General features: G+C 33.8%; 5 protein-coding genes and 1 long non-coding RNA gene across 12 annotated transcripts; 2 read left to right on the top strand and 4 right to left on the bottom strand.

Moving 5' to 3' along the window:
* Positions 1-12,307: 12,307 nt before the first annotated feature.
* Positions 12,308-20,915, top strand: LOC8283639 (hippocampus abundant transcript-like protein 1). Of its 2 annotated transcripts, XM_048378220.1 has the most exons (14): positions 12,309-12,655; positions 15,582-15,693; positions 16,890-17,002; positions 18,387-18,509; positions 18,742-18,944; positions 19,111-19,186; positions 19,323-19,409; positions 19,545-19,625; positions 19,733-19,765; positions 19,876-19,929; positions 20,021-20,062; positions 20,153-20,231; positions 20,305-20,375; positions 20,503-20,915. In XM_048378220.1, exons 1-14 carry the CDS (start codon positions 12,491-12,493, stop codon positions 20,587-20,589), a joined length of 1,326 nt encoding a protein of 441 aa, XP_048234177.1. In that variant the 5' UTR covers positions 12,309-12,490; the 3' UTR covers positions 20,590-20,915. The 2 variants fall into 2 exon arrangements, with proteins under 2 accessions (XP_048234178.1, XP_048234177.1); XM_048378221.1 differs by lacking the exon at positions 20,305-20,375 and having other exon boundaries at positions 12,308-12,655.
* Positions 20,722-24,488, bottom strand: LOC8283637 (pentatricopeptide repeat-containing protein At1g62260, mitochondrial). The gene is made up of 2 exons (XM_002521195.3): positions 21,529-24,488; positions 20,722-20,994 (listed from the first exon to the last, which is right to left on the bottom strand). The coding sequence occupies exon 1, from the start codon at positions 24,120-24,122 to the stop codon at positions 22,134-22,136; it is 1,989 nt and encodes a 662-aa protein (XP_002521241.1). The 5' UTR covers positions 24,123-24,488; the 3' UTR covers positions 20,722-20,994; positions 21,529-22,133.
* Positions 24,489-32,444: 7,956 nt separating this feature from the next.
* On the bottom strand, positions 32,445-36,793 carry LOC8283239 (DDB1- and CUL4-associated factor 8). 2 transcript variants are annotated; one of them, XM_002521194.4, is made up of 5 exons: positions 36,417-36,782; positions 35,562-35,813; positions 35,197-35,340; positions 33,911-34,633; positions 32,445-32,845 (listed from the first exon to the last, which is right to left on the bottom strand). In XM_002521194.4, exons 1-5 carry the CDS (start codon positions 36,525-36,527, stop codon positions 32,627-32,629), a joined length of 1,449 nt encoding a protein of 482 aa, XP_002521240.1. In that variant the 5' UTR covers positions 36,528-36,782; the 3' UTR covers positions 32,445-32,626. The 2 variants fall into 2 exon arrangements, with proteins under 2 accessions (XP_002521240.1, XP_015576065.2); XM_015720579.3 differs by having other exon boundaries at positions 32,774-33,162; positions 36,417-36,793.
* Positions 36,794-40,546: 3,753 nt separating this feature from the next.
* LOC125371001 lies at positions 40,547-43,493 on the bottom strand. The gene is made up of 3 exons (XR_007217157.1): positions 43,406-43,493; positions 41,932-42,064; positions 40,547-41,828 (listed from the first exon to the last, which is right to left on the bottom strand). It is a non-coding gene; the product is annotated as an uncharacterized LOC125371001 (long non-coding RNA).
* LOC8283238 (pentatricopeptide repeat-containing protein At2g17033) lies at positions 43,409-45,182 on the top strand. The gene is made up of 2 exons (XM_002521193.4): positions 43,409-43,807; positions 44,081-45,182. Exons 1-2 carry the CDS (start codon positions 43,481-43,483, stop codon positions 45,140-45,142), a joined length of 1,389 nt encoding a protein of 462 aa, XP_002521239.2. The 5' UTR covers positions 43,409-43,480; the 3' UTR covers positions 45,143-45,182.
* Positions 45,183-45,329: 147 nt separating this feature from the next.
* LOC8272353 (serine/threonine-protein kinase ATR) lies at positions 45,330-67,947 on the bottom strand. Of its 5 annotated transcripts, XR_007217155.1 has the most exons (18): positions 67,576-67,944; positions 67,315-67,459; positions 66,636-66,748; positions 66,157-66,491; positions 65,870-65,994; positions 64,063-64,207; positions 63,360-63,941; positions 63,213-63,288; positions 62,201-62,516; positions 57,940-59,196; positions 49,914-53,247; positions 49,238-49,807; positions 48,027-48,650; positions 47,583-47,777; positions 47,155-47,360; positions 46,553-46,691; positions 45,924-46,073; positions 45,330-45,787 (listed from the first exon to the last, which is right to left on the bottom strand). XR_007217155.1 is itself a non-coding variant. In XM_048378659.1 (16 exons), the coding sequence occupies exons 1-15, from the start codon at positions 67,787-67,789 to the stop codon at positions 47,193-47,195; spliced, it is 8,199 nt and encodes a 2,732-aa protein (XP_048234616.1). In that variant the 5' UTR covers positions 67,790-67,944; the 3' UTR covers positions 46,753-46,998; positions 47,155-47,192. The 5 variants fall into 5 exon arrangements, 2 of the variants coding, with proteins under 2 accessions (XP_048234616.1, XP_048234617.1); XR_007217154.1 differs by lacking the exon at positions 45,924-46,073; XM_048378659.1 differs by lacking the exons at positions 45,330-45,787; positions 45,924-46,073; positions 46,553-46,691 and adding an exon at positions 46,753-46,998.
* Between the last annotated feature and the right edge of the window lie 4,142 nt (positions 67,948-72,089).

The following is a 72,089-nucleotide window of genomic DNA, read 5'->3' as shown; positions in this document are numbered from 1 at the left end:
CCTTATCACACCAATCTCAAACAGAAAAAAGAGGTATCTAATTAGCTTCCTTGATGATTTTAATAAAAAAATCTTAAGATTTAATCATTTTTAAATAGTATAAAAGTTGTACTGAGAAAGAAACATGTGCATATATTAAACGTTTACGTATGGATCGAGGGGGTGATTTTACTTCACAAGAGTTCAATGAATTTTATAAAAAAAATGGCATCAAGAGGCAATTGAACAACTTACACTCCGCAACAGAATAGAGTTACAGAGAGGAAAAAGCATACTATCATGAACATGGTTCCAAATAGGCTTCAGAGAAGCAGATTCTAAAGATATTTTATCTAGAAGCTCTGAATTGGACATTGCATATTCTAAACTGAAGTCTACTCTAACAGTAAAGGACATGGCTCTAGAGGAAGCCTGAAATGAAGTTAAGCCTTCGATTGAACATTTTCGAGTGTTTAGTTGTATCTCACATGTCCAAGTACCTAATGTTAAGAGAACGAAGTTAGAAGATAAAACTCAAACTTATATGTTGTTGGGAGTTAGTAAAGAGTCTAAAGCCTATAGCCTCTATAATCTAATAACCAAGAAAATAATAATTAGCAGAGATGTAGTTTTCAAAGAGGAAAACTCTTAGGATTATAATGAAAGCTATGAAGAATGAGTGGTAATTGTGTTAGAATATGGAGATAATGAAGAAAATGTTGCTACAAATGAAAAAGAGGCTGATAGTAAAGATGAAAATAGTGCAGAAGAAATTATAGTTGCTTTTCCAAATTCGATAAATGAAAAAAGCCCAATGAAGAGAGAATCAGAAGGCCACCAGTTTGGATGAGAGATTATGAAATGGGTGAGGGTCTATCTGAAAAAGAAGATAAGATTGATCTAGCATTGTTTGCATCTGCATATCCCTTTTATTTTGAAGAAGTTATGAAAACTACAAAGTGGAGAACTGTTATGGATTCTGAAAGAAAATCCATAGAAAAGAATGATACTTGGGTGCTAACTGAATTACCTACAGATGCAAAGAAGATTGTTGTCCAGTGGATTTATAAAATAAAGCTTAATGAGCATGGGCAGGTAGACAAGTACAAGACATGCCTTATAGGAAAAGGCTATACAGAACAACATGAAGTTGATTACACATAGATTTTTGCACCAGTAACAAGAATGGATCCAGTTCGAATGATTATTGCTCTTGTAACTCAAAAGAGTTGGATGATTTGCCAACTAGATATGAAATCAGCCTTTCTCCATAAACAACTAAGTGAAAAGATATTTGTTGAGCAATTGAGAGGCTATAAGTAAGAGGATAGTCCACGCAAGGTATACAAATCGAAGAAAGCTTTATATGAACTCAAAGAAGCTCCACGAGCATGGTTTAGTTGTAAAGAAGCACACTTTGTGAATGAAGGTTTTGAGAGGTGCCACAGTGAGCATACCTTGTTCGTCAGAACAAGCAAAGGAGATAAAATATTAATTATAAGTTTATATGTTGATGACCTCATTTTTACTAAAAATGATGAATCAATATTTTATGAGTTCAAAAACTATAATACGTGAGTTTAATATGACTGACTTAGGAAAGATAAAGTATTTTTTTAAAGTTGAAGTGTTGCAAAAGAACGATGGCATTTACATCAGTTAAAAGAAGTATGCCTTAGATATGATGAAAATATTTAGGATGGAGGAAAGCAATTCTTCCCATAGTCTGATTGTTCCAGGTTTCAAAGTCCTCAAAGACAAAAATGGAGTTAAGGTTGATGCAACATTCTTCAAGCAAGTGGTAGGGAGTCTTATGTATCTAATAGCAACTCGGCCCGATTTGACGTTTGTAATGGGTTTAATTAATAGATACATGGGGCAGCCAATTGAGCTTCACTTACAGTTTACAAAGAGAGCGTTAAGATACTTGAGAGGAACTAATCTTGGAATCGTTTACAAGAAGGAAAATAATGATAAACTAGTTGCTTTTACATATAGTGACTATGCTAGTATATGTATTTATATTGGGTTCTGGAGTTGTGTCTTGGTCCTTGAGAAAGCAATATGTTGTTTCACTCTCCACAAATGAAGCTAAATTCATAGGCATAACATCATGTGCATGTCAAGCTATTTAGATGAAGAGAATCTTGGAGAAGCTTGGTCATACAAAAGGTAATCGTACCACTGTGTATTGTGATAATAGTTCAACAAACCCATAGATGTTCACTTTCATTTTCTATGTGATCTTACTAAAAAGTGAATAGTGGAGTTAGTTCATTGTGACACACAAATCAGATTGCAGACATGATGACTAAGCCTCCCAAGCTTGACATGTTTTTGAAGTTGAGAGAGTTGATGCTTGTTCATAAAGTTCTAGACGAAAACTAATTGTTGTTAGTAGTTAGTTTCGGGGAGGGTGTCAAGATTTAGATATCCTTATTTATATTTTGTTTCTTTTTAATAATCCTTATTAAGTAAGTTAGTTTCCAGCTTTGACTCATTCTATACTTTTTACCATGCCATTTTGTTAAGTGTAAAATATGGATCACTTTTTCTCTAAATTAGTTATTTTAAGACTATCTATTTAGCCAAAGTTGTTGATCAATAACATAAGAATTTTTTTCTATTTGTTTTGAGCTTGTCATATTCAAGTTTTGGTTCATAAAGCTTGGTAGATTTTGTTTGATTTGGGAGAAACAAGGAAGCATTATTTATTGATTTTGGCATGATAAGTAGGCTATCTAATTTGGAAATTAATTTTGCATCTATTTGTATTTTAAGATTAAAAAGATTGATGGTTTATTAGAAAAGTATTTTAGCATTGGGGGTTGTAAGATATATTGTGGTTGCTTGGGTTGATACTATACTTGTGCAAGTATAGGTGGTTTTAAATTTGGTGTGACTGAAATGAGAAATATAAAAATTGAAATTTCTTCAATTCATGCTTAAGATGGTTGAATATGTGATAGTGGTGAATCAATGCTTTGATCTTAAGATTTGTCAGGAATGAGATGGTCAAGAAGAATAAGAACCCTAACTATTATAAATGAAGGAATAAGACGACCTTATAAAATATATTCAAAAATGCATTGGATTCTTATAGCTTTAAAATGATGCATTTTGAAAAAAGAAAGTATGCTACCATTTTGCAAAATGTAAAAAAGGAAACTATTTTAGTAATTAGATCCAAATACTAAGTAGATAACATAATAAATCATTCATTTGAATTATGCACACTTTGCCTCGTCAATTGGGTATATAGGTATTCAGAATTTTATATTCAAGTTCAAGTTCATATTTTACCTTTTATTCATATTTAATAATATTTTTCGCATTTAAATTATTCCTGAAATATATCTAAGTATTGGAGATATTAAAAAAAGACATTTAAAAATGGAATTGGATTGAACCTTGGTGCCATGAAAGTATTGGAGGCTTCAAAGCGTGAATTATCCAATACGTTGTTGATGGACTAAGAGGTGTCATGAGACTAATATTGAGAAGGAGATCATACACTCTATGATAAAATATTTGGGGGCGCTAGAAATATGGTTAATAATTAGTATATTCCTTTGGACATTGAATTTAAAGAGTTAAACCTTCTATATTCTCTTGAAATAGACTTTATGACATGTATAACTTGCTGTAGTAATGCATTTGGATAGCTTTTGTTTTTCTTTTATTGATTTTCTTCAAAATGTTTTATTATTACAAAGGTTGCTTTATCTGAAGTTGTCTTGGCTAGCACAAGGTTTGGGCCTTTTTCCAGTATTAATGTTACTTTTTCAAGAGCTGTTGGGTATTATTACCTCTATAGTAATAATTATTCATTTGTAATGTTCATATAATTCATATAATTTATATAAGACTATGCCATTAGTAGAGCCACTATTAAATTCTCCTACTAAAGTTGCTAGTAGTAAACATTCCTTGTAATTATTTGCTAAGTTGTAATCCTCCATCTCGTATGAAGAACATGATTCATTCCTCAAGTATGTCTTTTCCTTAGCCTCCCTCTTTCATTTTTTAGCATATTCTAATGTCATGGGTAGTTAGGCTCAAATTTCAAATAAGATTCAATAGATAATAGGCATCATCATCATTAAATATAAAATGATCAAGAAAATATGAAATTAGATTCCGAATTCTAATTTCTAATATTTACTAATTTTTTTATTAAAGAGCCTGATATTTCAATTCAAATACTCACACTCAAACCTCATAGGAGCTTCCAATGCTCTTATAACAACCTAATAAGCTTGAAATACAAGAAATTGAAATGCAATAAATTAACTTTTAAAGAGATTGTTGATCAACTATAAATATTCGCTGGAGAGGGTATTGTAACCTCAAACCACTAAAGAGATGTTACATAGAGCCAAATCTTTGCTTATAGCTCTTGATAGAGCCATGTCATATCAAATGCACTTTCAGAGCCATGTCGCATTAAATGTCTGTCAGAGCCATGTCGCAATTGCTACACACAAATAACACTTGAGTTACGGTCGTGAAGCTTGAATAAGGATCGTGATTCATAAAGTCAACATCTCTTTTTCTTTTGTCATTTAAACATTGTTCTCTATAAAAAAAACTATGTTTAGTTATGGATGTTGTCATCACTAAACTAGAGGCTAGTGTTAGTAAAATGATGTAGCAACAATATAGTGACAGACAAATGCCATCGCTAAAATTGGCATTGTTACAAAAGTAATGATGCGATCTATGCCTATCACTAAATATAGCGATGACATGACCGTCCGTAAGACCAAGAATGATGTTGCTAATAGCATAGCCAAAGTAGCGTCATATTTCACATTAGTGGTGGATAACATTGTTGTTATACTATTAATATATACAGTTGTCGGTATCACTGTCGCTAACGATCCGTCACTATGCAATCAGTATTTGTTTTTTATTTTTTAAATAATAAATGTCCTTGCTGATGCAAAATTTACTTTTTTCCTAGCCATCGCTATTCCATCCCTAAAATCATAATTTCTTTCTAATAGTTTTCTATAATTAATATGAATATAATATTAATTATATTTTACTTATTTATTAAATATAATTGAGAAATATGCATGATAAAATTAATTATATATAAAAGATTTAATAAAACTAATCAATTATAAAAAAGTTTAAAAAGTAGAAAGTTTGAAAATATAAATAAAATGTAATAGAAGTTATAATCTACAAGACATAATATTATGGAAATAAGGAAGATAATTGTCTAATATGAGGCAATAGAGGAGTCATCATCATGATGGTTTGTTGGAGGATCAGGCATACCAGTACTAGAAGCACTGGCTGGTCGAGCAGGCATAGGTGGTGGAATGATGCCAAGGCCAAACATGTGTACCATGTGTTGCATCGTCCATCAAGCTCAGTTATGCGATCGTCGCACTCCAATTCCACCTTTGCTTAAAGCTCGTGCCTAAGTTCCTCCCACGACTAGTCAGAAGAAGTGTTGCTCGAACTACCAAAGCCATAGGGCTATGTGAAAGTCCGCATCTCTAACCTTAAGCCATAGATGTGCTGCTTCTTCTCACCGCTGCTGACATCTACTATCAGCTATGACATATCAACCGATGGAGGATCAGAAGAACCCTCATCGAGCTGAGATACAGCAATTGCTTGTGCCTCCACAAAATGTTGAAAGTTGTAAGAAAAAGCATTATATGTAAGCCTTTTATGTATAATATCATGAATAATTATTTATCTTTAAGTATAGAAGTAACTTACAACGATCTGCTAGACTTGATGTAGATGAACTACCCGTCGGATTTGTTGTGCAACCACTTGAACAGATCATCAGCGGTAGGATTGCGACCCAACTCAGTAGAGTAAATAAAAGAAAAACAAAGGATTAAATTAATTATAAGTCACAATGGAATTAATACTTGCAATTAAATAACTAAAATTTTACAATTATTACCAGTGTCCTTCTATGGTCGATGGCCAATCTGGACCAATCAGTGTGACAAGTAGGGCCTGTACCATGTCTAGCAACCTTGGTAAGATGGTTCTTAAAGATTGTCTTCATCTCATGCCTCTTCCAATGATTTTTTTTAGTGGGTCTAGCTCTCCTCCAGCACACATCGAGGTTTCCCACTACTTTTCCAACCGAGACCATATCGCAGTATCTCTCGGTTGCCTGCTCATCCCAAGTCCTGCAGAGACTCTCCTCATACCTAGAGTACTAATTGAAAATTTTCTACAAATAAAAAATGAAAGAAAATTTTAATATTAATCTATTTTAAATATTATTAAAAAATTTATAATCATATAACAAGTATTACCTTAAACTCAATGAAATATGATCCTTTTGTCTTCTTAGGCACTAACCTCCACATGTAGCCCTACCCTATTCTTGAGAATCTTAGAGATCCTCGTTGAGCACATATGAGACAATAGCAACCTGCATACTATAATAAAACTCTGTTAGTTTATATTATAAAATATTTATAATGATGTAATTTAATATGCAAATAAATACTTAAATTTATAACCTCTCATTCTCAACCTAAATCTAAAGCTTAGAACTCTTTGATGAAGATCAGACTAGTGAGATCCTAAAGGGTGGTGATACTAGTGTAGTGGGTGGTGGAATAGAAGTGATAGGTGGTGGTGTTGTGGGCATAGTGGGGGTGTAAAAGATGGAGAAAAGGGTGGTTTATCTTCCTATGATGGAGAGGGAATAAGGGGTAGGGCTGATGTAGAAGGCCGACCTGAACATCCTTGACGCTTCTTATAATATTGTCTATCTGCTATCTGAATTATTTTATACTTTCCATATTACGAACATCATATATTAATTTAAAAAATATATCAAAAGCTTAAAATAAAAATATTATGGTTAATATAAAAATAGCATAAAATAATATAGAGCCATAATACATATGATTGAATTATAAAAAGAAAAACATATGATATTACTAACTATCATTATAATTTTCATCTGGCTGGTCATTCCGGTTGTCTATTTTCAAATCAAGTTCCAAGTCATCGTCATTGTTGGCATTTTCATTCGCAAGTTCTATTAACCTATTATCAGCATCATTCAAGGAATCAAGATCTTCATCCTTTGTATTGGAACATATATGTGCAATTGATCTTCCTAGAATGGTGGTGTTAGACTTGAAACAACAAACAATCTTTTCAATCGGCAGATCTATACCACGAAATAACTTCTTAGTGTTGTAAAGTTATCAGTATTAACATTATTTTCAGGCACTATTTCTTTTATCAATTCACACATCTGATGAAAGTATCTTTCTAACATGTGGTTCTCTGACTTCATGCTCATTAGTTGAGCAACGAGATATAACTGTAAATACCTCTTACAACTGGACTACAACTCCTACTATGTTGCCTCTAGCATGTCATAAAAAATTTATGCTTCAGTATTAAAGGGTTTCTCCATGTCATCGACATTAAATTCAAGACCGATGCATCCATTACCATTATCTGATATGGATCATAGACTTCTTCTCTAAGAACACCACTTCTTTCACTGAGATTAGAAATGTTGTCAATCCCAACTTGTTTCACCTTGAATTGTCCGTACATAATATTCAGGTACAAATCTATAATTTGCCATATGGTATTTAACTATATATAGGTTATGGAAAGCCATATTCTAACACTTGGTGTGATTATATGGACACCTAATCTTGTCCATATCCATGTTTCTCGATTGACTAGAGGCAAATTGAATAAACGCCTCTAGACCATCCAAAAGTTCTTGGTTTAGAATACCTCTTGTAAACCTATAATACATCCACTGACGATCTGAACTCATGTTTATCTATTAAATTTTGGTAGGATATTTTTTGTTTATTTAATATTATAAATATATGTTTTAAATAATTCTTGGATATAACATATTTACATCCTTATAATTCATGTACTCAATTGAAAGGTAGGAAGCTAGCCCATTCAAAAATATATCATCTATACTACTGTTTTATGTTTATTCGCACAAATGTTGAAATTTGGTAGCATCTCCTCTAGTTTTTTGAGTTCACAAAATGGAATATGTGTTATAGCATGATACACACATTATCCAATATGTATATAAAGGAAGAAAAAGGGCAATACTACCAAATATCTATATATGCATCAGATGCACGTAAAGTCTAGTCTTTTAACATATAGACGTTGCATTTCCAAACTGTCCACACTAGACCATTCAGTGATCTCTCACTCTCCAATGAGAAAGATGTCGAACAATTTTCTACAGCTAACACACATAGGGATGTTCTTTTGTCCCTAACATTATTATATTAATTTAATTTTATATCTTAATTTTAAGATTATTAAATTTGTAATTAATACTTTTAAATTTCTTAAAATGTTAATTATTACTTTTATGGATATTTTTTATCCTTAAAATTCTATGTAAATTTCGTTAGAGTTTTTTATATAAAACGAACAATACTCCCCTAAAATAGGTCTAATTCCTGATTAAGAAATATTTCAAATATTTAATCCAACAAAACATATATCCACAATACATATATTATTACTTAATAATTACTAAATTTCACTAATTTAAATTATAACATCTATTTTCACATTATTATCACATTCAATAAATCACCAATAAATATACATACATGGTGTCAAGAAAACACATATACATACTATAAAAAATTATTTATCACAATAGATAAAAATATTTTTAAAAAACTAATAAAATTTATACATACTACTAGCTAATCCCCGCACGCGGTTCTCTATGAACAAAGATTCTAAAAATATAGAAATACATATTAATATAAATTAAATTAAAAATTAAGTTAAACCTAAAAAACTAAAATTATTAAATAACCAAAACAATGAAGAAATACAACTCAATAAATAAAAATAAACAGAGATTAAACTAAATCTAAAAGGCTAGGAATACTAAGTAACCAAAAATTAAAAAGAAACAACTAAATAAATTAAAAATATAAAAAAATATACTAAACTTACATTACTAAACATACTAAATAACTAAAAAAAATATACAACTAACTAATTATTAACTAAACAGAAATTAAAAGAATTAAACTAAACTTAAAAGACTAAGAATACTAAATAACCAAAAAAAAGAAAGATAGACAGCTAAATAAATTCAAACCATTGAAAAATAAACTAAACCTAAATTACTAAACATGCTAAATTAAATAACATAATTATTAACTAAACAATATAATAGAAATGAAATAATTACAAATAATTATTAACTATACAGAAATTACAAAAGAAAATAATATAAATAAAAAAATAAAATATCCTAAAAATACTAACTAACAAATAGAAGAAAAACTATATACCTAATCTGAATTTTAAAAAATTAATAAACATTAAAAAATATATTAACATATTTTAAAAAAAAAATATCGACTCAAAAAGAGGGAGGTAATGACGGATGAAGGGAGAACCGACAGAAGAGAAGACTAACTATAGATATATATATATATATATATATATATATATATAACATTAGAAAAACACTTACAAGTGTCAGAGGAGGAGATAATTGGCAGCAGCAAGAAGGGAGGGCAGTGAGAGAGAAGAGGCAGAGAAGAGAAAAAGGGGAGAAAGAAGAGGGAAGAGGGGGAGGAGACTATGTATGATACCTAAATCTACCAATGGGCATTAACCCTTTGGTAAATTTTAGGTATAATAGAAAACCTGTTTCATTTAAGGATAATCATCGCTTTCCTTTCTGCATATTGTAATACGTAAAAGCGGCAACATTTTTAGTTGTTCAATTTAGTGACGAAACCAAGCAGCGTTGACCTCATGATATAGCGATGGCAAGCACGGCATGCTAAATACCTCACTTAATGATGGATATGGTTGTTGCTAAATACAATTCCTTAATGCTTAAAACTTGTGTCATATTTTTATAAAAATTTAGTGACGGTCGGTGGAGCCATCGCTAAATGAAGTGTGAAATGTCGGCACATTGTCACTATGTTGTCCTCATAATTAGCACCAACATCTCTCACTTTATTTATCAATGACCTATAGTCCGTCGCTAATGATCTGTAACTAGTTCATCATTAGATCGCCGTACCTTTCATCAAGCTCAAATCCTTCAGTGCGCTGCCATTATTCTGTCACAATTTAGCGACAGCTATCATCCATCGCTATATGGTGTCCCTAAACATAGTCTTCCTCATAGTGGTTATTTATGAGATAACCGTTTTGGAAATCTTCCTAACGAGTATGTATATTGCAGTCACGATCTCTTTATGGTGGATGAGGTTTCATCTTGCCCAAAGAAGCCTTCATAGTGTTTTGAATCTGGTCGCAATAGTGGGCACGTCACGCACTGTGCTTAAATGGCCTTAAATGACCATTTCTCGCATTCGTGATATATTGATGGCAATAGTGATTTCTGCCTTGCTATAACACCGTTTTCAAAAACCGAACCAGAGAGTGAACCAGTTAGGAGTCATTTACCGGTTCAACTAGTTTGACCGGTTGGACTGTTGGTTAAATCAGTCTAATAAAAATTGATTATTTATTATTTATTATTCTTTTAAAATAATAACTACAATAAACTAATTATAAATTATCAACTTTTAATAGTATTTAATAAGTCCAAACACTAATTTTAAATAATTAAAAAGATGCATAGTAATAGAATCCTATAATAAAATCATGAATACAAAATATAAATTTGTGAACAAATTAATTATAAGAACTAATTTTAGAAAAATTATTATTTTTCTTCTAAATGTAAGTTCTAATGATTTCAGATATAGTTTAGTTCAATTTTTAGCATTATAATCTATAATTTGATTTTTTTATTTATAGATATATATAAAAGAAAACCGGTTGAACCGATTTTGTCCGTTTACCCGGTTCAATTGCAAATCTTATATTTTAGCTAAATTAGACCGAATTAAATAGCAGCTTCTGGTTGAATCGGTTAAACCAGCCAATCTAATCCGTTTATAAATTAGTGCTTCAATAGTTATGTAAAATATTAAGTTTACACCTGCAACGGAAGAATTATAGTCACAATTTCAATTGTTAAGTGCTTTCAAAATCTATAAGGAACATTGATGTAAACCTTCTAAGGAAGAGAAGGATAAATGCCAAGATCGATACTTATAAGGTTTGCCAAAAGATATTTGCAGAACTATCACCCTTATTTATAAAGAAATAAGATCAATAGCTATAATGGGATGAACTTAATTAATCCTAGAAACTAACAAGTTAATAGAATTAAATTAAGGTAGAAGTGAAATCAAAACCTAAACAATAAGTTTTAATCTCAATAACCACTTAAAGAAACTTTTTAAGCAAAAACAAGGTTTTCTATTCAATCAAAGATATTATATATATTTCGAATTACATAGCTCTATTTATAGAGTTTAAAACATAATAATCCTAATCCTAGAATGACTAGGATATGTGGCCAAGATTTCTAAATCAACACGGAAACAAATAACTCCTTAAAGAGAGAGAATATAATATGATCAAGATTCCTAAATAAACAAGAAAACAAATAACTCCTAAATAGATGTTATCAGGACTCCTTGATGGATTAGGATCTTTAATAGAATTAGAATTCTTTGCTAAAGTAGGATTCTTTGTGCTACATGGGTTCTCATCATCAGGACTCCTTACTGGATTAGAATCTTTAGTGGAATTAGGATTCTTTGTTAAAATAGAATTCCTTGTGCTACATGGATTCTTATCAAACATACTGAAATAATATTAATACTACTCAATTTAATTGTGAAGATTCATATCAAGAGTCACTAAATAAGTGAAATAACTCTGACTAACAATTTAACTTAAACGTCAAACATGCTAGCTCAAAGACACATCATCAAGTGTAATACATCCAAAGTTTATTGACATTTGAGCATAAACACATCACTTATTAATTCAAAGGCATAATATTTCCTTTTGTTACTTGTTATAAAGATTACAATATCTATATGTGGCGCTATACATATCTTTTTCTAGCACTACTTGGTGTCTTGGGCCAACCTTTTTTCTTAAGGGACAGTGATATTACACCATGCGATTTTATCATAATGCATATTACATGATTTAACATGTTATAGAAAGCAACTGGCACAGCACAAAAGCTAAAGCATGTATCATTATGCATGTATGATAATCCATGAAGATCTTTTTGTTTTTGTGGGTGAGCGTGTGTCTGTTTTCCTTCCCAAGGTACCTCTCTTTGTATTAATGGCTTTTGTCTTTATACTTGAAACTATCCTTTGCTGAATCTAGAAATCAAATTAAATTTCCTCCACAAGAAATTATTATTACTTACTAATTAATTACCCAAATGTAACGCATCCTTCTTTATTATATACTATACAATAGCTTTTATCCATAAAAGGGATAGAGCTATTCTTATGGGCATGCAACTTTGTCTGTTCAAATCAAGAAGCTGTCTCATATTTAACTCATAAACTTGGGCTTCTTCTTGTGCACACACAGAGAGAGAAGATAGAAAAGAAAAGGGGAACCTTTAAATTTACATATGGAGAAGCTAACAGAACTGAGCCACCTCTTTGTCACCATCTTCCTCGCCGGAGTGGCTGGTATGATGGTGGTTCCGGCGATAACAGATGTTACCATGTTAGCACTTTGCCCTGGTCAAGACGAATGCTCTCTGGCCATTTACCTCTCTGGATTCCAACAAGCTGTACGTTTCTTCATCCTCTTTTTCTTTTTCTTTTAATTTCTTTTTTCCATTGCTTAATCTAGCTATTCATCCTATCCTTGACCTGTTAAATTAACTCTTGATTTTCTTATTTACTACGGTGATATATATATATATAAAAGCTTTGTTAAGTTCCATATAATTAGAAAGAGCCAAGTGTATGAAATGCTAGAAATTAACTAAGCTTTTAAGGGGCTGTTAGTGTTAGTAACTTAATTAAAATGAATCAAGTTTTGTTTTTTTAACCTATACAGAAAAGAAAAATAGTTTTATTTATTGCATTTTCTTCTCTGTCGTATTGCCACCTACAAATCAGACCTAACAATACTTTGAATTTCTTTTTTCTTTCCGAAGAATATATTGAAAATATTTGACAGGCATGTATCGGTATATAAAATTTAAAGACACGTTTTCTCTCATAATAATTATTTATTGATATATATTATTTTTATGTTAAGTAGGAGGTGAAATAGCAGAAGGGAGAATTTCTAAATATGGCTTAGAAACAATTAGCAGTCATGTAATTACTTCAATTTTGATTCTTTTATTACAAAAAAAAAAAAAAAGAATAAGAAAAAGAAAACCCTTTTTATAATTTCTTAATCTACTCATAATTAAGGTGAAACTATACTCTGAAAAGTGAACAACAAATATTCAAGTATCACCAATGTTTTTCAGTGTTCTCCCTAATACTATAACTTTATAACAAAAATGTTCCAATTAATCTCCTGTAAAGAAAAGCACTTAGTAGTAAAAAAAAAAAAGGTGCTTGATATTCATAAATCAAATTGGAATATTTTTCTTTTTCTAAAGCAAAACTATATAATTCCTTGGACCCACCTTAAACAAATAAAGAATATGTATGTTTTTTTTAATGAAACAAAAACTTATTTTTGTATGATGAAGAATAATAATCATTTAATGGGGAAGAAAAAGGAGAGGATTGAATCTATGTTTTATAATTTATTACATATAAATGATATCTTTGAAGTACTAATTATGTTTATTTGCCAAACTTAAGTACTATTTAATTGCTCCACCTAATCCCAAAAACAAAATTAATTAGAAAAGTTATAACAAAAAGATTAATTGCTGGGTACGAAGTACAAGTGTATAAGGAGCGAAAGCAGGGTATCTAATTGCTTTAACTTTAGTGTGTATCTTTAGACAAAAATGGGTTAATGGGCCCCTTTAGGTCCACCCACTACATTCCATTTTCATTTTTGAAAGAAACCAAGCACCCTTAATATATAACAAAGTTTTTATGGTACATAGTATATATCAAAATAATATTTTAATGCATTCTTTTGTTAAATATAGCTCTTTTTATGTATAAAAATCTATTTTACTTTTTACTTTATATTTTATATTTTATATTTAATAAATACACTACAAATTTTTATATACCTAACTATTTAATATTTATAATTTTATTTTTATTAATAAAAAATTAAAATTATTAATATTTATAAAAAGAAAAATAAAATAAAATATAAAATATAGAAAATTTATTGAATTAAATAATAATTTTTTATATTTTAAATTTTTTTTAAATGCTTATAATTATAAAAATTATACATATTAAGAAAATCAACTTTCCACACATATTAGAAGAGAAAAAAATTAAAAGTATAGTGTTTTCAGCTATATAATGTGTTAAATCTGTCTTTCTTTTGATAATATTGAGAACCACATTTGATCCTGAATGATTAAAATTTGTAGGATATATATGGAATCTGACACTTGTTACTAAATTTGAAATATATATATAATTTCTAACAAAAAAATTAACATATATTATTAAATTATTCCTTTAATAAAATAGTAATTTAAATTTTAAATAATAGTATATTAATTTTAGTTTTATTATTAATTACAAATATTAAAAACTCAATTAATGATAAAAATATTACAAATCATTTATTAAAAAAGAACCCTAATATATTAACATTGATTCTTATTGAGTTTTTATTATATATTTTTCAATTATTATTTATCAATTTTAATGCAATAAAACCTTTTAAAAATAAGAAATGCGATTTTATTTTTCAAATTTAGAAAATATTTTATAAATAAAATAATAGAAATACACAGATAACTGACTAATTTATATATATCATATGTATTAATTTCTGAAATTTAAATTTTTTTGACATGTATGTTTAAATTTAGACACATAAGATTTTTATTTTAACAGCTCTATTTATTTTTAACACGTAGAATTCAAGTTTATGTGTAATTTTATAATTCTTCTATTAATTTATTGATTCATAAGTTATATTACTAAATTAAACACGGATTCTAATACTAAAAGATAACATATTAATTAAATTTTAATATTATATTAACTAATAAATTATTTTCTAATCGGATAATAATATTAATTTTATTTTAAAAATAATATATTAATTATATTTAATATTATATTAATTAATAAATTAATTTTATAATTAAATAATAATTCTAATTCTAAAAAATAACATCTTAAATTATATTTTTAATATTATATTCAATAATAAATTAATTTTTTAATTATATTATGAATTTTTAATTCTAAAAGTAATAATATCAATTATATCAATATATATAAATAACTTTTATATTATTGTATTGATAAAATTCTAAATCTTAAAAAATTATTATTATTTTTTAAGATTTTATAAATTAATATTAAATTATATCTTTCAATTTAATTTATAATTAAATTAATTAATAATGATCGTAGAACACACATTTTTCTTTTAAATTTTAAATTTTAGATGGATAAGGCTTAACTAAGTATAATTAAATATTAAATTATATGTTATGAATAAACTTTTTTTTAAAAGAAAAAGTAATAGCTTATTTAATTAATTATCAACATTAGTTAGTTGATTATTAGTATGAAGAGAATTATATTTGATTGCAGATGATAGGAGTGGGATCGGTTGTGATTACACCTCTAATTGGGAATCTGTCGGATCAGTATGGGAGGAAAGCTATGCTCACACTTCCTTTGACTATCTCTATCATTCCATTAGGTATGCTATTTTTTTTCTTTCTTTCTTTTTCACACAAGAGAATAAGCCAAAACAAAAAGAAGGGAAATTAATCTTTTTACTTTTCATATGCCTTAGAATGATTGGAAAGACATATAAAACAGCTAGATCTGTTTATGGGCCGGGCCTGACTTGACTTTGGATAAGCTCGAGCCCACCCAAGTTTGGAAATTTTTTAATATTTCTGAGCTCAAATTCGAGTCCAATTTTTTTTTTTAAAATCTAGCCCGGCCTGACCAATTATTAAATCTGTCCAATTGCAATTACATTTAGATTTAGGGTTTTGTTTTGTTTAATATATATTAATAACAATAAAATTATAAACAATAATAATAAGTAGCTAAATGGTATATAGCACTTAATTATAAGTTAAAAGTCACAAGTGACATTTCTTTTTTTCCAATTAAACTAGACATCGGGCCGAGCCGGGCTTGAGTTTTTATATAAATCCCAAGCCCGGCCAAAGGAGTATGGGCTTTTTGTAGGTTCGGGCCGGGCCGGACTCGTACACAAAAATTGTTGTCTAAGCCCGATACGAAAATTGCGGGCCTCGGCGGGCCGGACGGGTACCCAGACCCATAAACAGGTCTAAAAACAGCTAATACTTTAAGGTTTTGGCATTTTCAGGAATATATTTTTAAAAAACATTTTTTGTTTTATTTAATATGGATTTGGTACTCTTTTTTACTTGGAATTTCAATTAGTGTTCTGTGTTTTAATCAAATAATAAACAATTAACTCAAGTGGAGAATTAGACTGCTTGATATTTACATTTGTAAAAAAATTAGAAAATTTTAGAATCTGGATCTTTTTGCTATAATTAGCTGTTGTTTGATAAAATTTTATTTACAAGTATAAGGTATGACTAATCATGTAGCTCATAATTATTTACTTATCGGATATGAAATTAATAAAAGAAATAAAATAATCATTTTTTGTAAAAAATCAAATTTTTGAAAGTTAAATAATTCTTTTTCTAAGAACAGTTGAGCATAGACTATGAAATCAAGGTGATTATCTGGTGATGCAAGACAGAAATCCAACTTTAGATATTACTTTTTCTTTTAAAAATTGTGGATGTAGTTAAGAAAGAAAAAACAAAAAGAAAAGGAATTGTATGTTCCTTTTGCACATATATGGTAAAAGTGTTGCTAAAACATATAAGTTTATTTTGACAGCTATATTGGCATACAGCAGGGAAACCAAATTCTTTTATGCATACTTTGGTACAAGGACTCTCACTGCTATGCTCTCCGATAGCAGCATCAATTGCCTTGCTCTTGCTTATGTGGTAATTATAATTATCTCTTCTTTCTTTTAGCTATCGCTTTATTTTTTCTACATATGTTTGTATATATGGTGTGTATTTAAGTTTCTGATATAACCTTTTACATAAAGGGTCTTTTGATCTTCTTCTTTTCTTGTGAAATTTTAATATTTTGAAAATTCAACTATTAACAACTAATACCATTAATTCAACAGTTTAGTAAATGCTTAGTTGAAATTCATTAGAAATTCTATTTTATTTGAAAAAAAGACATAACAGAGAAAGTAAAATGGAAATGATAAAATCAAAAGAAATATTTTAGTGTTATGGAATATATTAATAAACTAATGTTGAATTCATTTAGAAATTCTATCTATTTTGTTAGAGTTTAGTTTAGCTGTAACTAATTCCACACAAATTTGATTATATATAATTCTAAATTAACTTTTATTTTATTTAAAATACATAAACTTTAGATTTATGAAATTCATGAATTTCATATATTGTATAGATTTCAACTAAATATAGTGTTAGTGTCAATTGTTTCTATTCCTTATTAATTTAGCTTTCATTCAATTCAAAGATAATTATATTCATTTTCATAGAGTTTAGAGAAAAAAATGAAAAAAACAATTCAATTTTTCTTTAATTCTAATCAATTATAATTTGTTATTTATTCGACAAAATCGATATTACAACGACCAAGTCTTATTTAAAGTTTAATTACCAAAACTATTAATAATGTTAATAAATTTACACACATTACTGTACGCTCAATTCTCAAGATACTAAAGTATTACTAAATAAATCACAGGACTTCTTATACCAAAATATTAAATTACATAAAAATAGTTATAAACTTCTTAACTATTATGATCACTAATAGGTATTTATATAGAATACGGCTTTTTCTTTTAAATAAAATAACATGTAAAAGTTAATACAAAAAATTAATTTTATATTTTTTTCTTAGAAAAATAAATAGTAATACTGAAATACGACCCTACCCTTGATCCAGCGTCTCAAAAGAAATATGGGATAATATATATATATATATATATATTTAAAAATATGACTCATAGTAACTCGGATATGTACATGTTGATTTTGTTAAATGTGGATAATTTTTGTTATTTTACTTTTCTATTTAATAAAATTTTTAAAAACACAATTGATATCTCATACATTAGGTAGCTGATTTAAATATTTACAGAAGTTAAGATCGAAAAATGTTAGGATATATACAATGAATAAGTGAATTATATATATTACTTTCACATTGAATAATTAACTTAATATTTAATTATTTAAAAACTAATAAATATTTATGGTTGGTGTCTATTTTAATATTAGAATTTTCCTAAATATGGTTGAGTACTTGATCCTGCATACCTGTCTATTTTTTCAGGCTGACAACGTTTCAGAAGGACGACGAGCATCAGCATTTGGAATTCTATCTGGCATATTCATAGCAGCCTTTGTCTGCGGAACATTAGTTGCTCGTTTTCTCACTACTACTTTGACCTTTCAGGTTAATTTCTTAACTTTTTGTGTTTTTCAGTCATCAGTCCATCTATATATATATATATATATATGTTAGTATATTAAAATTATTTGTATATTAGGATAATCGGTTATTTGACATGGTATCAGAATCTTGACAGAAAAGAATATGAAAACTAAAACTGTTTTCAGGTTTAAAACTTTTAGTGGTAACAGAAGGCTTTAACAGTAATTTTAATGTTACTATAATTCTTTTTCAGGTTGCTACATTTATTTCAATGCTTGCTGCTGTGTACATGAGGGTTTTCCTGAAGGATAAAGTGGTGGAAGGTGAATGTTTAACACAGCCAATCTTGAAGACCGGACTAGATGACATTCATCAAGATGATGACTTGCCTAACAAGGCACCATTATCCAAGAAGATTCTAACAGTTGGGGATCTTATTTCCTTGCTCAAGTGTAGGTAAGGCTTTCGATGATAGTTTCCTTGATCTTTCTGTAGATCGCCGCTGCCAATGCCATTGATATTTTATTGGTCCCTGTAGAACACTCTTAATCACCTAGTGCTTCATTCATATTCTCGAATAGTTGGGTTTGACATATTCATCTTGTAAAACTTGGTGCTGCAGTGCAACATTTTCACAAGCAGCAGTTGTTGCTTTCTTTCATAGTCTTGCTGAGGGAGGAATCCAAGCAGCTTCTATGGTATCATTTGTGCATTATGTATCTTAGATTTGTCGATTCTCTTTTCCACAATTGCATACTTGCACGTAGCATTGGAATCTCCAAAAGAAAAAAGGAATTCTTTTTACTGCTAACCAGTATAATTTGTTTCATGCAGTACTACTGGAAGGCCCGTTTTCATTTCACCAAAAACCAGTTTGCCGATCTATTTCTCCTTGCTGGTCTTGCAGGAATGATATCACAGGTATAAAACCATTCGTTCTATAGTCATCTGTTTCATTCTCAGATCAGCATATGATTTTCTATTATTGTATCATATTCTGTAATAATATCTTTTTTAGATAGATTATTCATTGTTGAATTCCTTGGTATTTTACAGCTGATTTTCATGCCTTTGTTGGCACCTTTTGTATCAGAGAAAAAACTACTGTCCGCAGGACTCTTTATGGGTTTTGTAACTGTACGAGCTTCAGTTCTACCCTTTTTCTGATTAAGTCTGCAACTTTTGATTCTAATTGTCTATAAATTGAGCACAAAATTCCAATAATTTATCCGGGTATCTTGCAGATGTTGCTTTACAGCATATCGTGGTCATTCTGGGTAATGTTTATTCTACCAACACTTAAATTTTCTCATCATGTGTTCCTTGTTCTGGTATTTGTTCTCAGTTCTCACGTACAACTGTTAAAAGAAATTTTCGTTCTGAGCAGGTTCCTTATGCGACTACTGCATTAACAGTCTTTGTTGTTTTCGTGACTCCATCTGTGAGTTCTACAATTTCATCTTCTGCTAAATCTTTTGCCATCTGTTGACTGACTGAACCTGCACACTGATGTGATTTTATGACTTGCATAGTTACGCAGTATTGTATCCAAGCAAGTTGGCCCTGATGAGCAGGTAACTCTGCCAAAGATGGGATAATTGTGCACCAATTCTTCATTTTAATTCAAATTCATGTATTACATGAACTGTTTTAATTTGTTTCAGGGGAAGGCTCAGGGCTGCATTTCAAGCATATCTTCCTTCGCCAACATCATTTCCCCTCTGATTTTTAGTCCTTTGACAGGTACTCAGGTTATAGGAATGTATCTTTTTAGGCACATGTAATTGGAGTTGATAACTTTCTTTTGCCAATGCAGCTCTATTTCTGTCTGAAGAAGCACCATTTCATTTCCCTGGCTTTAGTATGTTATGCATTGGATTTGCATTGGTATGAGATTTTTCAAGATAAAATGATATAATTCGATCATTTTCAGAACTGAAAATTTGCAATCTGAGTTATGGGTGTTTTTCTAACTTGTGTATCTAACATGACAAAATCGACATATGTTGTCCAGATGATTGCGTTCTTTCAGAGTATAATGATAAAGGAACCTAGTCTCATTTCAACTCACAGAAATAGCAGCAACAGCACAGAAGCCTAGATCTGATGATTGGAATTGTATTTTTCAAGGTGAAAGTCTATTTAGTCTTCACTTGTATCTCCATAGAAGTGATCGTAGAGCTTCTGTATGCAATGACGAAACATGTGAAAAGAGTTCAAGAAAAGTCATCACTGACCAGTGTAAAATGTATCATTTTGATGCAAGCAAAGCTTTACAAGGCTTCCATGCAATGGCAAGTTATGAACCTGAGGAAAGCTTTACAAGGTTCAAGCATTACTGGTTGCTGAAGCTGCAGTTTGCTCTGCTTGCCTGCATGTTTTGTATATGCTCTATACTTTAAAAAGTTCTTTACACTGTTTATTCTACTCTGAGCTAGTCTCCGTGCAACATCAGATCCTGTGGTGAAGCTACACAGTATATCCAGTCCCTAGCCTTCCATTTCAGCTGAACACAAGAAGTGTAAATCAACTAAATCAGAATCAAATATGCATCATCACAACTGCCAACAAAATATCACCCTTATCACAATTGTCATCCTTATAATCATCATCAATGTTGTAATTACCATCTAAGAAGTAATGCTCATAAATCTCAAATAGCAAACCAATGAATCCGGTGATGCATTAGAACCTTTCATAGAAACAGGTAAAAGCAGAATAATACTGGTGTAGAAGAAAAATAAATTATTCCAGATGCCAATTGAATTAGCCTAATTATTTGACTCAAAAGGGGCCACCAAAATGAATAACCTACTGTCCCTACCACCCCTCCAGCCCTCCATGCCATGTCAATATGCAAAGGGATCATCATGTTTGCAAACTTTGTTTGCAATTTATGTCTCGTGTACAGACTATCACTCCTTTTATTTTGTTCTTGTTTTCAGAAGTTACAATCTCGAGCTAAGTCCTTGGCATCAATCAGATAGATAAATTTATAAGAACATGGTTTCAATCATTAGCTCAAGAAAATAAAGCTTACCTGTTTAATTTTTGAAGGGAGAGTAGCATTCTCAATGCCCTTCAAAGTCTATGCCTCAAATCATTCTCAATTCCAATCCTGGAGAATACTGTGGTATGATAATGAGTTGACTTGCTCATCTGCTTTCATAACAAGAATGAGCTTGGTGAGCTCTTTTGTCGACATAATCATCCGACCACATCCTGACACTCGCCATATAAGTTATATATGGGCCCGAACAAGCAACCCCCCTTCACAGTCTGACAATTCCAGTGCCCTTACTCCTTAGAGAATTCGCATCTGGCTCCATGAAAGCACACCAAGTCACTTAAAAGACTAGATAAGCCAACTTGAAACAGCCAGTTTCTCTTAATTTATCCATCCACTCGTAAAGATTATCACGCAAAGTAAACAACCCCTCTTATATTATGAATTTAACTGCCATCATTCCCTGATGCAGCAGCATCAAGAGCAGATAGCATTACCCCTCCATAATTTTCTAGTGTTGGTTCCTTATCTCCATCTTCAGAGAGGTGCAATCAAAGTGGAGTTCTCTTACTGTTGCTAATAAAAATTACGCAACCAACCAATGTAACCTTCAGTAGACAGCTCATCTATTTCAATGATCACCACTGGGAGGAATCTACCCAACTGATTGCTGCTTCTTTCTTGATATTATTCCTCTCCATCATTGATCTTATTTCTGCTGCATTGTCCCATTGCCCAACATCAACATACATGTTGTATAACAAGATGTATGGAACTGAGCTATCTGGTTCAAGTTTCATCAATGCTTCAGCAGCAACTCTGGCCATCTCTACATTGTTATGAACCCTGCTAGCACCCAGTAATGCACCCCAGACAGCCTTATCTGGCTCAATTGTCATGCTATTGATTAGATCCAGGGCCTCCTCAAGCTGTCCCTGCCGACCCACAATGTCCACAAGGGAGGCAAAGTGTTCAACCCTTGGCTCAACACCATAATCACTTACCATGGATTCAAATATCCTCCGACCTTCTTCAACTAGTCCAGCATGAGCACAGGCATTTAAAACTGATATAAAGGTTATATATGTAGGCTGCACTTTGAAACTTCTCATCAATTTGAAAAGTTCTAAAGCCTCTGTAGCATAACCATGAGATGCATATCCTCCAATCATTGCATTCCAAGAGATTACTTCTTTCTGCAGCTTCATCTCATAAAAAATGGTCCGTGCCTCAAATATTGCCCCACATCTTGAATACATGGTAATCAGGGCATTGTTTAGTGGCACATCTGGAATAACTGTCTTTGAGACCAACTGATGAATCTGCATACCGAGTTGCAAATCCACAATTCCAGAAGATACGCTGAGAAGTGAAGATAAAGTGTGTCGATCAGATTTCTCTCCTTCAACTTGCATCTGAATGAAGAGGTTAATTGCTCCTATATAATCACCGTTCTTCTCATACCCAGCAATCACGGAATTCCATGAGACCAAGTTCTTTTGCGGCATCCTCTCAAAGAAATCATGAGCAAGTTCCAGACTACCACTCTGAGCATATCCTGAGATCATCAAATTCCATGAAAGGGTATCCGGGCTTGGCATTTTATGGAAGAGGTTGGAGGCCTCCTCCATATCTAACACATGAACATACCCGCTAATCATAGTATTCCAAGAAAAGGAATCCCGATCAGGCATTTGGTCAAAGAGTTTCCTAGCAGAGATAACATCTCCTGCCTTCACATAGCACATAATCATAGTATTCCATGATACCACATTTCTCTCAAACCTCCCAGTTCTTCCTTTTCCCTGGTCATTATAAAATGGAATCTTATCAAAAAGATTTTGAGCTTCATCAACCCTTCCTCTCTGACCATACCCAGCAATCAAAGTATTATAAGCATGAACTAAATATTCTTTTGATCCACCATTATTTCCATAATCAAGCAAAATTCTTTCAGCTTGATCCAATTCTGAATTCTGAATAAGACCAGACACAAGTGCACTCAGTGACGTCACATCCCTTTCAGGCATTCTCTTAAAAAACTCAATTGCACGCACCACATCACCATTCTGCAAAAACCCAGAAACCATAGCATTCCACGAGACAGAATTCTTCTCAGGCATAGTATTAAAAAGCCCCAATGCCTCGTCCATCCTCCCATTCTTTGCATAACCACTAATCATCGTGTTCCAAGAGACACAACACCTCTCAGGCATTTTATCAAACAAGTTCCTTCCTTCCTCAATAAACCTCTTCCCACGACAGGAAACATACCCAGAAATAATCAAATTCCATGAGACAACATCTCTCTCAGGCATTTCATCAAACAGTTTTCTTGCTTTGGTCATCTCTCCTCGTTTCACGTACCCACTAATCATTGAATTCCATGTCACAGTGTTCCTCCGCTCCAATTTATCAAACAATGCTCTTGCTTCATTAATCCGACCTGTTCGCGTGAAATGTGAGATCTTTTTGTTTGAGGAATATAAGTTTGAGTCTTCAACAGAAGTCTTTGCTCTTGGGGGCATGGCAAAACTGCGAGATTTTACAGTGAAGTAAAGTTGTCGTGTAATTTGAAACTTCCTTTGCCATGTTATTTTAAGGGCGATGTTCAATCTCTGCATCATTATAAGAAGAAGTAATATTTAAAAGCATATCAGAGGAGGAGTTCGGTGGTGTTTGCATTCTCTAGTCTTAACTGGCTTCTGCATTAGTTTTTTGTCTAGGTTTCACCTTGGGTTGCATGCTCAACTCAACACACTCGCTCGGCATAACTCATCAACTTAAGCATTCTTTTACAGCGACTGCAACGGGTCCACTTGGTTGTTTTTTAGTTACTAAATAAAAGAGAATTTTTCAAAAATATGTTAAAATCAAAAAGAAAAAGATTACTTTTACGGTGTAAATATTTTTTTTTAAAAGAAACGTTTTTTGAACTTACAGTGACTGTTTTCTATTATTTCTAGTTTTTCTTCATTTATTTTTGGTTATTTTTATTAATTTTTAATTATTTTTAATAATTTTAATTATTTTTCAGTTGTTTTATTAAAAGATAAAGATTAATTTATAGTAAAAGGTTAAATGACTATCTTTTTATATTTAACATGATAAAAATAAAAAAATTATAAATTTAATAAAAAAATTGGAAATTTTAATATTTCCCTTGAATAAAATCCGAGGTTGTTTTTATTAACAACTGGTTTTATGGCCCTATCTTTTGCAATTAGGGCTCTCTTGACATTAAAATGACGCTATTGTTGTGGTACACTTGCAAATGACCAAGAGCCTCATTGTACGGTGGAGCCTTGCTGATTATAAATAATGTAAATGTAGATTTAGGATAATTACTATTTGTGTCTATATTTCTATATTTACTAGTTAATTTTTAATATTTAAAAATTATATTTTCTGTTTTTATAATTTTATATTAAAAATTCATTATTTCACGATGCAAGTAGATAGATAGAGAATATTTAGGGACACAAAACAACTCTTTCTAAAGAACTCAGCAAAATAGTTCTATAACTTCGGAAAAAGCGGTGTTTCCTCACAAAGAAGGTCGCAGTGACCATGTCCAAGCGACTGTTTACAAAAAAACACAAATCTCTGCAAAGTTGTAAGACCATGTACGGAGGTTGACGCCTGCCCAGTGCTAAAAGGTCAAAAAAGTTGGTGACATAATGATCAAAGCCGGTGACTGAAGCCCTAGTGAGCGGTGGCTGTAACTATAACGGTCCTAAGGTAGTAAAATAATTTTCATTAAATAATTATTAATTAGGTTTAGTTTTATGCTATTTGATTCCTGATCTTTAGTGTGATATATAAATTACTCCTTATAGTTTATTTTTTATAATAAAATCTTACCTAATTTCTATGCAAAAATCAAGTTTAGTATATATATAAAAATAATTAATTAGTGTTCTTTAGTTACTTTAATTTCTAGCATGATTGAATCATAGTAAAATTTAAACATCTTAAAAACACTTATCTTTAGCAAAATATTAAAAATGTATATAATTTAATTTTTAAATTATTAAAATAAAATTGATATTATTCTTATTATTAATTTTGTTATAGTAGAATTATAATTTTGATAAAAAGATTAAGAATTAAATTATATTTTTTATCAATTTAATTTTTTAATGCGTTAACTTTCAAAATATAGAGAATTTTAATGTAATAAATAAAATATAGCTAAGGGATAATTTTTAGATTACATCAAAAATCAGAAAATAAATAGTATAAAACAAAACCTAGTTAACGATTATTTAATAAAAATTATGATAAATTCTTTTTAGCTTAAAATTACAAAAGCAAAAAAAATAAAAAATATAACTTTTAAATATTAATGATAAGTATAATATGAAAAAAAAAAAAAAGGTATATAGTAAGTACCCTGTAGACTTATTATATTTATCTAAATTTGGGTCAGTGTGAAAGAAAAGAGGAGGAGGTCCCTCAAGCACTAAGTAATAGTAAGATTAAATGCAGTAAACAATGAGGCAGGGGTTAAAAGTGGTAGAACGGACACTAAAAAAGCACTGTGGCATATAGGGGCTTAAATAGAAGAGAGAGTGTATTGAAGTTAAGAAAAGTAGCATGGTCTATTTGTCATAATTCTCAAGAGTCTCGACAAGGTACTGCTTCTTCCTCTCACTTCTCCATTGATCTTACTACCTGGAAGCACTTGAGGAAACTGAAAGTTTGTAATCTTAATGCTAGTAATTTGCCTAAAGAATTCATTAGGTGTGGAGTTCTTGAATTTGACAAACACATGATATTTGACTACTTCTTTGCTCAAGCTTGTGGTTTCAATACTTCTCGTTTTGTTGGATAAAAATAACTACTTTTACAGATGTAGAAAGTATAAGAATCACAAAAGAATAGCTATGAAAGTTTACTTAATTTTATTGATGAATGAAACTATTTATACAAATTATCTAGTAACAGAATAAATAAAAAATCTGTTGAATATTATCGAATCTCCTAATTTACTGCAACAACAGATTTATAGCAGAAAAATAAAAATAAAATAACAAACTATTAAGTTTTAGTTAAAATAGCGTGTGTTTGCATTTGACTCAGCTACTGATGCATATCTTTAACACTCCTTCTTGCTTTAGTAGCTGCAAACTCCAAGTTTCTTTCTTGGGAGCGCCTTAGTAAAAATGTCAGCAATTTAGTTATCAGTTTGGCAGTACAACAAATGTACTTCACCATTCTTCTGTACTTCGCTTAAAAAATACAACTTAATATTAAACTGCTTTCTTTTTCTATGAAAGACGGGATTATTGGAGATTGAAACTGCTGTCTGATTATCAATGAACACTTGTGTACTTTCTTTTTGCTCCATATGTGAATCTTTCATAATCTTTCTGAGCCATAAAGCTTGATTCACAGATGCTCAGGCAAGAATAAATTCTGCCTCAGCAGTCGATTGAGCCGTTGTTTTATGTTTTTTAGAGCACCATGAAAATATGCCTAAGCCAAAAGTAAAGCAGTAATAAGAAGTACTCTTCATGTCATCTGCCCAATTAGAAATGAAGAGAACTCTATATTAACGAGAGGTACAACAAAAATACTGCAATATTTGCAGCCTCTGCCCAATATTCCTTAGGCGCAACTCTTTCTCATGAAGCATACATCTGAACATTTCAACTATCTTCCTATTCTTTCTTTCACTGACCCTATTTTGTTAAGGGGTATATGGAGCTATAAGTTAATGCTTGCTGCCTGCCTTTGTACAAACTGATTTAATTGTTCTGAGGTGTACTCTTTGCCATTATCAGACCTTAGAATTTGAATCCTACAGCCACTTTGGTTCTCAATCCATTGTTTAGATCTCCAAAGGACACATGCAACTTCAGACTTGAACCTGAGGAAATAAATCTAGCACATTCTGGTGAAATCATTTATAAAAATAATGTAATATTTACTCCGTTTTAGCGAAGGAGTTCTTTGAGGTCCGGCTAAGTCTGTGTGAATCAATTGTAGCCTCTCAGTTGCTCTCTAGGCAGTTTGTTTGAAGCGAAGTTTCGCATGCTTGCCAAATTGACAAGCTCTGCAACTTGGTAATTAAGGACTTGAAGAATTTGGATATCTGATATTTATCCCATCTTAATTATTTGTTTATTCTTTGTGCAATTTTTTGTAAAATTTTGAAATTTTTTCACTTTGTTTCGATACTTTTACTGTAGACTTGCTTTTGGAAATCCTGTTTATGTCCATGTGATTGGGTAAAACTGATAGTATTGAGTCTTGCGGAAGAATGTAAGATAATTAATTTGAGTTTTGTACTAAGTTGCTTTGGTTTATCTAATTTTGTTTTGATGATTTTTGTTTGGAACCTACTCAAAAGCACACTTGTGAGAAATTGAGCCTAAATTGTAAGCATACACTTTATATGCTTGTATTTATTTCTTGTTGAGAGTGCCAATTACTGTTTTTACTTTTAGAACTTGCTCGGTAATGCTTATGAGGGCCACAAGGAGAGTTTAACAATTTGGTATGATAAAGGCACTTAGATTTTTCATTCTAGCCAAATAGCCTTCATTCGTTTATTGATTCTGTAGATAACCCCTTCTTTCACCATTTTTTTATTATATTCCATTACCACTTAGTTTTATTCTGCTTTGGGTTATGATATTGCATATGAGTTGTTTTTATTGAAAATTTTTATCTTGGGAATAGTTTGGAATCTTGTAGCAGCTTTCTTCAATCCAAAAGAAATTCACTCTATTATGTGAATGTTCTTCCCTTATGAAAAAAATAAGAAAAAAAATAATATTAAGAAGAATAAGAGGGAAGGGTGATGAAAAGAAAGGAAGTAAGTGAGCTAATTGTTTAATTGCTTTTTGGAGTTTACATTTTGACTTGATTCCTATTTTCCACCTTAGACTACTATCCATTGTTTACTCCTTGTGATTATTGTAACTTGTGTGCAGGTCATGTATTTCATTGCAGAATACCATAGGTTCAACTCTGACCAAATTTACCTACCCTTACCTAATCCCCATTACAACCCTTATAAAGACCTCTTGACATGGTTGTTGACTCTCCATAAGTGGTAGGAGTAGGATTTAAGAGCAAGTATATAGTAAGTAAGGCAGTAGTTGATGCATTGAGTGACTAAATACTACCCTTTAAACACTTTGAGTGATTTAGAGTGAATCTGGTGAGGAGTTAGTTCTGAATAATTTTGTTGAGACAGTATTTTGCGAATTATTGGCATCTTGGTTGTGATACTTGAATTGATTGCTTCGTTTCTTTTTGTTTGACTTACGCTTGTTAAGGATATGTGCAAGAGTTCTCTAGCTTGTCTGTGCAGTTTAAGTGTTGTTCCTTAGTGGTTTATTTTCCTTATTTTACTTTTGATTGCTTGAGGACAAGCAATGAGCTAAATGTGGGGTTATTTGATGTGTGTAAAATACACACATCTAAATGAGGTTTTTAAGATTGATTTTATGGACATTTGGATGTGAATTGGTCCCAACACTCACCCTATGCATCTGTTTGTGTGCATTAGGTTCAAAAGAAGTCAAAGAATGATAAAGGGAAGAATTGGAGCATAATTGGGCGTCAAAGCTGCCGAAACAAGCTAAGTACGAGCATGAGGAAGCTGAAGATGGCCGTGTTGGTTTCAACACTGGCCATGTTCCCAACACGGCCGTTTTGGGTGCATTAAACATCAAAGAAGATGAGGCGTTAAGGAGCACGACCATAGAGAGTAACACGGCCAGAAACACCAAACCGTGTTCCCAACACGGCTAGGAACACGGCCATGTTCGCGGCGACAGGACGAATTAATTAAAAGAAAGAGCAAGAGGAAAGAAAAGAGAGCGGGGGAGAATGTCCCAAACCCTAATTTTTATCTCCCTAAGGATTTTCTGAGCTGAAACCAAGGAAAAAGGAGACTTGGATCAAGGTTTCAATCGAATTCCCTTCAAAGATCGAAGATTGGGCGAGGTTTGTTGATTGGTTTTCAAATCGAGCAAGAGGAATTGGGGCTGTTTACTCTCATCCAAGAGTGTAATCGGGTTTTCTCTACCTTTACTCATTGTTGTGATTGAATTCTTATGTATTTTGATAATGAACATGATTAGCTAGATTGATTAAATCCATTGGGATTTCTTTACTATGTTGGCTTAGTATTATATTGTTGGATTGTTTGGGTTAGTTTTGTATTCTTCTTGCTTTCAGTATTAATAAGATAATGCATCATTCATGAGACGTTGTGAATTGTGTGTTTAGATTGCTTTGTATGATTGAAAAGTCCATTTGGCAATTGAAATTTTGAATAGCAAGAACTGGTTAATAATCGCTTAGAGATAAGGATAATTAACTAGACGGATTAAGAATTAACAAAGCTTAATAGAGTCGGATTAAAGCTTAATGCTAATTTAAGAATCAATTGTTAGGAAGAGATTCCAACTTTAGGTTATTAGGTTTAGGAATTCGGTTATCTCGAGAGAGAAACCGAATTCGGTTAAGAATTCGTCCACGAGTAGCATAATTAGACTCACCAATCCTTTATCTTTTGTTTGATTGCCAACTAGTTTAGGTTCCCTTTGGGTTTGCTTTCTTGTCTTGGTAATTTTAGTTATCAATTACTCATGCATCTCCCTTAGAACTTAGATTGTAGCTATTAGTTAGTTTAGAAAGTATTCATCACTCATTTTAGGTTAATATAACAAAGAACAAAGGAGTAACTCTGGGCTTTCACTTTCCCGAGGAATACGACCTTGATACTCGCCATTAGTGCTACACTGCATCGATAGGTACACTGCCTTAGATTATAGCTAATACAAGTAGCACACATCAAGTTTTTGAAAGTTTGGGGTGTCTCCAATAGAACATGCCACTTGATGGGTTGCATCAGGACCGCGTGTGCACCGATATAAATCTGAGACAGATAGTAAAAGGTAAAAATTTTAAAAAGTAAATTTAGGACTTGTTCTGGTCGAGTTTAACTCTCTGGGATGAATTGAGTGAGTTTGTCGGAGTAAAGGCCCCTAGTCGAGCATTGCTCTCTAGAAGCCGGCTTTATTGGAAATTTAAGCGACCATACTGGATTTAAGGATCCTGGTCGAGCTTCTCTCTCTGAGCACCAGTTCTGTTGGAACGAGAGAGCTGAAAGGTTAAGACTGTTTAGTAATGAGAATTAGGGTTCTACTGAGGTACTCTATCCCGTATTATGTGAAATTTATTCTATAGAAGTATGGCATGACACATATTTTTGCATGATTTAATATTTTATTTTAATTAAACAAGTGTGTTATTGAAGTGTTTGTGTTCGTTTTTGGAATATATAATTTTAATTCACTCTCGAGACTGACAGTCTCAATTTAACTATTCTTTTTAGATATTATTAGCTTTTCTGCAGTTCTTTTCTCTAGCAGCCTGAGTCCTTCATCTTCAGGTTAATATAACTAATTTTTGGTATGTTTGATTTTTAAACTTCTAGAACCTCCACAATAAAAATTTTAGACTTTTATTTTGTAATTCTATATAAATTCAAACCTTGTTTATTTATGCTGACAGACCAAATTTTAATATAGTATCTAATGACTAAAGGTTAATTGTGGAAAAGTGTCAATGAATAGAGTCTGGATTGTATTTGATTTGAGTTGGAGAATGGTCATGCTTACTACGAGATTCGATGGCCTTACGCCTATCCATTCTCTAATGCCGGTCACGGGCTCACAGATCGGATCCTAACAACCAGAGTAAAAATTAGATATAGAAAAAGAAAAAAAAAATGTCATTGGCTCTTGTAAGACATGACTCAAAATAACATTTAAAAAATTTCATAATGAATAGTGCACCAGGGCTAACAAGAGGTAGCATGCAATGCAACTCAGGTTAATGCATTTTAATAACAGAATAATCTCACAGGAAATATAAGTGATATGAAAGTGAACATGGGAGTAACTATTTGTATATAATAAGCTAAGTTCAAAGTTTCGAGGAAATCTTTATGAGATTATATGGTGGATTTTGCTATATAAGTTATGTGAATTACCTGCTTTTGCTTTTGTATAGGATGAAAAGCCATAATGAAAAAGGAAATCTTAATATATCTACAAGTTTTCAATTTTTTTCTTTCAAGCACTAAAATAATGGTGGAAGGACGAATATATATATATATATATATATATGTATATATAGTGCTAAGCTTAGAATTTTAAAATATCTTAAATAATTTTAACAATGTGATTCAGGAGCCTAAAAATATATGAGCCTAAAAATATATCAAATGATAAGCAAAAAGGGACAACCATAAATGACTATTTTGTGCCTATATAAAACAGACCTTCATAGGGTTACTGCTCTAAACTCAGATTCAGCACTACTTAATGGCCACAGCATTCTGTTTTCTTACTCCGGTAAGTAGCAAGATTGCCCCTAGCAGAACCCTGTAGTTGATTTCCTATCAATTACACTTCTTAATCTGCATCACTAAACACATGTATATATCCACTTGGAGATGTCCTCCAGTTGTCTCCTTTCTAAGTACCTTAAAAAATTTTATGCAGCATCAAGTTTTTTTTTTAATGTCTTTGATAGAATAGGTATTTGGCAATGTCGTATTTGGTATAATTTCCTGAATTCAAACCTAAAAATATATAAAAAAAAATAAAAAATTAAAAAATTAATGCTTAGATCTTAATTACAAGATTCTTCTAATGAAATAGTATTGGCGTCTAGCTTCCTTTGAAACTTTCCTCCCAAATAAACTTGTTCCTACATGACAATGCAGCTCCAGAATTGCTAGTCATAGTCATAGCAATAGCAGTATAGAGAGATGATGCATGAGCAATTGTTTCATATGAATAAGATGTACCCAATATTTTTTTCCCTTTCACTTACTAGATACAATTAGGTATAAAAGAAAATACCACCACATAGTAATCATGTTTGGGTCATAAGAGTATAAGGGTAGAGATAACTATTAACAAATGGCAATGATTTAATTATGGAAAAAGACTCAGAAATGGGAATGAACTTGGGTCAAGTATCAAGGTAGACATTAAAATTTGCAAGGATCCACAAAATTGTTGACTGAAACCCTATGCTATGTACAATTGCTATGGTTTTCATTTTCTATAGGCCAAATATAACCAAAGCATCTTTAGCTAAAAAAATCATCGCGACTTGATGTATCCCCTCCATCATCTGAATCACTGTTGGCATTGAATGTCAGCATAAGCTCTAAAAGTTCCCTACCAGCAGCTGAGCTCTCTTCAATGCGCTCTGGGCTAGTTCTCCACCTTTGCAATGAAAATAGTTGCAACATCAGGTCCTGTGGCGAAGCAATACGGTACATCCAGCCCCTAGCCTTTGGTTTCAGCTGAACACAGAAAGCGTAAATCAGAATCATCATAACTGTCAAACAAAATTATCAACATCTTCATCGCAATCATCATCATTATTATCAGCATCTATGTCATTGTCATCACTGCCCCCATCCCCATCATCCAAACTATCATCATCATCGTAGCCATCATCATCATCATCATCGCCATCACTGTCTTCGTCATCAGCATCATCATCATCATCATCATCATCATCGTCATCATCATCATCATCAGAGAAAATATCCTCATCATCTTCGTCATCATCCTCAACACCAAAGGCAAACCGTCGAATGAGATCACGCATCGGAACCTTTTCCAAACAAGTAACAGCACAGATAATACTGGAGATAAATGTATTCTTATGCAATTAGTTTGTCCTTGGATGTTTGATAAGTAAATTGAATTTCAATGTATTGGTTTCCTTTATTTCAATATTGGTTTATTTTGTTTTTTCTTCTTATGATCTACATCATAGGGAAAAACCACCGAAGGAAATGTCTACATATGTCCAACTAAATTTGGAATTTGTCAATACATAATGGGATAACTTTTTCCAACTTTGTTGCTAAAATGTCGTGCATAGACTATCTTAAGGACAAAAAAATTTATACCCCTGAATTTGTATAGATTAGTCAATTTAACACTTTAACTTTTAATTTAACCTAACAAACACCTCAATTTTACGTTCTTTAATACATAAACACCTTTAACTTTCAATTCAATCTAACATTAACATGAACTTTGTTTTTTGGTAATATTTAAACACCTTTGTATAGTACATGTAGATGTATTGAATGAAAACACATGTCAAAAAGTATTAAAATATTACATAAAAGTAAGTTCATGTGTCTATTAAGTGACACCGAAAGTTAGAGTATTAAACTAACTAAATGAAAAAAATTCAGGGGCATAAATATGCATTTGGACCTATCTTAAAGTATCATTTTCTTTCGCTACACCCAAACGTTAAAGCATTCGACTAAGCCTGCAGCATCAAGTAAAAAGGAAAAAAATCAAGTATATGCCTTCAGTCATTAGCTTAATATGATAAAGTATACCCGTCCAATGTTTGTAGGCAGAGTAGCTCTCTCTATGGCTTTTGGAGTCCACATCTTTATATCATTCTCGATTCCACTACTAGCAAGCACAGTGGCATGAGGATGAGGTTCGATACAGTTTACCACATGCTTATCTGCTTCCATGGCACGGATGAGTTCGCCACCCTTTTTCTTCCAAATAAATATCCGACCACAATCCGATCCACTCACCACGTACTCACATCCAGGTCCAAAGAAGCTTACCCCCTTAACAGTCTCACAATTTTGATGTCCTTCATAAACTTGGGGAGAGACTTTCCCATCAACATCCATACATGCCAGCTCGCCTGCAGAGCTGCCAATTGAGACTGGAGATGATGGATCTGGATTGGGACCCAGTCCCATATCTCGTGTAAAAAGATAGATGAGCTCATCATTATATGAGACTAAAAGCTCACTCTGGTCTGAGAATGACAAGCCTGTTATACCAACTCGCTCATCACCAATCAAATGTGGAGGACAAAAGTAATCTGTAGGTTGACCAAACTCAGTTGACCCATCCCACTTGTACATGCGAATATCATAAAGCCGAGTATACTCGTCTGACCCTGCAACTGCAAAGAGATTTGGGTTCCTTGGATCAATTGTAATTGCATTTAGATGTACAACTGGCATGTACTCCCTCCTATCATCAATTGGTCGGCAAGAGAAAAGCTCTGTCGCCCTCCTAGTTCTCAGATCAAACTGAAATGATATTGATAATGTCAAATTAAATTAACCAACTAAGCAAAGTCAGGTGAAAATCAAAATCACAAGACGACATGGAAATAGTACAATACAAGCATAAGACTAGGGACTACAATCTTTTTTTGTCCATTAAAGACATTCCCTGCTAATAATCTACCAGGCATCTGGTTTGGGAGTTCTCTGATGGTAGAAAATAAGGAAAAGATGAAAGAAAGCAGTCCCCTCTTTCTTGTTCCAAACTCTCCTTTGCGGTCAGACCAACAAGTACTAATCATATCAACCTCCAGCATCCCAATCTTTCTTTCCGCATTGATCATAAACCTAAATGTCATAAGGCATTGAAGCTTTGCCCATCATTCAAGTACTTGCAAGCAAATTTCAGAAACCTATCAGACATCATGCAGGTAATCCTTAAAACTTTATGTCACTCCCAGACATATTATTTAACAGTTCATAAATCTGAGCTAATTACTTAGATGAACACATGGCTATGTAAGTACTCTTAAGAAACAAAACTAAAAGGCTGCCAATTGAAATTAGCAAAAGCAAATAGAACTCACATGTTGAACCAGTCCATCCTCACCACAAGTATACAATATATACGGGCTCCCAGGCTCAATAGCCAACTTATGAGCTCGTCCTTGGTGTTTAGCTAGCAATGTAGTTTCCACTGCTCCACATTCCAAAATTTGAGCAAATCGAACCTAGAATAGAGGTATATATCCCCAATAAGAAAACTATCATTTCATATTCAATGTTTCAATATATCCTAGCCTTTTTAAATTGGTGAACACAACAATGTTTTTCTTAATCTATGAAGTTTGGAGTAAAAAAGAAGAGAAAGCTTTATGATAGCACAGGTACCAAGTTGCAAGTAAAGAAAGACTTATCATATATCATGTCCTTTAGAAACAGACATATTTACCTGACCATCTGCAGCACAAGTAACAATGCTTCGGTCATCCGTGTAAGGCATGATTTTAGCTTGAAAGACATTTTTAGTATGACCCGAATGAAAAGAAAGCTTGATACGCCCAGATTCCCAATCCCAGAGTATAACCCGCCTGTCATCAGAACCTGACACCAGAATATCACCATTAGCGTTGAAGCTTACCGTATTGACACAGCCTCTGTGCTTATCTAGCTTCTTGTATAGATCAAGTCGTAGTACAAGATCCTGAAAGGAAAAATAACTATTTCTTGAGAACATGAATAACTCCAAAAAGAAAAGAATAACAAAAAAGAGGCCCATGTTTGGGTTAGACAAAAGAAATAAACAAAAGGGGTAGGAAACGTTAACACAGCACTATGATTCATCATAGAAACAAGGAAGATCGACGAAACAATATAGGACACTAACTCAATCCATCAACAATAGAATGCAGTATAATCTACTTATCAGTTTCATTTTAGTTCAATCTGCCTTCAATTCAAAGCATAGAAAGCACAATAACAATAACTTGAGAAAAAAAATCTTTAACAAATGACGCAAGAACTTATAAAATCCAAATCAGTACTTTCTAATTAACCTTAAAAGTCTTACCGTAATGAGTAACTAATCCAAGAACCATCATGCACATCAAGAACAATGGCGATACAAAAGGTTTTCTTTTAACTATCTTACACAATCAAGTAACCCATGATCAAAGATATCACCTAAACTATCTTAACAATACCATGTTTAACAAATTGCTAAATTTAAAATGTTCAATTAATGAAACACATAATCACCAAAATTCCACAAAAGAAACTAAAAACAAATAAAACCAATTGGGCAGACCTCAGAAGCGGCAAGACGATGAGCAAAATTGCGAGTGGAGAGCTCGCCAACCTCTCTTTGCCAAACATTAAGCACCGCCTTATCAGGGTTAGTTCTAGCTCTCTTTTTCATCGCTCAATCCTTGAAGAAAGTAAGAACAACAATATCAAACAAGTAACCAATAAAGATTCAAAACTTGAGAGATTGGGGATCGTGGTTAGAGGTCAGTGATAGAATTGTCCAGAAGCTTTCTCTGTGTCTGAATGTGCCTTGGAGAAAAGATGGGTTTTGCGTTATGGTTTTGTTTTGGGTATTAATATAATGACACCACTTGGATTGGAATTTGTAACAGAGTTACCTCTCTCCCTTGTTTGCCGGCATTTTATAGTCTTACTAGCGTACACGTTCTTGATGGTGGCCCCTTATGAACTATGATTATGGGATTTTAATAAAATAAGAGGTTATATTTCTTCTAATGTTTACCTACCTACACCAAATTACTTCTCATTCAAATTATCAAATTTATTTTATGAGATTCTCTATTTCCATATCTATTTTTGATAGACAAGAGCTATCTAATGATACAATTCCCTCTAACTATTATTTTTAAACAATTTTTTCTAACAAAAGAAATTAGATTTCACAATTAATAAAGGATAAATATAATAAAATATAATGTGGTTTCACGTTTTATAATTTTTAGCATCTGTTAATCTTTTTCAAATAAATAGAGAAATGTAGTTATAAATAGTGACAAAAAAAATTACGTATTTTATTAGATTCAACAATCTTTATTTCGATAAACCATCATTATCATATTGCTTATGTATGATAATGTGAGTTTAGAGCTTAACGATTCATATTTCGTTATTCAACCGTCAAATTGCGGTTTAAAAAGAAGTTACTGATCTGATGAGATCGATTTGATGATCAAACAACAACGTCTTAAGTTGTTAAGCTTTAAACTCATATTATCAAAATATGGACATGGCTGATCGGAGTAAAGACACTTGAGTCCTTGCGAATAAACACTTTTAATGGTGAAATACTTTTTTATTTTAATTTTTAACCACATATTTTCTTTTGTCTAGAAAAAAATTAAATAGTAAAAATTCTCAAATTATGAAATTATAGTAATACTTTTTTATACTTATTATTCCTTGTACTTAAGGCAAAGTATGGCATACAAAAACAAAGCTCCAATAGTGTTTAGTAGTTATTGCAATGGACTGAGCTAAAACATTCACCTCTAGGTATAAAATTAAAGGAATAATTAATAAAGTTAGGCTGAAGAATGGCTAGTTCATGATAAATTCCTCTGGCATCTGCATAATTTTGCTTGCCGGGATTCACTTCTTGAATTACCTAAAGAGAATCCTCCTTCAAAAATTTAACAAATTCTAAACCCTAGCAACTGTCTAAAGTATTCTTTGCTTACGGTAAGAATTCCAAAAGAATAGGACACATGGATACTAATAAAGACCTTAGAACTAATTCTAATAATCTTTGCTTAGTAGCTTCTTACAACTACTAAGTAATGGAGACTAATCTACATGAGTGATCCAATCCAAATTTCCTCCACTATGTGATGTCATCCTACTGCTTTAATCCATTTATTGTGAAAAAATCGCATAGTTGTCTAAGGCTTTTTATTATAAACTTGGGGGTGAAAAGTGGTAACAATCCTGCTAGACATGATACAGGCTCTCCTCTGCTGCAAAAAATTCGTAGAACTATAGCTAGCTTGGACTGGGCATAAGCCTGTCACTGTTGCAACAACCTTGAAGCTATGCAAGAAGACCCAACCAAAGCAAGAACCCTGAGCGCTCCAAAGAAAATATCTATAGAATAAAAGGAGAGGAGGACTTGATTGCACCATTGATTCCTTTAGTAAATATATCTACAACTTGGTCTTCAGTTTTGATATACTTCATCTCTATTTCTCCATGCAAAAATTTTTCTCGCATAAAATGATAATGTACTTCCAAGTGTTTGATTCTTACGTGGAATACTGGATTTTTAGTCAGGTGAACAACTGACTGATTATCAGAATATAATTGCATCGAGTAATTAATATTTTAATGAAGATCCCTCATAAGCTACATCATCCATATACACTCTTGAGTTGCCATAGCTATTGCCTGGTACTCTGCTTCAATACTTGACAATGATACTGTAGGTTGTCTTTTGCTGCACTAAGAAACAGGAACTAATCCAAGGCAAAATATATATCCTATCGTTGAACGGATTGTATCATAACTAATAGTACCTCAAACATATCACAAAATTCTCCTTACAGCTTCTAGGTGAGGCTTTTTTGATTTTTGCATTAATCGGCTCACTATATTTACCGTATATGACATATTTGGTCTTGTAAGAGTGAGATACATAAGACTACCAACTAGCTGTCTGTACATCGTAGCATCGTCCAAATCATTTCCTTCAGTCGAGGATAACTTTGTATATACCTCTACTGGAGTTGAAATAGTCTTCCATTCTAGTATCCTATACTTCTCGAAGAGATCCTTAGTATACTTTTATTGGCATAAGAAGATTCTAGCCTTGGTTTGCTCCACTTCAAGACCAAAAAAATGCTTTAACTCTCCTAAGGCTTTCATTTGAAAGCGTACCGATAAGTTGACTTTGATTTGATATATCTTCACCCTGTCGTCTCTTGTGATGATAAGATCATCTACATAGACTAGTATTATGGCCAACTTACCACCTTGAGCTCTTACAAAAAAATTGGAGTATAATCACTTTGAATCAAAAACTTCGTTATCTTCCCATACCAACCTCTTGGTGCTTGCTTCAATCCATAAAGTGCCTTTTTTAGCTTACATACATAGCTTGGATGAGCCTTACTTTCAAACCCTTGAGGTTGCTCCATATATATTTATCGATCCAATTCTCTATGTAGAAATGCATTCTTTACATCTATCTACCAGAGTTTCCAATTCTTGCAAACAGTTAAGGCTAATAGAACACGTACCATTATAATCTCTACTACTAGACTAAACGTCTCATCATAGTCCAGCCTATATATCTGTGAGAATCCTCAAGCCACCAACTGAGCTTTACACTTCTTAATTAATCTGTCAGACAACTCTTTACTTTATATACCCATTTACAAGATATCGACTTCATTTATGTAGGCTTCAGAACTAATTCCTAAGGCTCGTTCTACTTTAAGGCTTTTATTTTCTCTTTTATAGCTTTCCTCCACTCATTTCTTGAGAATGCTTCCTCATATGTTGTAAGCTCTTTTACTTTGCCATCCTCAATAAGTGCTGCATTGGCATTATTGGGATTTGATTTATGTTGCATTTTTGTTCTTCTTAATTATGGCCTAATTTCTTCTGTACTTTTAGCATCTTGAATTTCTACAAATTGACGTGGGTCGTGCTTCTTCTCGTGTTTGATGCACTCCCGTACGCCATGGAGACTTAGCCTTCTCGGGTGACTTGGCCTTTTTAGGTGACTTATCACTGGCTATTTCTGTGTCTCATTCTACCTCTTGAGTGCTTTATTCAACTGCTTCCTCTTGTTCAAATCTCTCTTGTATTTCTTCTCGATTTCTTTTGAGTCTGATAAAACTACTACTTGAGAAGACTACCAGGATGATGCTTCATCAAATATCACATTTTTTGAAATATGACATCTTCATGTTGTAGGATAACAACACTTCCACCCTTTTCTTTGATTATCATAACCCACATAAATGCACCTTATTACTTTCTTATTGAACTTGGTGTGTAAATGATTGGGTATGAAAACATAACATATGCAACAAAAAACTCAAAAGTGACTTGCAATGGGTCTTATGTTCCAAAACTTCTCAAAAGGTGAAATTGATCCAAGTGGCATCTGTGGCAACCTATTGATAACGTGCGTAGCCGTCTTCATGCACTCTTCCCAGAATCAAGGTGAAACGTTCTTCGCATGAAGCATACTTCTGCATATCTCTGTAAGGTACCTGTTCTTTCTTTTTATTACTCCATTTTGTTATGGAGTGTTGGGACACGTCAATTGTCATTGTATCTTACAATCTTGTAGGTACTTCGAGAATTCATATGAAGTATATTCACCTCCATTGTTGGTACGTAGACATAAAATTCTCTGACCAACTTCTTTTTCAACTGTCTCTTTGAACTCCTTAAACTTGATAAAGGCTTCTGATTTTCCTTTATAAAGTATAACCATATGTACCTTGAGAAGTCATCGATGAAGGTTATCAAATACCCAAAACCACTGATGGATGGTTGTTTCACAGGTCTAAACACGTATAAATGAATAAGCTCTAGAGGCTTTTTAGCTCTATACTTAGAATCTTCATAAGGTAATTGGTGTGCTTTCCCATACTCACATCCAACACATACCGTATCCTTTCGAACATCTAGCTGAGGAAGTCCCTTGAGCATGGACTTATCCATCATTTCTTTCAACTTGTGATAGTTCACGTGTCCTAGCCATGCATGCCATAAATAAGCTATCTTACTCCTTCTAGTCTTATCCTCGAATGTTGTTTGTGCTGACATCACATAGACAGACTCTATCTTTCATCCCTCCATGAATGGCACACTTATTGGTTTTAGACTTTGATATACTTTCACATCTTTTGGCCTGAACACCATATAGTTTTTCAAGGATTGAGTTGTGACATTGATATCAAATTCTTCATCCCAGGCACGTGCAATACATTCTCTAGCAATACTTACCTGGAATTATATCTAGGCACTATTGTCGTCTTGCCAATGTAAGTGATGGTTAACCTTGAGCTATTTGCAATGATAACAACTCGTCCCCCTTCATATTCTGTCATGCTTGATAATTTTTTTTTATCTTCTAGAGTCTACTCTCCAATCATCACTGTAATTGATAGATTTAACACTCACCATGATAAGTGCTTGCTCCTCTTTTAGCTTAGTCGTGATGGAGGATGTAAACATATCAGAGTCACTAGTTACCATTTCTGCAATGGCACATGAAGCCTAAAAACTCCATTCATCTCCACTTTCAATTTGAGGTTGAGTGGATGTTTGCAACATTCCCCTTCGATTCTTTTAAATCAACAATCTCGAGCATAGTGATCTCGTTTGCCACAATTGTAGCACTGACCATTCTTGCGACGACTAGTTTTATCTTCTGACTGATGGTTGTAGTGAGCTCCCTTTCATTGTCAGCTTCTTCCTTGATAACGCTTTTGTCATCCTTCCTACTTTTTCTTTCCTTCACTTCTTGATCTTGTAGTATAAGTAGCCTTATCTTTTCTATTGTTAAAGAGAGCTTTCTCTTCTTCCTTGACTAATACTTTAGATATTTGTTTGTCTAAAGCTTCCTGATTTTGCTGATACATTTTCCAACTCATTTAAAGACGACTCCTTAGACCATCCATGAATTGCCATGATGAGTGCATTAAACTCGGGTCATAACCTGTGAATTATGATAATCTTTATTCTTATCTCCGTAATTTGATTTTGAAGATCTAATTTTGAAATTTCTTGACATAAAGTTTTAACTGTAGTAAAGTACTCACTCACTGTCATTTCACGCTGTGAGATTGATAATAGCTCGTTCTCGAGTTGTTGTATCTTGGCATCATCCGTCCGAGCGAATAATCCGGCAAGAATGTTACATGCCTCTTTGGATGTTTTTACATCTCTGATGCACTGCAATAAATCATCCACCACAAATACCGACAAAGCATCACAATGGGATATATTAGTAATTAATGTTATAGTTAAAATTACTATCCTCGATAATGATCGATTTTGTTTTAAATGTTTATAATTATGCATTAAAGAAGAAAATTGTCGCTCAAGTTAAATAAAGATTTCTTTAAAAAAAGTGATGAAAGTATAGTGAGAATAGTGAAATGATGATGGTAGTAAGAATAATGCATTAATCTATTAAAAGTAGGTACTTTTTAGAAGCTTTTTTGATATTTTATTCTTTTTAATCTACTAAAATGATAATATGTGTTTTAAGATTATAAATATGTAATTCCTATTGACTTAATATATACACTCAATTCTAAATATTTACTAAATTTACACACCAAATTGTAATTTTTAAAAATTTAAATACTTTTTTATCAAATTTTAACAAGTACACATAATTATCTAGATTCTTTTACTAAAAAATATTAATAATTTTTATTTATACATATTAAATTATAATTTTAAAAATTTAAACACTTAATTATCAAATCTTAATAAGGTTAAACACTATTTTTATAATTATAACAACACGCACCCATTGCAAAACCGCAATGGTGACCAAATTTCTATGGGACAAAAACGCATCAATTGCCCTGTTCATATTCTCCTACTGTAAAAGAACTCCAAGCACAATTTACAAAAATAAATATTTACAAAGCAGCTTCACATCCAAGAATGTAAATCTTGACCCAGAAAATATGAGTCTTGGTGGACACCTATATAAATACAAACGACACCAAATCCTAAAATTCAATCAATTAACTAGTTAGATCAAGAACATAGAACTGTACCCAAGTCAAACCGTGTTTGAAATTTTCAAGAATTATGGCAATCAAGATTCAAGAGCATGAATTGGGATCTAGATCAAGAAAAGGACAAAATAAAAAGAGAAAAATAAAAAGGAAAAGAAAAATAAAGTTAAAAGATCTAAGAACTTATAAAAGTAAAAAAGAAGAAAAAAGATTAAAAATCTCTTTTATATCTTATCTCTTTGTCATATTTACTAACTATCCTTATATACTTTATATGTATGTAATAGACAAGTATTATACCAAATACCTTAATACTTTCTATAAGGATCTGATAATATCTATTTCTTTCCATTTTATGAGACTTGCATCTTTTACTTAATATTGCCCGGACAGTGACAATAACACTTTTCCTTCTATTTTAGTTTAGTTTAACAGTTTCAACTTAAAAAATTTAATTGAGATTTTATCAAAGAGTTGTCGGTAACTTTGGCCAATTTTAAATGCAAAATTAACTTACTAATTACTACTCAATACTTACTTCTAAGCAAGTAAGCGCACCCAGCGAGCATTATCCGTTTCCATACGTAACCCAGAACACTGCTCTCTTGCTTTTATGCAAATGTATGCGCAACTTGGTTATCAGCTTAGGATCAAACTTCCATGGAGCGAGCAGCTCCGCCACCGCGACCACCACCGCCACCGCAACCAACAACAAGTACTGCCAATGAAATGGGTATTTAGATGTGCAGCTTTAAGCAAACAAGGGCAACGATTCTTGTCTTCTCTTGCCATCGCCACTACTAAAGGAGATACCGTAGCCACCAACCGTTTGATAAAGAAATTTGTAGCAGCGTCACCTAAATCTATTGCTCTTGATGCACTCTCTCATCTTCTCAATCCTCACTCCTCTCATTCTCACCTCTCTTCTCTCGCATTCACTGTAAGTTAAATCTCTCTTTCATATCAACACAAACTTCTCCTTTTCGTCTTGTTTTCTTCTTTTAGAAACAAAAGATTGCGCTCTGACCGGAGTCGAACTCGTAACCACAGATCATCCATGGAGTCAATTTTTTCTTTTTTCCTTTGAATTAATTGAGCTCTAACTGAGTCCAAACTTGCAACCTCACTGTCCTGGTGCCCAGTATAGCCGAGCCCAATACCGTGTTAGAAATGTTAAATGCGAGCTTTAACATAATTGGCCAATGTTTTGCAGCTGTACTTGAAGATTGCAGAAGCAAGGTGGTTTCAATGGAACCCAAAGTTAGTAGCAGATGTTGTTGCCTTTCTTGATAAACAAGGTCGATATGATGAATCGGCGACTCTAGTTTCTGATTCTATTTCCAAATTACAAGTTAAAGAGAGAGATCTTGCTCGTTTTTATTGCAATTTGGTTGAGTCTCAGTCTAAGCAGAATTCTATCCGCGGTTTTGATAATTCTGTTGCTAGTTTAATGCAACTTGTCTGCAACTCTAACTCTGTCTATGTAAAAAGGCAAGGCTATAAATCCATGGTTAATGGATTATGTGAAATGGGTAGGCCTAGAGAAGCAGAAACTTTGATTGAAGAGATGGGAAAGGAAGGAGTGAGGCCATCAATGTTTGAGTTTAAATGCGTTGTGTATGCATATGGAAGCTTAGGATCGTTTGAAGAAATGAACAAGTGTCTTCACCAAATGGAAAGAGCAGGGTTTAGGGTTGATACAGTTTGTTCAAATATGATTCTTGCATCGTATGGAGCTCATAATGCACTTCCTGAAATGGTTTTATGGCTCCAAAAGATGAAGGATTTAGGCATTCCATTCTCATTAAGGACTTGCAATTCAGCTTTAAATTCTTGTCCTACAATAATGTCAATGATGCAAAACTCAAATGATTTTCCCATTTCAATTCACGACCTGATGAAGATTTTGAGTGAAGATGAGGCTCTATTAGTCAAAGAAATTGTTACATCATCAGTTCTGGATGAGGCAATGAAGTGGGACGTAGCAGAGGCTAAGTTGGATTTGCATGGAACGCACTTGTGTTCAGCTTATTTAATAATATTGCTGTGGATTGAGGAGATGAGAAAGAGGTTCAAAAGTGTTAATTATGTGAATCCAACAGAAATTACAGTGGTTTGTGGTTCGGGAAATCATAGCATTGTTAGAGGGGAATCTCCTGTTAAGTGTATGGTCAAAGACTTTATGGTTCGAGCAAGAAGCCCTATGCGAATTGATAGGAGAAATATAGGTTGTTTCATTGCTAAAGGGAAAGTTGTTGAAGAATGGTTGTGTTAATTGAAAAGGAGAAAAACTATAATTATGTTGTTCTTTGAAACTTGAGCATATGTTCTTAAAACTAAACTAAGTTTATTTAGGCATTTCTTTTAGTATCTTAAAATGGACATATTGTTGCAATTGGTTCAGGCATAAAATGCTTAGGAGGGCATCTCGATGCCCTATACAGAATATACAATGGTACACAAACTGAAAATTAGGGTAATGCATAGTTATGCTGCGATCACCAATATGCATATGTACCATTAACCTACTCAAGATATACATTGAAAAGAATATACAAGTTCGTCAACTGTATTGATCAGTGCTGTACAGAGGGGAACTATAATATGAACATGAAAGATATATAGTACTCCTAACCGAATGAACAATCTCTGGAAGAACCAGCAAGGTGCGTTCTCAGTTCCCTTCTGAAATCCATGATCTATTCTTTCAGATGAAGGTGTTGAAGCTCCTGGCAAGATGCATGGTTGAAATTCTTGATACTTCTTCCATCACCTTCATCAGGTTTAATCTCTCTACATGCTTGACCATCAAAAACAGAAACTTCCAATCTTCAGTATGACTGTATGACGTGTTCCTTCCATGCCAGTTTTCACATGGAAATACTCCACCCATCATATCTTTCTTCTTCAGCAACGAGGCCTATTACAAAACCGAAAAGAGTACAGGGCTCAGTCATTTAAAGCAAAGAGAATCCCTTGGCACCTAAAGTATGCCCAGAGAAAAATTTCAACGCAATTGTTATAATATGAATTCAAAACTTTTCTCTCAAGTATACCCATTACAAAAAAATTGACGTCACTTTGTTTGGGACACATGCGGATGGCACCTTTGGGTTCGGGCGTCAAACCCACTATAGAAACTATCCGTGCAGTATATATTACAGAAGCAGGATCCATGAGCCTTGCAGGTAAGTGGCACCCTGTTACTGTTCTCAAAACAATAACTAATTTAAGCACAATCCTACAGGTACTTTTATTTTATGCATCTACTTCTTTAACCTTCTGGTAAAAAATAAACTTTTTGAGAAGTAAAATATCTTGCAAGGTTGCTGGTGCCCATTACAGTCCTAATAGGCACTCAACTTGCATTACTTACCATCCTCCAAGCACTACTCACTCGCAGAAACATAAGAAAAAGGATAAACGCAAAGAAAAAAAGGCGGATCAGATAGGTTTAATTGCAACCTAATGGCTATTGTTAAGATATATTTATTGAAGCTAGTGCGGAAAGAAAAGAATGTCCAAAGAATAAGATATAATAGTAATCTACTGTCAGTGTACCAGTGAGTTTATCATGCATAATGGTCTCCAACAGTTCTTAGCTAGGTAGCACAAAATTCAGCACATAATGGAGAAAAAGAAAAATCAATGTTACAAATACAAAAGCTATGCATTTGTCAATTACCAGAGTAAGCACCATATCCTCTGAAGAAAAAGTAGAGATAAGCATGGAAATGCCAGAAAGCCATGCCAGCAAAGTCTTGTCAGAATATTGACATGCTGTGAATGATATGAAAAATTGCAAGATCCATTTGTAGTTATCCCTAGCAAAACACAAGATAGAGAAAGGGAAGTAGTCAAAATATGATAGCAGTAAAAGTGTTATTTCACATATTCAAAAAATCAACAAAACATCCAAAATGTGCATTTCTTTCTATAGAACCTTTCCCATCTCATACTTATTATTTGAATAATTGTTCAAACCATTTTAGGTAATCATCTAAAAAGAACCTCAACCATAAAACTTACTAAGCTAAGCTTATTTGAGGTTCCATGTTGCAGAAGCAGTTCATTTCAACTTTAGCTGCTCGGTCAATAACCAAGGACACCCCACACAGAGATCACGACCAACTATAATTACATATACAAGTAGAATCATAATTGGTTCCCCTACAAATTTTGTCAACTGTTTTTTCACAAAAGAGTCATAATGACCTTTGGAAATGGCAAGATACAAGGAAATGCCTTAATTAAGCAAGTCAAAGAAAATGATGCACCATATTTTACCTAAGTTTTTTCAGTAGGAAATTCTCAAGTTCTAAGAACTAAAACCATGGCATCCACCATATATACATCCTTCCAAGGTTTTTGTGCGACACTGCTTCAGCAATTAAGCGACGTGCTTGGCCTTCCACAGCTAGAGGTAACGAAGGTGCTGCTCCAACACCGACAACTACTCCTTGCAGCCTGGCTTCAATATTATTAATTGCTCGCTGCAATAATCAGCAAGACACTTTCAACAATTAGATAGCAGTTAGAAACTCCAACCTCAAGCCAATCTGTTGAAACCAAACCATCAAGCTACAAATATTAGCTCAGTGACTCACTGAGGCAAGTCAACTGAATGATAAAATACTATATATATAGGTCCTACAGATAGAGAAAGATAAATTTGATACACAAATGACTAGCACAAAATACTGAAGATGATAAACCTTTGCATGTGGGTTCTGAACTTCTACCCCACTGGATTTATGAATTTTTGTCCACTCCACCAAAGGATCATGAATGAAAGTTTCAAGGACACTCATCAGAGTCTCCCTATGTGTCCTCAGTACTGAAAGTGTGATTTCGCATACCCGTATGAAGATGCCCTCATATCCAGTGATACCCAAGCCATCAATCATATTCTGCAGGATGCATGCAACAGTCAATTTAAAAATCTGGTTTGAAAACCACACGCAACAAGAAATGTTCCAGTACTATAGAATAACTAACAAATACAGTATATATGCCAGTAATTAATAAGAATATATCTCATTCCAGCCTAGAAACAATTTTCAAGAAAGTTCTGAAGAATCTCTTGAATTTATAGAGGTATTTTTTTTCATCTTTCACTTGAAACAGAGAATACTCTAAAAATGCAAAATATGGGTTACCTGTGTTAGCCTAAAAGGCACCAGTTCAGGCTTCTCCAACTGCAATCCTTTGTCAAATAAGCAACTAAAATCCACATGAACACAATCACCCGTAGTAGAGTCAAAGAGAATGTTTTCACCATGCCGGTCACCTAGCCCCACAATATGCCCAACCATTGACCAAACAGCAGTAGTATGTGCATAAGCAACCCGGGCCCTAAACCAAGCAGCTGGCTCAGAGAAAGTGGTCAAGAACCATTTATGAAAAACTGGAGGAAACATCGGAAATATCTTGTTCTTCAGCATCTCATCTTCTGGCATTTTACCTTGGCATTGATCATAAATCCGTTTAATTTGAGGATTAGTTTTCTGCCTGTCAAATTTCCCACAGGTTATATATAGGTCTTGAAGAATATGCCGGAGTCCACGAGTGTGCGGCACCCATTCCACCATGCCGCAGTCTTCTGTTAAAGGAATCACTGCAAAAGTACGGATATAGAGTTTTCTTCGTCTGCTTTCAGGATATTTGGATAATAACCTGTTTATCATTGCATTGAACTCCATCATACGAGCATCTTTCCTAAGATCATCCTTGGGTTTGCAGAGAAATGGACGTTCAATACCATCACTGCCCAACAGAACGATCTGAATATATAAAGCAAATAAGAAGTCACAAAAATGAAATGCAACATATTACAGGATGAACTTTGAGGACAACTGACTCAAGAAAATTAATGTGAAAATGCGACTACAAACTTGTTTTACTCTCAAAAAGTTATATGCCAAGAAAGAAACACAATATGGGATATAGGCCTAGCTAACTTTTGAAGCTTAAGTAAAGCTGTACAACCAACAAACCTGAACAGATAATTACAGTGAAAAGAATGGATATCCATGTCCATTTGAAGTGAGTAACGAATTTGTGAGAACATTCAAGAGAACTGAAATGGTAGATTCAGTTATTCAGCAAAACAAACAGACACACAACAAAATAGATCTACAAAATCGTGTGGAATCTCTTTAGCGAGAAGTTAGTATTCGGAAGTATAACATTATAGAGATTCAGGGCCATCTATAAAACTTCCTGGGCAGACTGGGGACACAAAATTATATGGTAAAAACCATATAGTAAAAGATTAGTGCACCTAAGAGGCAATAGAAACATGGCCAAAAAATAACAAAATTTTCATATGCAAGCTTATGAGTATGAATTAAATCATAAGAACACATACTTTCTTAGGTCGTTGAAGAGATGAAAGAATCTCAGCCTCGTCAGAAATTCCTGAAATTGTTGGAAGATCTGAGGCAGAGAATACATCAGAGGTAAGTGAGTCAGTAAGGCTGACATTATATGTCGGTAAACTAACAGCGAGTGATTGTTGGATTGGCATAATAATTCCCAATGGCATCATCCTCTTTAAGGAGCTGAATTCAGTTGAAATATTAATTGTCCGTGCCCTTGCCTGGCCTGGGTGGAAGCACAACTTTATTAGATGATCAATTAGGCTAGCAAACTGCACAAACAAATTGCTTCCATTATTTCCTTGGCTAAACCCTTTTTTAGCATCATGTATGATTGCAGCAGCTGCTTCCCTTCTTGAAGGGACTGTGGATTTTGAAACAGCTGCCATAATCCACAATGCTTGTTGTGGGTATTGCCGGAGGACACAGGTGATGATGCATCTGACCAATTTAACAACTTCTTCATTCTGGTGGCACACTCTAGATACCAATTGAGGCAATACTGTTAACCATTGATATGTTGGCAAATCCTTCAAACAGCCACGCATGATACTCATTACCTGCAAAAGAATAAATGGAGATAATCATATTGGCAATAAGACAGAGGAAAGGATTTTTAATGTAGTCAACATTAACTATATTTTTGTATCCCATATATTACTGTACCTTCCCATGAACCTTCTTCATATCTTCATCTGATGATGAGCCACATCTGAGATAAATGCTCCCAAAGTCAAACCATAAGGTTAGCAACCTTGGAAGAGCTTGAAAGAGATTCTTGTGGCCTTTATGAAGCCCCTTAGCATAGAATAATAGTACATCAGGTACATGATACCACCAATGCTTCTCTGTATTTGGTACTGCTCTGCGACCTAGTTCAGAATTGTCATCCTGACGTTTCCTGGCATCAACGAGCACCTCATCACAATACTTAGCTAAATAGAAGAACCCTTTGTCCCACTTTGGCTGCATTTCTCTCACCCTGGAATAAAGTGTTATGACATCTTCCTTCTGCTTCTGTCCAGTGTAATGAATCCATCTGGTATATAGGAGAAGAGTGTTTGCAATATCTTGATTTTCATTCAAAGCTTGAGCATCGCAGGGTGAAGATTGGGGATTCAATGGAACCAACGAAAGAGAAGTAATCAGTGTCCTTGCAGCAGAGCCTACAGCCTTCTCTGGCATGTGCAGGAGAGCTTGTTGCAATTCTGCAATAGCGCCATCTGATCTTCTAGTACTCCACAGAAGTTTGGCCTTTTCCATGTGAACATTAGGTGCACCTGAAGCCTGGGCCTCTAGAATTGCTCGGTTTGCTGTCTCATAATGACCAGCCAGGCGACAGAGCTTTGCATATTGACGCCAGCAATTTCCCACTTGAGCACCAAGATCACTAGCACCAAATACCAATCTCCGGAAAGCTAAAAGTGGTTCTCTTGCCCAGAGTGAAGGTTGTGTAAACCTGAGCCGATTTTCCCAGTTATCCATCAATTTTGTGAATGCCAGATCACCAAGATGAAACTTTTTCTCCAAGAAAGAGCCATCACCAAGAAAAGTATGGAAGTCTTCCAACTCCCTTAGCAAGTGCAGTTTCACAATAAATGGGTAAGCCCGCATATAGGAATCCATGCCTGCTGCAGCAAGAGGAGCAATCAGAGCTTGTTTAGACAATGCAATCTTCTCAGCAACTGAGAAATGATCCTTTTTCATCATGGCCTGGATAATCTTTGCAACATTCATATCAAAGCAAGCATTACTCTCAGAGCTGCTACATACTAAGCCTTCTTCGTCAGCTCCACTAAGATACTCATTCATCAAGTCCCACTTGCTAAGCCTCCATGCTGCCTGCACACCTTGCATACACCATGTTTTCTTGTATTGGGGAAACCTGGAGACTAAACCATCCACATGAGTGACCATGGTCTGAAGGTGGCACATGTTCAGTAGACAGTTAAGGACATCTGAATGCCTGTGGACTGATGTAGGCTCCATCTGTAAGGCCTGCTCACAAAAAGTCAAAACCTCTGCCCAATTTCCTCCCTTTTTGTTTATTAAGAGCTGATCCTGTAAGCTTAATGATTTACGTAAACACGCCAAGCCAGATAAACCATCAGGTTCATCTAGACAACTGTATATTTCCATCAGAAAGGAAACATCATCATCCTCAAACATGCCGCTTCTCTCTGCTGCAGGGTTAAAGGAGCCAGACTTTTCTCGTACATGAGACTCGAAGTACATCAAAGACCTCGCATAAGCTTGACACCTATAGGAGGCTCTAGCAAGGGTTAACTTTGGAATCACAATCAGAAGCTCTGAAACATATTTACATTGTGAAAGGAGTTGATCCTGATCTGTATTAGGAAATGAACTTTGATCTTTGGACCTGGAAGCTTGCTTCTTAGAAGCTAATGTTTGGAAAGATTGGGACAGAGCTAGTTCTTGCTCAATGTCATCCACCCATTGCCCAAGATTATCTAAGAGAGTGAACACAGCTTGAATGCAAACTTCACTTTGCCCACCACTGATAACATGACTCACAGCACCAGTGTTCTCCGAGGCAGCAGCATCAAGAACAGATAGAATTTCTTCAGCTATTCCTAGACGAGCTTCCTCGATACCATGACAAACAGCATTTAAAACTAAATAAGGTAGCAGATATATTGCTATTTGCATATCATGACGCACTATGCCTCGACAAGCAGTAAATATGCTTGCACGAGATCCAGTGGCATGAGCAGTCAGTTTTTTTATCCAAAAAAATATCCATCTTCTAAATGACATAGAAGGACGGTAAATTGGGCCCGCTGATGTTGAATCAGCTACAGTTGGAAGCTGAAATCTAGAGGTTAGGCAAGGGGCTATTATCTCCTTGACATAGTTAGAGAACCGGTCCCACAATCTTTGACCCCTATTATTCATCCCACTACTATTTTCAGTACTCTTCTCTTTCAGTGGTTGTGACAAAGAAGCAGCAACATTCTCATCCAATGATGCCCCACAGCCTGCAATTTTTAGCAGCTCCTGTATTGCCAATGCAGCTGAGTCTTGAACAACAGTATCAGGTGCAGCTCTAAAAGCCCTAGCCAAATGTTTATGGATCAACTCAAAGATGAGATCATCATCTGAACATTCAATTTTAAAGCGTTGGCATGAAGACCCCTTCACCTTGGCAGGGTCAACTGCTCCCAGTGCTCCAAGACAATCCGCACAGACCAACTTCAACCGCTGCCCCACTACAGTCCTTGATTCTTCCGCACATCCTCTTAATAAGGATGTAATTAAAGAGCTTAAAACGTCCATGTTTGCAGCAACTTCGCCCGTGATCAAAGCTGTAAGATCTTCCCTCCTTAAGTTTAGTAACTTGTTCAACTCACATGCTACCATATACCTCACATTCAAGTTCTCATGGTTCAAACCATCAACAACATCTCTCAATTGATCCTTCAGAGTCATTGAACCACGTGCTTCCTGAATAAATTCATTTACTTCCATTAGCTCAAGAATACTAGGTAATGGAGGGAACTCACAAATATGCTGCTTCAATACAGTTTTGTTCTTTAATACCAGCTCTTCCAAAATTTTTACAACTTTGTTCAAATGCATGGAAGGACTTTCTTTATACTTTTCCAAGATGGGAAAAAGGGCAGCAAGAACTTGAGAAATTATATGCTTAGTGCTAGATGGTGATTTGTTTGCCAATTGCATTATGAAAAAATGTAAGAGAGAAAGACCCTCACTTTGTAGTGATTCTTTATTAATAGCATGCATAAGAAGAACCATAAGTTTTGGGACGTAGGTGTTAAGCTGAGAGCCCATCATTTCAATCAGTATCTTAATGCGTTCCAAAGCTTGTTTCTGTACCAATGAATCTTGTGAGTGAAGCATTTTTCTATCAATACTGTTAAGGAGGCCAACAAAATGATTCCTCAAAAAGCCTGGAAGATCTTCTGCCCCTGTCAGAACTTTGGCAATTTCTTTAATCATCTCAGGCACTCTTGATAACCTGCAAACAGAGACAATTAAGATAATTGGAAAAAATTACCAATTTGACAATTTGACAACCTTCCGATTATCTATTGATAGCCAAGAATCAGAGAGAACAAAAAAATGTTAGTGTCATATCTCCGCTAAAAATATATAGCTCCTTTTGCAAGCTCAACATTGAGGTGGGAGAGAGAGAAATTAAAAGCCGTCAAAGGGGGCTACTGTTTTTACAAGAGATCTTTAGCCTGCAAAAGGTCATTTTCTCTTCTTAGCATTAAGTTGTTGATACTAGATATATAAAAAGAAATTCTTTTATTTCCCTTATCAAGTAAGTTTAACTTAATCACTCTTGATCGGCTAGCACTAGACTTCATTTTAATTACGAGAAGGGATTTGACTTTAAAGTTATTTAAATGCTATAAGTTCAAAACAAAAGGACAACACACTGCTCTCACGCTTATGACTTCTTTATGGCTTGCTTTAGCTTTTTGGATAAGGCCAGCCATACCCTCTTTGTTATAGAGGATGAATTACCTTGCTTTTTTATTGGTAAGATAAATTCGAGATTGTGTAAGTAAATTCTTAAATCTTTCTTTCTCAAGTCTATTTTTCATTTCATCAAAATGAGCTTGAATCTAGGCTCTTCGAGAAGGTCGAAAGCCGAAGATGGAAAGCAAGAAAATGACACCTACAGGAGGAAAGGACTTTGAAGTCTAACTCTTAATGCACAAATGTCAACACTTGAGTCAAGGTCTTTAAATAAAAGAGGAAAAGAAATTAATGTATCTATTATCAAGATCTAAATGAGATACCAAAATGTATCAAGAAGAAATGGTCACTCAAATCAATGTATATCTAACTACTCTTTCAATGTCATTTGCCACAACTAAACACAGAGAAAAACCTATAAACTAAAGGTTCAAGACTCCACTATAAACAAGAATTGTTAGAGGTTATTCCAGTAAAAAATGAACCATGATTCTTCTTCCTAACCTTCCATTGTTGGCATCTCACCATCCTATAGCCTTGCTATATAAATAAGTCGAGTTATTTTCTTAAGAAACTAAGGGCAAAAAGTTGTTAAGATTGTATTATTCTACTCCCATAAGATTATCACTAATTCTAACAGTCTTGTCAAGCTATTTTGGCAGCATCTTAGAGTTGAAGCAATAGAAGGTCCCACCCCACCAAAACCAAGAGGAACGCAAAGAAAATTGTTGTTTTTCCTTCAAGCAACTGAAAATATTTTTATTATAATGAAAGGCCAAGGAAAGAAAGGACTTTGCCTAAAAGCACATGATAAATATTTTAGCAATTGTAGGCTTCAATATATATATAGCAAAGCAAAGTTAACAGCCTAGCCCAGGATGAATTTGCACTGAGGTGGTCAAAAAGTTAAAACGGAGAGCGCAAAAGACACTAGTAGTTCATTTTGGTAATCTAGAATGTTCATTTAACTTGAGAGGAGAAAGAAAGACACTAGTGGTTGTCAAGTTAAATGTTAATTTTGGTATGACTAGAAAGATACTGGTAGTTCTCTTTATCTTCTATCCACACTAAATGAATCATTTTCAATGGTCAAGGTTGGAGGAGAAAAAACAATCCATTTTCAAGAGTCCCCACCGTAAAAGAATGCTTCAATTCCATCCTTTAGGTCCCACTCTCTGTGTCTATACGGAGAAAGTATTTAGAGCTAACACTTGAATATCGGGAGTGAAAATAAGGGATTTATATGAGCAAATCCAAGAAAATCCTAATATTTTACATCCTAACATCATGTGGAAGTTCCTAGTTATTGAATTGAATAACAAAGTCCTAAGCCGATGGTGATCCGTTGGTACAAGAGCTCCCTATTTCTATAGTGGAGTTTCTTTGTTTCACACATCAAGTTCTTCCTTAGGAAGACAGTTGGGGATGACTAACATTCCTTTATAGTCTAGTAGCTCACTAGCTCCTCGATGCAAAAAATCGCTTGTTAAGGCCTTTGACTATTATTGGAATTCGAACAACCAGTCAAAGGGCCTTCATACTATTGACTTATTTATTGCCCTATATAACATTCAAAGAATCAAATGCCCTTGTTTGGCTGTTAACAAGTCAAATCCTTTGCCTAGCGAGAGGGTCATTTCTTCACGAGTGAATTGAGAGACAAATCTCATAGCCACCACGTGTAAACATATCCTCTTTCTTGTGATGAAGAGGTTTGTTTGTATGAAAAGCCTTGAATGGAATTGGTCACATGAAGGCAGTACTCAAATCAATCCACTATGTATAAGTAAATAAATAAATGAATAAAGCAACTTTTTAAGTAGCAGGGTATGCATATCCAATAAGGGGAGCGAAGCAACAAGCAAGCAACTTCACTTTACACTTGGTCAAAAGAAAGCCATAATTCCAAGAATAGTCAACAGACTTGTCCATACTGATAAATAAAAAGTTATCATCTTGTGTACATAAATGTCAAAGTTATCATAACGAATAAGGAAATACGGTCTCACTTAGAAAGATTGCAATGAAAAAAAAGAAAATTCCGTATTGAAGATCTCTTGACCAATATATGATCCATAATTCCCGGTACACCAATTGCGCTTAACTTGAACACTTTACTCGCTTATTTGAAAAAGCAAGTACCATGTTGCATCCAATCAACAAGAAAAAAGTTACAACGACAAGAAGAAAGAAACTTAACTACCCTTGCTCTAGGATACCTTTCCAGCTAAAGCATTGGAATTTTTGACAAATCGGATCTCACTATGAATGGAGAAAAGGTGCTTGCAATCGAGAATTAAGTATAAATTGTTACATCCATTTAGCTAAAGCTCTTAGCTTCAAGCTTAGTAACGACAAGAACCCCAGCTAGGGTAAGGAGGTCACTCCATCACCCATAAGTGTCGGACTCGCATTCCTTTTCCTTTTTGGTTAAATAAGATATCTCTTTTCTATAAAATAATAAGAGGATCAAATGGTTTGTACTCAATTGGATTATTTGGTTTTTGTCTTTTTATGTTATTTCATACAGTAAAATTTCTTCTTTTTCCATTTTTCCACGAAAGGTTATACCAGCTATGGGTACAAATCACATAAAGAAATGTAACCAACGTTTATTGGGAAAAGTAACCCTAAAGACCAAAAGTACTGTACTTTATATGTAACCATTGTTATTTCTTTGTCAAACACTTTTTCTAAGATCTTACCTATTTAGATTGAAATCTTCCTTCTTCCTAAAGTAAGGAGCTCTATTAAAGTGACTAAGCAACTGAAACAGGGAAGATCTTTTTCACTATGGCCTTATTTCTTGTTTAATAGCTCTATTCTAAGAATCATGGTAAAAGATTAGAAAACAATGACAAAAGCAAGTCCTCATAGTTCGCGTCTTAAGGGGATGAGTAAGCTGAGGGTGATAGAATTAGCTCTTCTCAAACCAAGTAATACAGCCATGGATAAATGAGAATGAAAAAGCTACTATTCGGTTAATGGAATTGGTCGTCTTATGCTTAACACATGTCGATAAATTAAGTCTATATAAGAACTCCCTAGGTAATAATGGGTTGCATGGAAAAGAGGTTATAGGTCCCTTTCAGGAATTGGATCTTTTCTTCCTACTATTGGTATTATATTAGAGACTATTTTCTACCAATAGTTGGCTGTTGGGCTAATCTATGGGATAAAAAAAAAAAAAAAAGACAGGGAAAACTTTTACCCATCACCCATCTGCCTCGTGGAAAGTGCTCTTGCTCTAGCTCTTGTTCATCCTTTTCCTTGCTCCATGTTAAAGGATGTGAGCATTATCCCACATCGAGTATATAAAAGAATATGCAAGAGTTTATAATGTAAAAGGGCAAACCCATTAACTTGACTTAAGTCATGCTAATGGTTAAGCCCAAATTAAAATTGATCGTTATTAACCCATTCACACTCCTCTCATTTCTAATCTTTAGGTCCATGGATTTCTACATGGTATCAAAGCCTGAGAATGGGCTTATCCTAGGACCTGTTTAATTTGTGGACTATATAGTCCAAGACCTTGGATTTATATTGGCCTTTGAGCTAGCCCGGTCCATATAATATTATCAATTGCAAGTTGCACTTGAGGGGGGAGTATTGAAGGATGCAAGGATTATCCCATATCGGGTATATCAAAGAATATGCAAGAGTTTATAATGTAAAATGGCAAACCCATTAACTTGACTTAAGTCATACTAATGGTTAGGCCCAAATTAAAATTGATTGTTATTGATCCATTCACACTCCTCTCATTTCTAATCTTTGGGCCCATGGATTTCTACACTCCATATGGTTTTGATAAAAAAATAAAAAAGAAAAGAAAAAAAAAAGGAATGGTTGTTTATCAGCTAGGAATTAATTTGAACCAATGGAGGGGCAGCATGGTGAATTAACAGGCATCAGATGTGCAAAATCTTTGGCTGCCAATCCAAAAATATTATGGCATGATAACATCCTGTAGCCAAAAACAGGCATATAATTTGCAAGATGAACTCAGCAAAAGATGTCAAATGCACATTTGTCAAATTCAACATTTAAGAGAGATGAGATTTCTAAAAAGACCAGATTGTTCATAAATGCAGTCAAACCAACATAGGTAAAAACATTAACAAGTACGCAATTACGGACTGCAGACAAAGAAAAAAAGTAATAAACAGGAGTCTGTAATTTACTTGAAATGTTTAAGAGCAAGTCCAGAGATTTATACCTCTGACGTATCTCAACTAAATTACCACCATCTTGAAAGCATACAAGTTCGTCTAAAAGCGCAGGTAGTGCAGCTGCAAATATTTCTTGGTTGTCGGAACCAGTCTGATTGTGGTAAAACTGCAAAGTGGAGAGTAATTCCTGCCTATTTGCTCGATGGAGGGCAAAAGCAAGCACTTTAGGTAGCCAGTTCACTATAAGAGGCACCAAATCACTGTTGACATATTTGACTAACTCCAATAATGCAAGAAATGCTTTGTCCTTATCCTGATGAGAGACCACAAGCTTTGGAAGAACTATGGGAATCATTTTCTCAACAAGTTTATCTGTCCCAACATCAAATATGGCTTCCGCAAACTCTTGGACCATTACTGGTCGACTTGCAAGACTCATTGTTAGATAGTCAAAGAGTTCATTTTGGATATGAACAGCTTTTGAAAGGATTAGTTCAAAGCCCCCTTTGAGATGGAAAAAGCAAGATTTCTTTATTAGCCTTGACGAGTTCATTCTCACAGTCATATGCGGATTATCTAGTTGATCAACCAACAAGATAAGTGAACTCAAGAAAAGTTCACTGGAGAAATCAACTGCAATCATAATTTGTGCTATAGATTCAAGAAGAGTCTCAACAATTGGTGAATCCTTAGCTGCCACCAGAGAATCTTTCAGTATATCCAAAAAATTTTGTTCTTTACTTTTACTTGGCGAATCCTCGTCCAAAAATAAACAACTCAACACAGAATCATTAAGGAAGAAACTGATCTGAGTGCAAAATGCTTCCCTTACAGCCCTTTTTGTATTGAGTAGTAAGAATTCAATACATCTAATCCATTCAAATCTTGTCTTAGTTAGGATATTAGAAGTACCATGCAGAAGGATACGATGAATAATTCTCACACAGCCAACCTGAACCTCTTCCAAAGCACCATCATAGAGAAGTTTAAAAAATAGGGACTGGAGATGAATGAAATCACAATTGAAACCCACTTCTCCACTTGGTATATCAGGAAGTTGTATTATTTTAGAGTATACTTCATGATTGGGTACAACACCTTTTTCACATATTGAACACCAGAATCCTTGCAGTAGGTAATCTACTGTCTGACTGTGTTTCACATTATTGATATCCAAATATAACTTGCATTCACCTCTCTCTAAACCATCAACACTACTGCAACATCCATATAGGCATGACATAAAACCAAGAGAAAAGGGAATTATCTGTTTAACTCTATCATGCACCTCTCTTCCCAAGAATCTGCAAATTGGGAGATGAAAACAGACGATCAAGAAGTTATTAAATTAATTAGTTTACTGACATGTAAAAGATGTACAACATCAATTCAAACAATTTGTTTTGAGCATATTACTTCTCTTCTAAAACAAAGCCTCCAGGATTCTTAGAAGTAAGCATGTTATATCAATGCAAGCCAAAAAATGAGAACAAGAAAAATCATAACCATCAAACTAGTTTCTTTTTACTAACTGATACAACAGAAACTTGACTCTGCATAGAAAGTTACTTTGACAACATGACTTTTCTACTTTTTCAGCATTCTGTAAAAATTGGGAACCTTGCAGAGAAATAGCAAACAAAACCCTATCGTATCATATGGCATATAACTTGCATGAATGCTTCATTATCATTAGGCTGCCTGCTACTCTTAACAAGGACTATAAACTCCACTCCATTTATCAATTTTAGGAATTTTGGAAAGAGCAAACTCAATAACAAATAATTAAATGATGCTCAATGAAGAAATTGTGCTTGCTGTGTGATCCTAATCACTTTCACCAGAGACGAGTTGCTTTACCTTTGCACACAAACATAATGATCTAAAGCATGACAGATTTAGCCTGAATAACAATAATATAGAGTGTTGTATAACAATAGGCTGCCCTTTTATTTTCAGAGATTAAGATTTTAAAAGAATTTAGAAAAGGACGGTGGACATAAAACAGGTGTCAATATATGACATTGCTTGTACCAAATTTTTTTTTAAAAGAAAGAACCTTCAGTTCAGTCTAACACGCCAACAAGTGTATTGAAGACTGGAACTTTCACTCTATGTCCTACTTGAATTGAATTTTCTCATTCACATTGTAGTCGATCAAAACATCAGTTGAACAAGAATAATTTTGAAAAAGGATATATACTTATTAAATAAAATATGCAAACACATTACAACTGACAAATCTTACCACATATTAATTAAAAGCACAATCAAACTGCTTTCAACTTATTTTCCTTTTAATATGGAATTTCCAAGTTTTGAAAGTAATCGGTCAAATTACAAATAACAAACAGCAGAAACAAATTGAAACACTTCAGATAATGTCTTAATGACTATTATAAATATACTGTCAATAAAAAAGGGAAAAAATGGAGTGATTCAGTGATGTGGGCAAACATGATTAATCAAAATTTAAACCCAAATTATAATACTAAACACATAGAGAAAGAAACACGAATGCAAAAGAATAATTGCAATTGTGAGAGATGATCAAACAAAGATGTTTTCTCCAGCTTAATACATGCTACATTAGCCCAGTGGTTGCTACCTTACCAACTTAAGCTACCAGGTCTAGGTCTTAGGTACATGACCTCTTCTAGCATTCAATTCTTTGATCTTATTTAAAATGTCGAAGGCTTTGTTTGGTGTAATTAATCTATTTCCTGGGAAATTGAATTCCTAAGGAAGTTATCTCCCAAGAATTAGAAACTAAAAGTGTTTGGTACATAATTTGACTTCCCAAATGACAAATACGCTTGAGTAGAACTCATTCCCAAAAGCTAGCTCAAAGAAAGAGGGTGCTTAATCCACATATATACATCATAACAGCTCAGTAACTAGGTGATATGATATAAATACAACTTCTAATGCCCTCTCTCACGTCTGGCGTGACATACAAATGGGTTGGATCCAAACCCATTATCGCAGACAAAAGGCTGGCTCTAATACATTAATGAATGGGCTTGGGTAGAACTCATTCACAACAGCAAGTTCAAAGGAAGAGAATGCCCAATCCACATATATACACCATAATAGCCTAGTAACTAGGCGATGTGGGATAAATACAACTTCTAACATCCTCCCTCATGCTTGGCATAACATGCAAACAAGGCGGATCCAAACCTATCATTGTAGATAAAAGGCTGGCTTTGATACCATGACAAATGGGTTTGGGTAGAACTCATTTCCAAAAGCTAACTCAAAAGAAAAGAGTGTCCAACCCACATATATACGCTATAACAGCCTAGTAAGTAGGCGATGAGAGATAAATACAGCTTCTAACACCAAGACAAAAATTTATTATGTTATTTATATGTCTTAAAAGATACTAATACCCAAAATAAATATGACCGATATATCATCAAATAGTATACAAATGATTTTTAAATATTTAATAGCTAACAACAACGAATTTAATGAATAATCTTTATTCAAACAAATTAAAACAATAAGAAATAGACTTTAAAATATAAATAATTTATTATTATATTAGAAAGCACAAGTAATTATTTATTTATATATTTTGTTTTTAATACACATTTAAAATTTAATTTTTACTTATCAAATTATTAGGATATAAAAATAAATATAATTAATACTTAGCTATTAATATTAATTAGTGAAGCAAATTTTTAAATATTTAAGAGCATATTAGTCAATTGAGTTCTACTTAACTAAGGAAATCCTACTTACGTAGCCCCTCCCTCAGCCTACCCCTCCTTCAACCTACTCTCCCTCAGCCCACCCCCCATGTAAGTTACTTCCTTTATAGTAAAGAAAGTTGGGTTGTCTCCTTCCTACTTAAAATTCTTTTGATCATGCAATCCAAACAAAGCTAAAATATCTATTTCTCAAGAAGTGGTATTTCCTTCACTTACCTCATACCAAAGGACTCCAAAGACATCTCAAGTCTTAAGCTTCTAGATCACCCAAAATCAAACTATCTAAATAGGTCTTACCCAAATATTGTTCTCACTAAACCCATTGAACATGCATTAGAATAGAAAATTAGAAATCCAAACCGCCCAACCTAATAATATGGCAACCCAAACTGGCCCAATCACACTGGGTTAGCCCATCGGCAGCCTCACCTCTTTGGTTAAGTGGTCCTTTATAGGGTTGATCATGTATGTACAAAGCACCACTTAAAAATTCCTATATGATAATTACATTTAAAAAATAACAATTGTATAACAAATTATATATATATAGCCAAAATAAAAGAACAATACTTTATAGTCAACTCACTCTAGCCTTTTGAACATTTGTGCAAGCACATCAAGACCAGACCACAAGACAATCACTGGCATAGAAACAATCGTTTCAAGTCTAACTTCTTCAGCTCCATCATGAAGACCCAAATCCAAGACTTCCATAACACTTTCAGTTTTGAAACTAGGGCCAAGCTTAGATACAACTTGAACAGAGTTACATTTTGCTTTCCATGGAGGATGTGGCCCACCAACCATATGAGAATGAGTCCATGGCAGCTTCAATAACATGTGTACAAGATCCACATCATCACCCTTAAGTTTGAAAGGCTTGTCCTCCATGAGAAGGGTGCCTAAGTAAAAACAGCTTAATGAACCCAATGGAATAACAGTATAAGTGTAGATATAAAGTTCCAGTTATTAAGCCATACATTACTTAAAGAACACTGTTTAAAATCAGAAATGTGTAACGACTCAACAATGTGCTCGAGAAGAAAACTGAAGCTGGACAATCAAAAACTAAACTTCTCTTATCATTGGGCTGCCAAGGAAAATAACAAACTGAAAGTCTACTTCAGAATTTAGAAGTGCAAATATCTTTATACCATTAAACAGGAGATGAAACTTAAGATGAAGATAAGACAGCACAGTTACTCTGGAAGTACTTAATATGTATAGAAACATAATTGAGAAGTAGTATACAATCTCCACATGTTGAAACTCAAATATATCAAATAGAATGAGAGATATTAGCAAGGGCCCTAGCCATCCAATGTTTCTAATAAGCAAAGCTCCCACTAATGATTTTCAACATGAAATCATTTATCATAAAGCTTGTGAATAGGAAATCAGCAAGGATTTTATGGTAGGTGTATTTAGCATTAAGCAGCATAAAATTTAAATATTAGAACAAAATAATGTTAGAAAAGGAACCATCAATAGTCTCCATCAATAGTCTTAGGTAGAGCTTTTCTGAGAATCAGTGGCAAGAAGTATTTTCCGGATAAAAGTTAATGCTATTTATGACAAAGAGTAGGTTATCATCTTACTTTGCATAAGCAAAATACTGTGAATTCCTTCCAGGTAGATGGAAATGTCAAACGTGAATAAAACACCTCGTCTTGCCTACAAAATGTGCATCTCAATCAACTACTGGGAAAGAGATAGATGAATAAAAATTTCACAAATCAAAGTACCTGCTCACATATCCATGGTATCCATGAATGCATCTGCTGGAAGATGCAGAGTGACATAATGGTCATTGGGTATCTACAGAAGGAAATACAAAGCATGCTAAGAGCTGCTAATGCAACATCTGGTATTAAAGATTTACATTCAGAAGGAGAAGACTGCAAAATGTCAAGTAGTGAAAGAAGAGATGCATGCATAAGGTCTGCGTACTCTTCCTCTTCTCTTTCAAAACTAACTATACGAGTAAGCTTACTCTCCTCCAGAATATCAGCGTCAGAAACCATAACATTTCTTTCAAACCGTACGCGTTTGTTCTTGATGGTATCTAAATCCTGAATACATCTCTTTTCTCCAACCCTGGTGTGCTCAATTGATACATAATATGATGTGGGTAAAGCCACACTAACCTTATTCACCACTCCCCCTCCAACCCTCTCAGGACCAAGGATTAAGAGAGTTACATGAAGGCAATCGACTAGGGAAGGGCATGGTTCTGGAAAACAAAGTATATTCATCAGAGATTCAGGTCTCCAAATATGAGGGGGACAAGTTCTAGCAATCCGTGTGTATGCACTGCACAAAGCCATCTGAGTAAAAGGAAAAAAGAAACATGAATATAACTTAACAGCGGACATTGGGAAAACTAATGCCTTGGAAAAATTACCACGCCTGCAACTTGCTTAAGTTAAAACAGGTTTAGCATCCAACCTTAAGCTCTTGGCTCTTGGTTCTCCACATTGACCAAGGGAAAACATTCATTAAATCAGCAGCTGTTAATTTCACAACATCATCAGGACAACTAGAGTGCAATGCAGTAAGGCAACCAGCAATGGAGGAATCATACACCAAGCTTCTGCAATGCAAGAGAAAAATTATTGAGGACATCATTGCATGACTTCATTGCAAGCTATCATGATGCAAGTAATATCCAATAAAATTCTATAACAAACCACCAAGCCGTTCACGCACACCAAATGCAGTGAGAGAAAAAATTGTTTCACCACATAGACCACAAATAGTGGCTTATGAGCAGTAGTAGATTAAACTACCAGCTCATCATTCACATGAAGCATAAGAAGTTGCAGGAAGAAAGTGACAAAAACAACTTAGAAAGTTATGGACTTCTAAAGATCTGGAGCCCTTAATTATTTCCTCTATGCCTCAGAGAATCAACATTGATGAACTGTTTGGTCTGCAAAATTCCAGAGATTAATACTTATGAATAGTTACGAATATAAAGAGTCAAAAACCTAAAAAGCATCTCCTGACACATATGCGCCTGTAGAGGTATGAACAAAATTTTCATCCTTTCCTTCATTGTAAGGCTTATCACATCTTGATTCAGCTTCATGTACTTTGAGAGAAAAAAGGTAAGAATTATGGTGGATGAAAGAGACTGAAAGATTATCATTGTCATTATCAATTCTCAGCAAAAAAAAAGAATCAGTTGATGATGCTTCCTGCATTGTGGCCTTTACAAAAGGTCATATCTACCCAACCTGTAGGCTAATTTTGTGTTTGAAATTGTGGCCTCCAAGTAACAAGTGCACCAAGGCTTAGCCTCTTTATCATTTACCAGAAAATTCGTAATAAGAAACTTATACTCAACCATTTTTGGGTCCTCCAACCTTAAGAAGTTAGAGTAGGCTATATGGATCATAATCCTCCATCCCGCTTGGTTAAGAAAATATAAATGTTAAGAACTAAACATTTATGAAATATGGACCTTCAAAACACAAGAAAGTCTTATGTTGCAGAGAGTCGCAATCTCACAGCATGGCCATCACTACAATCATGTTAGCAGGACACCATGGAAGGTTGCCTTTAATACAATAGAAAATTGAATTTGATACAATTTTTGCAAGAATTTGACTAAAGAACTAAAATCTAAATACTTTCAATGATATTTCCTCAATATAAAGAAAACATGTGCTGACTTGAAAAGAAGAGAAATTGTAGAGCAACTAACCATAAATGTAACATAAACTCGAGGATTAACAATTTAAAAAAAAATAATTAGAAGTGTTGTAAATTTTCACTTGAGTTTTCTGACGACTTTGTAGAGTTACTTAGAAGATTGAACCTTAGATTATAGCAGGATAATAAAATTGGAGATGTATTGAAAGATAATTCGATATGTTTTCCAGATAAATCCAAAAACCAACAATGCAACTAAACAATCATATTGAAGGCAGTTACAGTTACACATGAAAATCTTAGATTTAAAGTCATATGATGTAAAATTGTGGCTGTTCATTGATTATGTGGGGCATAGAGGTTCAACAGCAGTTTATCAGAATCACCTACCTAAGAGCCAAATTTACCAACCATGACAAGCAATCAAGAAGCTACAGCATATAAATGAGACTATCTAATAAAGAATTCATTCTCTGGCTTCCTAATAAAAAATTGCACCTAATAGTAAAAAAGAAATCTCTTTCAGCCATTGTTCTACCAGGTTGATTTTCTCAATGCACCATTAAAGATATCTCTCATTGTAAGTCCAAACACATACCTGAATACTGGAAGTCCCTCTTTGTCCTTACTTAATATTGCAGCTATTGACTGGATTAAATTCTCATGAGGAATGATGTCATCATATATCAATGATCCGATTATGCGTGCAAAGTCAAAACAAGCCTTCCACAAAATTTTAACTGTCAGACAACTATCACAAAAGTTCACACAATGAATATGAATAAACCAATTAAAACAATATTTTCCAATAATTACATCCAAATGCCCGTTATACTAAATTAAAGAAGCTAATATTGTCAAGTTGTAGAAAATGTTTATGCCCACCATATGCAAGTCAGCATCTCCATAGCACAAGAGAGAACAGGCAGCCCAAACATTTGACATATTAATGAGTCCCTCCACATATAAAGTTCCTTCAGTTAAGCATTTGCTAATAAGCTTAATCATCCAAGTTGCAAATGGTTGCCACCTCTTTTTGCTGGTAATGTTGATCAGGATACCAGAACCATCCTGGGGTTTACTGATTGCAGGAACATCACTTAGACAAGTAGGATCACTGAGAACACCAGCAAAGGACTTACAGAAACACTTCAGAGTTACTGTAGCAGAAACTGGAATATTTTTGGCTTCAACAGAAAGCGATGCTGCATACAAAAGATCTGAATGCAGAAGAAGAAATGTTAACTTTACATATGTTTATACCTCGTCGATGAAATTGTGAAAATATAATAGAGACATACCAGATGCATGACTGGATCATTTCTTCCCCTAATAAGAGACAATTATATAAAGGTGTTTCTTACCTTCAACAGCCAACATGGCATCTATGAAAAATTTACAGTACGTGTCTCGTGCTCCAATACGAAGCAATGATAATAGAGATCCAACCGTTTCAAAAATTACTCCATGACGTGAGCTGAAACATAGCAGTTCTCAAATAGATAGTTACTAAGAACTATATGAATACAAGTATAGACTTATTATTTGACAAAAATCATTAATTAATCAATTTTCAGGAAATAGTTTAAATTAAATTGGCGGTGTCTTTAGTATGTTGTAAAGCAGAACTTCCCTTTTAGTAAGCACTTCCAACTATTAGGGCCTTGGTTCAAACAGATCATGAGCAAGAGTTCAGTTGAATAGAATTCTTGTAACATCATTTCACTTTTAACATGATTTCATTTCTTTTTCAACGTGCCTCTTTTGTAAGTTGAAATAATTGAATTCTAGCAACTAGTAGGTTCCCAAACAACAGAAAATGACTAAATAGAATTCAATTGAACGGAATTCTTACATGCTTAAACATTCCAAACAAGGTAAAAAAATGCTTCGTGGAATATCATATAGAAACATATCTCCATACTTGGAATCTCAATATCACAAAAGAGAAAAAAAGATAGATACAATAACTTCAACTATTATACTATTGATTGTAAACCCTATCAAAAAAATTATCAACCAGTAATGTTAAAAATCACTCACCCAAATGCAGGTTCCGCGAAGAATGGAATTATCCTACCAATCACCGGTAGCACAGCACTAGCCTTCCCATGGTAAAAAACGCCAGGAAAATTTTTAGCAATATGAGAAATTAACTTCAATACAGCAATAACCTCTCGCTCACTAGCTGCAAGAAATTGAAATTTTCAACAGATAAAGCAACTAATAAGTTTTTTTAGTAAGAATAAAAAGAGAATCGTTCAATCGAATCTCTCAAAACGGAAAAATTAGGGATTAAGATACCTGAGGAAGAGGGAACGACGTAGGAGTGAAGAAGATTAGGAAGGACGGCACGGAATCTGTTCCCCAATGCATCATCATCGATGGTGTTGGGTGGCGTGGAAGAGGATGCGGCTATGCGTTCTCGGAGTTCGTGTATTAAGCTTGAGAGGTTAGTGGCCATTATTTTTGGCTTCCCAGTGTTACTCTTTCTCTCTTTCGGCTTTTCACACTTCATTCCCTCCTAAATTCGAAATGTTGAGTTGATAGACGCAACCATTTTTGTTTCATTCTGTCGGACTGACTGAGAGTTGTCCTCGCATTTTCTTTAGGGAAAAGGTGCAAGTACACCCTTAGCGTTCGGAAGAAGAAGCAAACAAACCCTATTCTATTTCTTTTTGCGCAAATTAATAAGTATTTTAAATAAAAATATATCTATTGGCGCCATAATTTCGATAAAAAAAGTCTATCGCCCTCCTAAACTTTTGGAGAAACCTCTCAGATGCGTAAACTTATAGGGTTAAATGCACCGTTGGTACCAAACCTTCATATTATTTTTCAAATGGTACCAAACCTTCAATTTGTTTCGTTTTAGTACCACTCCTATTATTTCTGTATCTTCCGTCAGTACTAAAGAGGAATCTGGCACTTATTTGCTGATGTGGTTGCCGGATTTATGAATGATAACACACCACTTGCCACATCTGTTGCTGACTTAACAACTTAATCATAGTCAGCAATTAACTAATTACATTTAATTTGAGCTAAAAAATTGAGAGAAATTGTAATGAAATTGTTTTCATCCTCTAAGCTAACCCAAAAGTAATCGTTGGTACCAAACCTCAAAAATCAATGCAAACCGCTCGACTTCCACCTCCGTTGTCAACAATCTTTGAATCTCTCGTTTCTCGTCTCTGACCTTCTTCTTCGTATCTGGACATTACAATATTGTAGAACAATGACACTCGACTGGTGAGTAAGGGATAAAGCCGAAGACCCACCACTATACTGTAAGTACAAGCGGGCCGATAGTTATTATGTGGTTATTGAAAGCTATTTTGCATCTTTCATTGAGTAATGCATGCTGCATTTATTTGGAAGTTAACAATGCAAGGGCTAGGGTTTTCCCTAATTCCTTTTTAAAAATGCAAAGAATGTTGATGATGTTTGTTTATAAACACTACTTGTGTGTGGTTGTTTCATATTTTTAATTTATTTTGCAGTGCCTAATTCCGAATACTTCAATTTATATTGGCATGATTATGGAGTTGATGGTAGATGTCAACCTAAGCTATGGGATATAGGAGCTATGGATTTTTATAGTTTAGATAAGATATCCAGGATAGAAATTGATTCAATGGCTAGAAAGCTAGGAATAAATCCTGAAACAAAGCTGATTATGTGGAAGGATCCTACAAAGAGTATGAGTGATGGGTTGAGAAGCCTTGAAACTGATAAGGATGCCTTAGAAATGGCAATGGTTGTGGAAGGTTCTAAATTAATGCATATATTTAGTAGGGATAAGTGTGAAACAAAAGAAAACAAGAAGGCTGGGGCAAAAGTTGGAGAAATGGGAGGAGGTACGTGGAAAATAAGGATGATGACTCACAAGGATAGTGATGCAGATTCAGAGGACAGTGAGTTTGTGGACTCTGATTATGACCTAAGGGATGAAGATGCAGATGATGATGCCATGTTTGATGAGTTTGTTGATAAGAAGCTTGAGAGGGATAGACCATTTGGTTCTAGAAGTGCTAGGCAACCTGCTGAGGAGTTGTCTGAAGAAACAGATGCCACAGTTTATGGTCCATCAGATGAGCTGTTGTCATGCTCCTCATTTGAAGACAGTGATGCAGATTCAAGGAAGCAGAGATGGCCTGTGTTTAATGACGAGACTGACATGGCAAATCCCTGCTTCAAGATTGGAATGCTCTTCAATTCCTTCAAACAATTCAAGGATGCTGTGAAGAGCTCATCAATCAAAGCAGAAACCAGGTTATATTTGGGCCAAATACAATTTTATATACATGACTTCTACAAGGTTCAAACATACCTAAAATGCTATAGTCATTTGATTAACCCAACCACCAGTAAAGAATTTTGGCCTAAGGCAACTACCCCACCAGTCTTACCCCTCAAACCAATAAAACCTAGAAAAGGCATACCTGCTAGAAAGAGAAAGTTAGAGGAAGAAGAGATGGAGGATCTAATCAGAAATGGTAAGGTCACCAAGAAGGGCTCTATGATGACATGCACAGTTTGTGGTGCTAAGGGCCACAGCAAGGGGTTTCATGGTGCTGCTGTTTCTACAAGAAGGGAAAAACTGCCTGTAAGTATGTCATTCTTCTCATTTACTTATGCTTGTAAGTATACCCAATTGGTACCAAACTGTGTTCTTTTATATCCAATTGGTATCAAACTATATCAAATTGGTACCAAACATTGGATAATTATATCCAATTGGTACCAAACATTAGTAATTTATATCCAATTGATACCAAACATTGGTTACTTATATCCAATTGGTATATAATACCCCTTCAATTTCTTTCTTTCTTATTGTAGGTGAAGAGGAAGACAAAAAAACAGCAAAAGAAAAAGGAATCAAATGTCGCAACCATCACTGCAGGAATGTAGATGACCAACCTGATCATGTAGCTCCTACAAACACAGCTCCTTTAGGGACAGCTTCAACATTTGATAATTTGTCACCGCTAATACCATTGTCACAGGTAAGTAATATGTCACCTCTAATATTTATTCAGTAATGTCAACTGTATGCTAACTTGAGACTTTATTATACAGTTATTCAATGTAACACCATCAGCAAAAGAATTAGAAAAACCTGCAGCACTCTACTACATCACCTTCAAGACCTACCAGCAAGAAGAGTAAAAGCATTAATGATTTATTGAGTGAACTGCCACCAGATCTGGCTATTGGAAGACTTTCACAAACACAGAAAGGAGGAACTGAAGCTAAGGAAAAAAAGACTTTCAAACCTCCAAGGTTGTTGAGCAAAGATGTTGGGGCTGAAGGAGTTACCACAATAACGAAACAAGACAAAGGAAAACAAAAGATTGATATAAGTGTTTTAATAAAGAAGAGAGCTTGGGTGCCTCCGAGAAATGCAAAGAACAAAGGAATTACAATTGGAAACCCTAAAAAATAATGTTTATTTTGGTTGTTGTGTTGTTAATGTGTTAATATATGTGTGGACCTAATATGTGTTCTTTTGACAGAATTTTATTTTTTGTAATGGCTTTTGACAGCCTTGGATGTAGGGTTCATGTGGACAGAATTTCTACATCCATTCACTTTTTGTTTAAACATTTCATTATTTAAAGTAATCAACAGAGTACAATTATTTTCACTCAATTTGTCTGTTGCGAGGATTGCTCTATATAGGACATGTCTGTGCATATTTATCATAACAGTAACATTCAAATGAAGCAATATTAATCAACTACTGTAAAAACCAAATACTCATTTATCATTTCATTCATTCAGCAGTAAATTACATAAGTAACAATAGTTGTAAATACTACTGTATCCAAAGTACATCTTTAAGTAAAGCTATATCTTCTAAATAACAATCCTAGCCACACCATAATAGCCAAGTTTAGACAGGTCCATTCTGCACTTAATGCTCCTTCTTTCTTCTTTCATTTTCTGCAGCTTTGAATTTAGCAAACTAATCAATTCTTGTACTTATTCAGCAGCTCAGTTGTAAGGTCAGATTCACCACTGTCCATTTTTAAGTTAATAAAATGACAAATGAAGAACATGTACAAGAAGAAGGTTCTTCATTATAACTCAAAACATATCAATGTAAGCTAAGACAGCATCCCCAAAACTTACTATAACAGAGCATAACCAAACTTGCGCCCGGATTTCCTTTCTGTTCGAGAGACGAAGCTTCACTTTCAGTTGTTTTTGGCAAAGCTTCACTTTCAGTTTGAGAGACGAAGTCAACATGCACATATAGATCAGTGGCTCAACTCCAACACTAAACACACTTTCAGTTGTTTCTTGCTCCATTTATTCGACACGATAAAGAACAAGAAAGCTACAGAATCGATTATTAGAGAAAGTAAATCAATCGATATAATAAAAATTAGGTTTCATAAATTGGAAATTTTTCTGATTTAGGATTATTTATTTGGGGTTTAGGGTTATAAATTGGGAATAAAAACTAGATGTTGTTAATTGCTGAGTTGGATAACTATTTGTTGAGTCAGCAACAGATGTGGCAAGTGGTGTGTTATCATTCATAAATCCGGTAGCCACATCAGCAAATAAGTGTCAGATTCTCTTTGGTACTGGCGAAAGATACAGAAATAATAGGAGTGGTACCAAAAAGAAATAAATTGAAGATTTGGTACCATTTGAAAAAAAGTGTGAAAGTTTGGTACCAGCGGCGCATTTAACCCTAAACTTATATATTTGATAACTTTTAAACAACTATAGGTTAACGCTAATATGCATGTATAGACTATGTCAGCAGAATTGATGCCAAAATATTCTATTTAGTATGC

This window comes from Ricinus communis, chromosome 8, assembly GCF_019578655.1.
Source record: "Ricinus communis isolate WT05 ecotype wild-type chromosome 8, ASM1957865v1, whole genome shotgun sequence".
In the NCBI taxonomy this organism is placed as follows: Eukaryota; Viridiplantae; Streptophyta; class Magnoliopsida; order Malpighiales; family Euphorbiaceae; genus Ricinus; species Ricinus communis.
Note: the sequence above shows the minus strand (reverse complement) of the source record. Positions and strands in the feature narration are given on the sequence as shown.

What these genes read in the sequence shown, in the direction of transcription:
- LOC8283639 (XM_048378220.1), top strand. Translation starts at nt 12,491, where the DNA reads ATGGAGAAGCTAACAGAACTGAGCCACCTCTTTGTCACCATCTTCCTC. An exon ending in TATCTCTATCATTCCATTAG is followed by an intron (nt 15,694 to 16,889) that starts GTATGCTATTTT and finishes TTATTTTGACAG; the next exon opens with CTATATTGGCATACAGCAGG. An exon ending in TTGTTTTCGTGACTCCATCT is followed by an intron (nt 19,930 to 20,020) that starts GTGAGTTCTACA and finishes TGACTTGCATAG; the next exon opens with TTACGCAGTATTGTATCCAA.
- LOC8283637 (XM_002521195.3), bottom strand. Translation starts at nt 24,122, where the DNA reads ATGATGCAGAGATTGAACATCGCCCTTAAAATAACATGGCAAAGGAAG.
- LOC8283239 (XM_015720579.3), bottom strand. Translation starts at nt 36,527, where the DNA reads ATGAAAAAGAGAGCTAGAACTAACCCTGATAAGGCGGTGCTTAATGTT. An exon ending in AGGATGGACTGGTTCAACAT is followed by an intron (nt 34,634 to 35,196) that starts GTGAGTTCTATT and finishes ATATCATTTCAG; the next exon opens with TTTGATCTGAGAACTAGGAG. An exon ending in TGCCTACAAACATTGGACGG is followed by an intron (nt 33,163 to 33,910) that starts GTATACTTTATC and finishes TGTTTGGAAAAG; the next exon opens with GTTCCGATGCGTGATCTCAT.
- LOC8283238 (XM_002521193.4), top strand. Translation starts at nt 43,481, where the DNA reads ATGCAAATGTATGCGCAACTTGGTTATCAGCTTAGGATCAAACTTCCA. An exon ending in TCTCTTCTCTCGCATTCACT is followed by an intron (nt 43,808 to 44,080) that starts GTAAGTTAAATC and finishes AATGTTTTGCAG; the next exon opens with CTGTACTTGAAGATTGCAGA.
- LOC8272353 (XM_048378659.1), bottom strand. Translation starts at nt 67,789, where the DNA reads ATGAAGTGTGAAAAGCCGAAAGAGAGAAAGAGTAACACTGGGAAGCCA. An exon ending in TGCCATGTTGGCTGTTGAAG is followed by an intron (nt 66,492 to 66,635) that starts GTAAGAAACACC and finishes TTCTGCATTCAG; the next exon opens with ATCTTTTGTATGCAGCATCG. An exon ending in CAAATGTTCAAAAGGCTAGA is followed by an intron (nt 59,197 to 62,200) that starts GTGAGTTGACTA and finishes CCCAATTTGCAG; the next exon opens with ATTCTTGGGAAGAGAGGTGC.